We start from the raw sequence: 71,254 nt of genomic DNA, 5'->3' as shown, positions 1-71,254 counted from the left end.
TCTTCCTGCAAAGCCTTATGAGAGACCTCTTTTGTGGTTTTGATAATTGATGAAGTGTTTGCATTTCTCAATAATCTCAGATTGACTGGGCATGGGATCAAGAACCTGTCCTTACTTACCTTTTACTTTGAAGTCTTTCATTCCAAGTGTGAATGTTTTCACCTCAGCTGCAGCTGGAGACATGAACAGACGAGGGGTAAATGAAGTGTTGATGTGGATGAAATTGAAAGAGTATAAATAAAGTAGAAGTGGAATTTAAGGTTGTATTTCTCAGCCTGCTGACAAACTGGGTCTTACGATCTCAAAGCAGTATCTCCTGATCTCGAAAACATTTAGCTTTGTGACACCTGTGTAAGGCAGGATTGCCATTGCAATTTTCCAAGTGAGAAAAGGTGGCATGAGAGGAAATCACAGAGGATTGCTGATGGGGGAACAATGCTGAATGTATAACTTTAATACCTTCATCTCTAAACTATTAATTACAAGAGTGGAGCCTCTATGTAAGGTGGAAGAGCAATAAGTTGGTTAATAAAGCTATGTCTTGTGTTCTTAATCTTTCTCAGCTAAAACTTTCTGCATTTCCTGTAGTTTTATCCTTTAAGTACTATGTGTATACATATACATATATATGTGTGTGTATATATATATATATATATTTGCTCTATGAAGTTGTTGTTGGCAATTGAGATATCACTAAACTGATGGCAAACTGTGATGAACAAGAGGGACGTGATGGAGGCCAATATTAAAATTCCATCTATTCTGACCCTTGTAAAAGTGTGTGAAAGGCTAGCCTTAGGTCTTCAGATGTGCTTCATTGCTATGAAGTGAGGTATTCTTGTATGACCCTGATGGAGGACCATAGGTCATGTGCATCTGGGTCAGAGCTAGCATATTCGCCCAGGCAGGCTTACTCATAAAGCCTGTCTGATTTATGAAAGCACCAGAGACTGCGCTATTCCAGAAACAACGTGCCACAAACTTAGTACCGGATGCTCACTCACATGAAAACAATTGTTTAAATGCTGAACGAAAACTCATAACGAGACCCAACGCTCCCCATTTGTGAGCTGACTGAAGCCCCAGCTGCATTTGTGAGTGATTTCCCTGACTTTGATGGCCCAGAGGGCTCTGCTCCAGCTGCATGTCTGGGATTGAAGTGGCCCAAGCTGCTGCAGGACCGAGGAGGAGGAAGAAGCCAACCCAGACTGGAGCACCAGGGAATGCAGAGGAAGTGACTGTGTGCTGTGTCGGAGGGCGTAATTTCACCCAGGAGGAGTTGGCTGAAGCCCTTCAAGTATGATTTGGCCGAGGGCCATGCAGAAGCTGGGAATGACCTTAAATAGTAGTCAAACTCATGGTAGCGTGAGCTGCCTGTGCTGCAGCTGGGGACATCCCTGGTTGCTGACTCATGGCTGCGGGGTGAGATCTGGCCATGCTCGTTCCGTGTGGGAGACGTGCGATGTGTTACTCATCACCGTTTGGGATGGGATGTTGTAAGGTGTCTGTAGGACTGCAGGAACTTACATGTCCTCATTTTCCTTGTGTCACAACAGGTGTCCATGTTCCTGTTGAACAAAGGCTGCAAGCTCCAGCAAAAGCCACATTTGCCTCAAATCTAGATTACTGCCATTCAGTGCATCACAACCCTCCAAGTGAAAAACTTCCTCCTAATATCTAATCTAAAGCTCCCCTGTCTTAATTTAAAACCATTACCCCTTGTCTTATCACTAAGAGGATGAAGAGTAAGCAGCAGTGTCAGTGAGGAAGGATGGAGCAGGTCCCTGCAGCCCATAAAGGACTCATGCTGGAGAAGCAGAATGTTTCCTAATGAGAACTGTGGGGGACTTGTGGTAAAGAAACTTGAAGTGGGCTGAAATCTGCTGCTGAATGCATATACTTGTATGCTTTATTGAATAGGGTGAAGGCTAAATGAGGATTCTGCAGCAAGTTATTTTAAATGATGCTCTTAGGATCCTGACTTAGTGCAGGTTCCAGGTCTTTCACACCTGGATGTGTTCATTTAGGATTAATCTGTCAATTTTACTGATCCCCACTGGCACATTTTATCAAGATCCTCCTAACACGTTTCCAAAGGCTGCAGGAGATGCAGTGCCTCAGAACAGCTGGCTCTGCCCACGGATTTGGCAACCACTCTGGAGCCCAGGAGACCCAAAGGAAGCGCCGGAGGTACCACACAGCTGGAAGCTTGGTGAGCACGGTTTAAGAACACTTACTAATTCGAGACAGGAATCTAACATTACCTTGGGCTAATTGTTCTGGAATTAATCATCTGAATCCATCACCTGCCTAGGTAATCACCATAGCGATCGCGAAACAAACAATAGCAGCGTTAAAATTATCACGGCAACCTAAGGGAATAAAGACCCGTGTTTAAATCTTAAAGTGTTTAAGATTATGAATACATGATGTCTTGCAGGAAAAGATGAGCTTATTGCCTGTCTGTGGGTCTTCTGCCCCCAAGCTGCCCAGGTTCCATGCTGTACGGTGGCTGTTCAGTGGTGTTTGGCCATTTAGGCTAGTTGAGGAATATCTTTTATTGAAAAAGTCAAGCTGCAGCCAACTGAACTGCATGAAATCATCATTTGGATTGAAGTAAAAAGCAGTAAACATGATTAAATGGATATTAAAAGGACTCTGAGTAAGGAAAAGGACACAGGCACCCATATATCTCATTACAGGGTATCTGTATCAACAAAGCCAGAAAAGCAGCTGTTGGAATTGTTAGCAAAAAGCTCTTAAGTCATGATGTCTTTATATGAAAATGTGCAGTTAGCATCTTGCTGTGATAGCATCAGCAACACTTTTGAGCTTCAGTCATTCTCTGGACTTCAAGCTCCATGCAAACCAGCTGAACTCTGTCTGTCCCTGTTGAGGGGGGATACCAGACACTTCGAATGGCTTTTCTGCTGTAATGTGGAAGAATCAACAAGTTCATTGTTCAGGAATGCTGCTAAGAAACCACAACAAGGGACTATGAACAACTGCAGATCCAGCTTTCCTATAGAGAAAGGTGGCGGTGACCCACAACGGAACCACTCCAGGATTTGACTCATCTGCCCCAAGAGCTGTAAAAGCGGCACATTGTGTTGCTTGTTACAGAGAAGATGGAATTTCCTGCTGACACCTGTAATGGGCTGGGGCAGGTCTGGCCCCTCCAGCCTTCCCTGGTATTTGCAAGCATGTGCATGCTGCACTCAGTGCAGAATGGGCATTGGATAAAGAAGTGGCTCCCATGTAACACAACTGTGTGCCACAGGTGGGCAGTTTTGCAAAGAACAAACCTCCAAATTGTCTGTGTATGGGGAGCTGACAGATAGAAAAACACCAAAGAAACCAAATTTCCAGTGTTTAAAGGAGGCCTACAGGAAAGATTGGGAATGTCTCTATCAGGGATATGACAAAGGCTCTAAACTAAAGGAGAGTAAGTTTAGATTAGATCTCAGGAAAAAATTCTTTGCTCAGAGCTTGGTGTGGCCTTGAGCTGTGGGTGCCCATTCCTGGCTGTGCCCAAGGCTGTGGATGGGCCCATGGCAGAAGTTGAGGTCTGGATGGGCTTTTTGTCCTTCTCAACCCATCTTATGGTTCTACAATTAAAACAAATATATTCTACCAGAACTGTTAGATGCCAGAATAACCCATTCTGTCGTGGTGCCTCTTTCAGCCTTCTTACAAAGCTGATGGAGGAGGTTTTTTTGCATATGAGAAGATATAAGCCATAAAAGACAAGAGCAAGAATATGTTTCTGGATCTGCAGATCCTAGAAATACATAGCCCTGTGCAATGATTGTAGTTTTTAACTTATTCCAGGCTTCTTCCAAATTGACCAATGACTTTGCCCAGAGATGAGATGTTTGGGACATGTGTGCAAGAATATATTGATTGGAATCATGCTGTGAGCAAGTGTAAAATAAGAAAATACAGATGTTTGTGAGAAATGGAGCACTGTAAGTTCTCCAGTATGTTGTCGGATAAAGGCCAGAGCGAACAACATAAGGAACACCATAAGACTATAGAAGAAGATATATTCTAGCAGCAGCCTCTGCTGCTTTGATTTTATTTTTGAGTCAGATGTTCCTAGAAGTAAATTACAAAACAGCGTCAAATGACTGAGAGTTACTGAAAGTGATCAGTAATTGCGATGTGACAAACACGTCTTTATCAAGCGTGATGATTACTAACAGTTGCAGAATCTGTTGTGGGAATGGTCTCTACTGCTTTCAACACGCTGGTGCTGTACGTGCAAAATCTCGTTTTGTGGACTGTTGTGTTTACATCATAGCTTTTCACAAGGGCTGTCCCAGCTCTGACAGTGTTCTTTTCAAACCCACTCTTCAGCCAGCATACCAAACAGCCCTGCATGCATCGCAGCAGCAGCTCTGTATCTGCGCAGCTTCTTTGAGGCTGATAACCCTGCTGACTTCCCGTCTGTGAAAGAAAACACGCAGGAGGTTGTTGCTCCTGCTAAAGAAGTCTTGTTGTCTGGCTTTACAGTTTCACATGGCTATATATCTAGACACCGAGGTCCTAGAAGCCCGACTCTCCTGAAGGAATGCATGCTGCACATACTTGATTGCCTGACTCATAAGGCTGGTGCCAGGACTTCGGCTTTTCATTTCTATTTATTCACCACGGGAAACCTAAAGTACAAATAGACTGGATGAAAGCCTGGCTCCACTGAAGTCAAGGACAAAATTCTCATTGATTTCTATAGGCAGAGAACTTCACTTCTGTGCTTTTGGTTGTTCTTTACTGTTTCTGGCTTAGGGTTAAAGTGACATTTGAAAAGGCTCTGTTACCCCTGGTGATGATGAATTCCAACATCATTCCCACATGCGTGTGTGTAAGAAGCATTTCTTGCTATCCTGAAGTGCTCATAGCTTATGAAGTAAGGCAGACTTGAAGAGCTCACTAAAAAGTTGTTTGTGAAGCACGTACACAGACTTCAGGTCTGTTTAAATCTTCCCTACAGCAGGATATGGGGAAAGGAAAACAGGGAAGCGTGGCTGACCTGTATGTTGGTTAGCTTCAGCAGCACACAGCTCTGGTAAGGGGCCTTCATGTGGTGCTTCTTGTGCCTTCCTCTCCTACATCATATCCAGACATCTCAGGTTTTGGTGGTTTTCAGTTGCTACAACAGCCTCTTGGTGGTGTGAGCTGCCCTGTGCTGCTGTTACTGTCGTTTATGCTGGGGCTATGCATTTTTGGTCACTTTTGTAGAGCAGTGAGAACAATTATTTCAAGTTTATCCTACTGTTATGGAGCAGGACTCGACTGCTGCCTCATTAACGCGTTACAAGAGCTCACCACCTTTTTGTCTGCTGAGTCAAGTGCAAATTCTGGTAAATCTTTCCTGAAGCACATGCATTTCTGTTAACGTACAATTCCAAGGGGAAAAAAACCCAGAGTATTTTAAAGCATTCAGCATCTGAGCTTTAAAAAAAGGAAAAAAAAGGAAAAAAAAATACCAACAGCTCCCCAGTGCCCAATTAATCATTGGCTTTTAACAACAGACTCGCAGGCAGACACAGAAGTGGAACAGGAAAGCAGGAGAAAAGAAATGCTCCTTTGTCTCGTGGTTGAACTGGTTGCCCTTGCTGGGACACAAGCAGTTCGTCTGGGTGGAGAAACCCACTGGCCCACTTGGCATCCCGCGGCTCTTGGCACGCGTTAAACAGGTCGGTAGGTGGTCTGGCACAGACCTCTGGACGTGCTTTCTCACAAGGCTTCTTGCTTTGCAGGGGGAAAACCAGTTCAATGGAAAGATCTTTTCTGCAGGGTTCATCAATGGTTTCACGGCACTTAGGGAATGGTGTTCAGTGTGTTGCTGAACACTAAAAATTAGACCGATTCTCTGAGGTGCTACGGTTAATTTTGTTGGTACCGTCTCATTTGGAAAGAAGGAAATTCATTTGTTCTGTCCCTTCTTTATGCAGCAGTTTTGGTTGAGGAACTGTGGCTTTAGAGATCGCTGATGTTATTGGATGAGATAAACCTGTTGGAGGTGTTAGGAAGGTTGACCAAGAGTCACTGGGCTCCTCTCTGCCTGAATATCTATTTTGGCTCTAAGGACTGTGAGCATCTTGTTTGCTCACCCCAAATCTTGGAATGAGCTGATTATGCTGACAGACTTTTACTAATTGTTGTTAAATCATTGTTGCAGGAATAGATCCAGTGTTATATAAAATACGCCTGATTTACACTCGACTCTTGGAAGAACTTTCAGTTTCAAGTAAGGGTGCAGATAGGAACTAAGAGGAAGCCAGTAGAAAATTCAGGATGTGTTGGACAAATTTGAGACAGACCTATTTTCTATCAGCTCAATGGTGTTTCTTTTTTTGCACAGTTTGTTCCTACAACAACTGAGCATTACCTGAAAGGTAACGATTTTCCTCTACAATCTTTCACTCAGGTGCAGTGAGGGGGCATTGGTCCATGACTGTTGAAGCAGTCACATTATTGACACATTAATGAAGCTGATAGCTACAGCCTCAGCAGTGCCATCAGCCATCAATTCTTTTTTATGAACTGAGTTCACATGGATTGTTATGGGGGAAGAAGTATCAAGGACTACAAGGGGGCCTTTTGAAACTGTTGGTGTTGCCCAAATGGTGACAATGTCATTTGCAATTAGAAACTCTTTTAATAGAAGGGGATGCAGCGATTCAGTTGGTGCCTCTCCATCCAGCACAGTTATCTCCATAAAATCATAACACCCAGACGCCGCCAACACTATCTAATTATTTCTTCCTTAAGAATTTGTTCCTAAGGAGGAAAAAAAAAGTAGTTCTTTTCCAAACAATTGTCAAGATCTCCTAAGCCTTCTGCTGCATCGCACAAAAGCAACTTAATCCTGCTCTCTGCAAATGTCATGTTGCCTTGATCTCTCTTAACAGGAGTTTAAATTGTTGCTACAACATGAGCAGCAGTCACTCCCCGTGTCATTGCCGCGTGCCACAAATCACATGCAGAGAGCTGTCGGGAGTAACAATAACACATCAGGGATGAAATGGCTTAAGTCTTGTGTGTGAGAGAGTGTCATCGTTCCAGATTGCTCATTGGTTTTTTTTCTTGTGTGCTTCTGCTGGATGCTTTGAGACTGAATTGGGTCACGGATCTGTAGGGGGGTGGAATTTGCTGTGTAAAGGGAAAAAAGTAAGTTTAGTGTGGCTAGGGCTACATAAGGATTTACTGGAAGTCGTTTTGCAGTGTGACCTATCCTACAGCTGCAGTTTAGAGAAGAGGGGATTGTTACTGCTGTGCTGCTGGGTGGATCAGTGAGCAAACTAGCTCAAGATTTGTCTGCAGGCATTAACTACTCCATTAAAGTTCATTCTCTTATTTATTTATTTCTTTGCACTAGATCCTCCTAAGAACATTCTTCTGTGCGTGTTCTTGCAGTCTCAGCTCATCTGCTTCTAAACTGGATTAAGGTAAGCCTTACATTGGCTACGCAGGCAGGAGCAGACAATTGCACATTGCATAGTATGAGCTCTCAGCTGGTCAGACATACAGCAGCTCTGTGTTAAAATGGCATTAGCATCCCAGATGCTGCTGAGAAACATATAACAGCTTTGGGTTTAGTGCTGTGCTATCACAGATGTAATTTGCTGGCTTGCTACATGCCTGAGTGTATTGCAGGTGGAGGAGATGTGAGGTTCAGTTGCTTGTGCCCTTTAAACCATTAATACAGAACAAGAGAAAGTAACCAACTGGTTTATAGTAGCTCTTGTGGACTTGTGTCTCTGTGCAGTGCTGTATATCAAACTGGCATTAAAACAATGATTCCCTCATCCTCCTTGAGGTCAGAATGCACATAGGGAAGCACTTTCACACTCAAGTCCCCCCACAGCTATGGGGTGTTGCACTGGGCCGAGTGCTTCCTGACTTTGATGCTCTCCATGCAGAGCCCATATTTGTTCATGTTTACACATTTTTGGCAGGAAGGGAGTCACTCTGTTTAGTATCCTCTGGGTTTCTTTTTGCAGTGGTTTTAAACACTGCCACACGAATAGCAAACCCAGCAGGTCCTCCAGCAGCCTGCATCCCATTGGGCAGAGCTCATGTCTGGCAGCAGGCAGGAGCACAGATTGCTGATGTAAACCTCAGCCGTACAGCTTTGCCAGCATGCAGATATGTGGAAAGCTCCCATTCCCTCCAAATAGGGATAGGAAAGTGATGGAGATATTGCCATAGGCCATTCAGCTAGCTCCCTCCTCCTTCCTCCCACTTCAGTTCACCTCGGCATGCTTTGTAAATCTTCTCACAGCAGCTGGGCATTGAGGAGTCATTCAAAAGCACCTGTTGCTGGGATGTGCTGGAGCTGTGCGTCCAGTTAGTAGAATCCTGCCGACCACAGTGTAAGTGAATGTGTCATTCAATTCCAGGCTTGTGGTTTGGTTTTACATAGTTGATGCTTCGACACTGAATTTCATTCTATTTTGAGCCTTTTTGGGGGCAGAATGTCCTTGGTCAAATTTTGTCTTCAGCTGTGTTGCTTTTATTCGATGCTTGTTTTGCTGCAAGCACTGCTTTAAACCATTGCGTTATGTGCAAAGAGTCCAGAAAGTCAGGCAGTTTCTGCCCTGAAAATTGGAAGAAATAAAGCACTCACAGGATTTCTGATGAGGAAACTCGGGCACAAAGATTGTTAAATGGTTTGTCGCTATTATGAGGGTAATCAGGGCATTTATTGCAAGGCTGTCCTCATGCTTCTGAATTTTGATCATGTTTAATATCTCTTAAAATGATTTTTCTTTTGAGTTAACAAGGAAAAGCAACAAAGAAAACAAAAGCAAACCTGAAGGGTGTAAAATTTATTATAAACTGGAGTTAAAGCATGCTTTCCTCTGAAGAACCTTTCATCGACTACATTTATCACTATAGGGAGTAACAAGGGATTACTGTCATCTGAATGACTTCATAATGCAGGAGGGAAAGCTGGGAGTACAAACAGGCACAAAAATGAATGGCTTATAGTGGGGTGAAGCTTTTCTCCCTGCAAACAAGCAGCAAATGGTGCTCAGTTTGGTGCATTCCAGCCCTGGCCTCCTCTTGGTGCTATTTAGAACTAAAGGTCACGTTTCAAGCTGAAATCCAATGAGCTGAAATTTCATTTATGTTCAGGATCAATGAGGTTAAATGCAGTAAGCCAAAACTGTCATTAAAAGGCAATTTCGTAGATTGATTTGGGCTGGAAGGGAACCTTCTACTCATTCCAAAGTTTCCTTCAGTCTGTAAATAAACTCTGGGGCAAAAAAACCCAACAGATCCCTGGGTCCAAAAGCCAAATGTAATGCTTGGGGTGCTCTGTACTTCTTAAGGAAAACCTGGGAAACCGTTTCTAGCAGGGAAGATGAGCCTGGTAGTCTGGATGTGTGGTACTATACCAAAGAAACAGGTGGTGTTCTAGGGACCTAAAAGCAAACGGTGCAAAACCAGATCTGCTGCTGATGAAAACTGGCTGAACTCTGTGCAAAGTTGAACCCGATTGCTTTATATTTTGTGAAGATCTCTGTGCTTGCCAGTGGAACAGTTTAGGCGCCCCGACACACTTGAGTGTGGACGGGTGGATGGAACAAAGTACAATTTCATTCAGTTGCTGTAAATATTTATGAACATAGCCATCATTGGTGGGGAATGTGTTGTTGCTCAGCATTAATAAGATGGAATGAAAAGGGCAAACATGCCTGAGGCTCATGAAGCCAGATCTGGAGACCATGTAATTTATATAAGCATCTGCACCTCCTTAGATCTTAGATACGCTTCTGAAACTCCAGACAGGTAGGTAGATAGCTATGCAGAGTTATAGGTGCCTATAACCTATGGGTGCCTTCAAGGTAGGAATTATTCCTTTGTTGGTATTGGTGTATTGAATTCTTAGAGGAAGTTCTTTGGTTCTTGAAGGTAGGAGCATGGAATCAGTAGTGAGTTCCTTCTGCACTGGCTCTTCCAGTCCCCCAGCTTCGTTCTTCCCTGTGCTTCTGGTCCCAGTGAATGACACTGATTTCAGGTTCAGCTTTTAAACTTAGCCCAGTCTTTTTTCAGAATGGATTATTGTTATTGTGGTTTTCTGTGCCACGAAGAACAAGATCTGTACCATGGAATACTTACACTTTCTCCTTTATGAGACTATCCAAAGATTTCCATCCTGTACTGTTCTAATGTGCTGATTACTGTACAGAAGAGAGGAAGTGCCACAGTAACCATAAGTAGATAAAGCTCCAGTCAAACATCTTTCGCCGCTTTTAGTGCTAGCCTGACACCTCAGGGACCCGTTCTGTAGGCGTGAATCCATTTGTCAGACTTCTGGCTAACACTTCCACACAGCCAGATGTGCTCAGCTCATTGGCTTGCTGTCTTGTGGCTTCCGTCCTTAATCCCTGCAGCATCACTTGGGAAAGAATGCCTTCCCCCTTCACCTTTTGCCCAGTCATCTCACTCCCAGCCTGCCTTGTGGCACCTTCCTCAGCAGCATGTGATTCCTGGAAGTCTCTAATCATTCTTTATGATGGTTGAGATGATGTTGTTGGCCAGATCCTGGCTTTGGAATTCAGTGGTAAACATTCTCACAAAACACTTACTGTCTGTCACAATAATTTGCTAATCTGTTTATAGCTGGGATTCTTACAAAATGAAATCAGTCCCCCGCATTGCCTTCCCATCCAAATGTCTCCAAGAAACAGAATTGGTGCCTTTGATGACATCACTTTTCTTGCTTCTGCTTAACTCAACATTGAGCAATAAGCAATCGGGATTTTTCCTGCTTTGGAGCTCTCAAGGTATAAGAACAACTGAAAGGGTTCTTCCATCCTCTGTTGCTATCAATGGGAAACCTGAATGGAAGATTATTCAATGTATTTGCTGTGAAGTCTGTTGTGTATGTTGGCAGACGGTGTGAATGGGAGCCAAAGCAATGTTTATATGTACATCTGAAACTTGTTTCATTAGAGAAAGAACACTGTGCTATTTCTGTTACCCTGTGTTACAAGTTGAGGGAGATGCTGCAGCTACCGAGCATATGGATATCATTTATGCCATAACGTTGGGGCTATTTAGCTGCTGTGAAAGGCTGCACTGAACTTGCTTAGAATCCACCTGTCCTTTCCATCCTCATGCATTGCCAGCTGAAACATTTAGATTTCGTGCTGAGGAATGTGGTTTAGTAGGAGATATTGGTGACAGGTGGGCGGCTGACATATTATGTCTCGCCTAGTGTTTCCTCATACCATATAGGATGCTGCACCTATGCAATTCTGGTGTCAGATCCAGCCACTTTTAGAGGCTTTCTTCTTCCAGATGGAATATCGTCTATTACACAGTTGGCTTTTTACAGCACGTTTAAACATTAACCGCTTCCTCTCCTCCAGTCTTTTGTCCCATCATTGATGAGGTGAGTTCACTGGCAACCAGCTAAAGTTGGGAGTAATATCATTTGTTTCTAGGAAGCTATTTTGCGTTTACACCCTTTAGGATCAGGATTTGCTCTCGAGTTCTATCCTTCCTCTCAACCCTTCTCCACAGCTAAACCACTCCAATGTTTTTGAAGGCTTGCACATTCACATCCCACATTAAATCCACAGTAGCCTGGAGGTCAGGCAGTCCCATGGCACTGTGAGTATATCAGCTCTCTGAAACAAGAGTTGCCTTTCATCAGATTCTTCTTTAGTGGGGTGAAGGATTTAATTTAATGGTTAAAAAAATAGAATAAGAAATGTGATACATGAGCAACTCCATCAGACTGTGCAGGAAAATGAGAGTTGGCAGGTGGAAACAGCAGCCCAGCCTTTCCATAACTTCCCTCTGAAAAGGCTGATTATGGAACGAGCACTCTGCTTAATGCTCCCCAGTGAGCCCTGTCTGTCAGCATCCAGAATCCACTCGTGTTTGAATGTACACTATTGTAATTGTCTATTTGTTTTTCAAACACTGCTTTTAGAAGACGGGTCTCCTCTCCAGAGCACATCTCATACATTCTCCCTTAAGTGAATGCATTGCACCTAGGCAAAATGTAAGCATAAGGGTTAGAAACAAAAGGGCAAGGGGAGGAGCAAGCCTTGGTCTGCTTTTAGCAGAGAAAACCTGCAAAGTGTCTGCAGTCTGTTGTTCCCTTCAGTGTAGCTCTTACACCAACAGTGTGCTTTGCAGTCAGCTGCTGGAAAGAGCACGGGCTAAGTGAAAAAACTAAGAACATTTTGTATGTTCTTTGCCCTCGGTACTGAACTACTTGCTCTTGTCTGCCAGTAGCTGTTAAAAATGTATTTTCCTATTTTACTGAGGGTTAACTGCTTCATCTTTACCACTGTTGGAACAGGCACATGGTGCTGAGGATCACTTCCAAGATTGTCTTTAAAAACTTCCCCAAGTGCCCATTAGCCCAGAGATGTAAATTGCTTTCTATTCTCTGCTGTCTGAAGCAGACACTAAAAGGAGTAAAATCCATTGTTCTTTCCTTCCTGAATTGTAACGTGCCTTTATGTATATGCAGTTCACAACAGAGGGCACAAAGCAGGAGATGCCCCAGCTCCCATCTGCAGCTACGTCATGGGATACTCTGAATGCAAAGGAAGTTATTTGGCAGCTGGTTTTAGCAGACAATACCGTTGTTACTGCCAAATGCTTTCTTTCTGGCTTGCTTTGGGGGTGGGCAGGGAGGGGGAACAGCCACAGCTAATTGGAAACAGGTATTTGTCTGCAGGTAGTGCTGCCAGACAGAAGCCCTTCTGCATCTCTCAGAGTCCACGCAATCTGCAGTGTACGAACAAGGCCCGTGGGGAAAGGGATGAATTTTTCACACCTGTTTCTCCAAATTTAATAATAATAATAATAAAATTCCATGCAAGCTGAAGGAAGGCAACATTCCAGTAACATTTTGCTTTTACTGACTGAAATTTCCCGTAAGATGGGCCTCTGGCTATAGAATGGAAAATCTGTCCTCACTCACTTCCCCCTCAGTGCTGGGCGGACGTATGCAGTCTGGTTGCTCTTTTCATTCTTGCCAGGGCTGCTGCAGTAGCTCCGTCCTTGTTAGTCCCGGCTGCTGTGAAGTCAGAGCCACGAGTCTGCCCGTCACAGGAGGCAGAAAAGCCTTGGCGGTTTGTTCCAGGGGACGTTCCTAAAGCCTGTGTCACTTCATTACACAGCAAATTGAGAACAGACACCAGTAACACAGACAGAAGGGAAGGAAAAAGGAAAAAAAAAAAAAAAAAAGAATGAAAAAAGGGGAGTCGTGATACCATCAGAGAAATATGTGTAAAGTCCAGAAGTGCTTCTGCACTTTGGCCAAAGGCCAAGAGGAAATCCAAGATGTTTGATGTACTGAACTCTGGGTTTCCCACCCCACTTCATTTCAATCATTTACCAACAGGTAGTGAGATACACAGACTTCTCAGGGCGGCGGTGTTGAGATGGTGGAAAACTGCAGAGGGAGGATGTGGGCTGAATGCAGCTATAATGGACTGGAATTTGTGACACGGAGTAACTTGTTGGCTTTGTAAAATGGAATCACTTCCGAACTGTAACGAGCAATCTTGGACATGATCATTTTGGGATGCCAAAGCACTGGCTGCTACATGAGTACTTGTAATCCTCATTGCATAATAGCGTCTGTAAAAAGGCTCTTAAAGGGAAATAAAATATTTGGAATCTGATAGCTGCACAGATCCTGCATCCATCCTCTCTGTTCTCCAGGCATCAAGTTTAGAAGTCAGCCTTGTGGGAGTCTCTGCCTTTGCCAGAATAAATGTGATTGAAGCTAATAACATTAGGAAAACACTCTCATAATATAAATATTTGCCCTTAAAATTGTTTTAGATGAGAGAAACCTAAATGTACTCGAGCAATATCAGGGCTGTTCTGGAGATGAAAACAGACATCTGTGGCAGGAACTCTTTTCTTGATTAGATCTTCACCTTGGTTTGGTTGTGTGCTTCTGTGTGTTCCCTATTATAGACAGCAACTGCTGTTCATTTGGGGTAACCAAAGAGTTGAATTTACCCTCATGTGCAGAAACAAGACTTTTCTGCTCTGTCTTGGTTGTTCTAAAAGCATAGGTGTTATTGAATGATTGGTACCGCTAGTGGAGGAAAGGAAACGTCCATTCTTTTGTGAACTGAGGTTGTGTATTGAATGAACTTCATTTTGGAAGAATATTTGCACAATAGGGTCCTACAGGTTTTCACTCCAAAAGCATCTGGATGAAAGAACTGTACTCAGAATAAAAGCAGTGGTGCACGATTCCTATTGTTGCTCTGCCACAATGGGTTGCAAGCAATTTTATTTCAATATGGAATGATGTAGGTTGTTTTGTTGTTGAAGTTATGTCTTGTTTGTTAGCTCTGAAAGTGCAGTGATCTTAAATCTGACCATAAACTGGGAAAGTGGGCAGTAATAATGTTCAGGACTCAGTTACAAGTTTGCAGTTGTTTCTCGAGTCTGGGGCTTCAGTGTTTCTGACAGTCACTCTGTCTTTTCTTTTTGGTTCACATAAAAGCTCAAACCTGGATTTCTAAAGATAGAGAAGCTACGTAAGAACTGAGCTAACCCAATTGAAGAAGTCTAGGATTACAGCTGTCTTTAATGAAATTTGAGTTAGCTACAGAAAACGTAAGTAAGCTAAATCCCATCTGCTTTGAGGTTTCCCTTTGGTCCCAGAAGCAGCCAACTGCAGGATATGAGGAGAGGTGTATGGGCTCCTACCGGAAACGCTGGGGGAAAGGCAAGGCAAGAAGGGGCCTCCCTCTGCTCCTCAGGTCTGTGTTTGTGATCTGACCTCACCACTCCCTGCCCCACGTAAAGGCACAGTGCAGCGTGTTGTGAAATGCAAGGACAGAGCAGAGAGAGCTTGTCTTCCCCCTCAACGCCACACAGTGGGGATCTAAGCTGGCATCACTCCTTTTTCCCATCACTTCTCTTTGTTCATAGATCACAGGGAAAATGGGCAGTGCCTATCTTACCTGTCGGACCCCTTTTGCCCCCAGGATGTTGCTCATGAATCTGTGGTTCAGCATCCAGAGGTCTCCCTTGTGAACACATTAGTTCCAGCTCGCACATCGAGCATTTGGTTGCTCTGTACAAAAACTCTGCAATTTGAACAGTTCTGTAGCCTGGCTCACATTCCTACTCCTTCAGTGAACCTTTCACCTCTTCAGCTGCCTGCAAAGGCTGAGAGTTACAAAGCAAATGATGGGTTCTGCATCAGTCAGATTCCTGACTTCATAATGACCCGCTGCTCAGACTCAAATTCAAGACAGAGAGGTTAAATGTCCCTATTTGCAAATTGGTAACCATAATTAATCATTTTCAAACAATTTGAGGATATGCTTTGAAGACCAGAAGCACAAAGTGCCTACCACCAGGGCGATAATTTGTCTATATGCTTGCTTACCTTCACTTACAGGAATGGCAGCAATGATGCAGGTGTTTATAAAAGGGGTTAAACTGCAGCTTTTTCTTAATTTCAAAAGGGTGTGTGATTGAAGGGCATTCTGCACTATCTTCCTTTGCAGGAGGCTTCATCTTTTAGCATAAAGACAGCTGTGATGATAGTTTTCTGCTTTAAAGGCTGAGCGTGATTACCTTAAGCCAGTGAGTTTTGTTGCTCCTGTAGTTTTCCCCTCAGGAAGCTCTATAGTCATCATCAAGCTAATTTTACTAAACCATGTTGGTTTTGGTATAGTTTGTTGTGCCTTAAGGAAAGTCCATGAAAGTGCATGACCTTTGAGGTCTCATCTCATTCTTTAAGTGCTTTGATATACAATAATTAATGGAATGTGCAGTTGGGATTCAGTATTTCTCTTAAACTCATGAAATCCTTCTTCCAATGTCTTTTAGTTAGGCTGTTATTGACGTTAGGAACCTCATCACTTGAGGACACAAACTGGCAGCAGCTGTCGTTACATCTGAACATTTTTCAGCTAGACTGGATGAGCACTACATATTTTGCTTTGTTGTTGGTGCTGCTTGAGCTTCAGCATGAAAACGGTTCCTGCAGAATACTCAGGGGTGTGTTTAACGTCATTACCTGTAATTTTGGCATCAATAAGCTTGAACACATAATTATAGTGAAGGGTACTTAGGTTTATTGTGATGGATAGAAGCAGGCGCTCAAGGTTTTCTAATGAACTCAGGCACTTAGAAATGCAAATTGGCATGACAAGGTATAAAACCCTTATTGGCAAGCAGATGAGGTGCTTTCCCTGTGCCATCTATGTCTTTACAACGTACAAGTAATTCTGACATGCTGATAAAATCTTTATGCCATCCCAAATAGTAACCTTTGTTTTCTCCCTTGGTCCTCAGCACTTTGCCATGTTCTTGTCTCTCTTCCTACCTTGATGCATAACAAAAACCTTACTTTGCCTCACAAACAGCCCGCATTATATTTGAGAGCCATTAGTTCAGCTCCTGAGATTGTCCAAATAGAGAATGTTTCCCTGCCCCAAGCCATGATCATCTGACCATTTGTTTTGTAGGTTATATATTCCAGTGGCTCAGTGCATTCCCCTCTGCACACTATTGAAATCAGCTTCGCTACGTGCGTGGCAAGATGCATCTCAGGCTGTGCTCATCTCTGTGCCTTCAGGGCAGCTTTCACACTGCCTGATGTGCTGATACAGAATAAATTATTCCTGGGACTGGGTGGATCAATCTGAGTTTTCAAGCTGAACTGAATCTAATTACCTGTGTTGCAACAATTTTGTCCCAAGGTAATGATGAGTGCGTAGTGTGAAATCCACTATTTTCCAGTTGGGATCTCTTTCATACCTTCATGCTGTCGTTGATTTCATGCTATGTCCAGCTGTTCCTAGATTTGTCTGTTAAAATTATCCCTATGTGTGTGAATTGCATCTCCAGTGTGAGCTAGTGTGTAAAAAGACAATGAACTCAGCTTCATGTACCAAATTTAATGCTCGTTTACTTTCTCCTTTTCATTGAAATAGGAATTAACTGATATTGACAGTTATCTAGTGTAGGAGAACAGCACAGGGCAAATGATTCAGTTGTAATCCTTCATGTCTGACATCACAACCTGAAGCTATCTTTCCAATTAAAATACGTTTTCCATGTTCTTTCATGTTATCATTTGCTTCTGACTCAATGTATCGCTCACTGTTTTCCACAGAGTGTATTTAAAGGTGGGTGAGCCAGAAAAGATAAAACCAGGACAGGCCTGGACTCTTACCTGACTCTCATTCACCGCATCACGGCACATTGTTTGAAGTCAGGTAAGTGGGTGGAGAAAGATAGGAGAAAAAATTGGTTTAAATTTTGATTCAATAGCTGTTGGCAGAAGACCTGGTGTTAGCAAACATACAAAAACAAATCCCACAGATTCCTTCCCGTAGTTTCCTCACAAGCTTTGTGTTTTGCTTAGACTTGTGGATGTGGACAGAGAAATAAAGTGTTTCTCAAATGGATCTCAAAGGACTTCTGAAGTAAGAGATAGCAAGTGGTGCATTGTATGTGAACTGACTGATTTCCAGTCCCCATCAGATTTTATTGGGAAAATCTCACATTGGGTTTTTACCTTTGAGTACAGGACTGTATAAGTGGGGGAGAACTGAGGTGGGCTTTGCACCATGATCACCTTTTGAATACTCTGGGGAGAACAGCAGACAAACATTGAGTATTTATTGGGAGCTGCATATGGTAACCTTATTGACTTTGGAATCAATGGAAATGTCCAGAACAAGTTCTACTTCTAAGAGGTGTAGTGTTAAGAGATCCCTCAGAACCATGGAGATGTGGCACTGCAGGACGAGGTCAGTGGGCATGGTGGGATGGGTTGGGGTTGGACATGGGGATCTGAGAGACCTTTTCCAAGCTTAATGATTCTATGATTCTAAGTCAGCAGATGGAATCCAATGCCTTTATTGGGGAGCAGTCAGCAGTTCTGACACTCTTTCCAGTAGGATCTCATTTCTGCTCCTATGGCGTAACTGCTATGAAACACAGCATGCCAGAAAATTAAGGCAAAAACTGAAAATGAGTGCTCATAAATGGCTGTCAGTGATGCGTCCCTGATTGTACTGAAGCATTTGATCTCAGAGTTTCTTAAGTACTTCTGTAGTTGCTCAGAGAAATGGGATCTGTTTGTTGTAAATATCATTTGCAAAAACGTCACCAAGTTTTCTTGCTTTTTTGTCAGCATCTGTTTAGAAATGACTGAGAGTTGTGCTGTGCCTTGGAGAAGGGAATGAGCTCAGTGACATTGTTACACATCAGAAAATAAACACAGGGATCAACTGGAAAATAGGAAATCCCCCAGCAAAGAAAATCTGACTCGTTGTTATCAAAAGAATTCCGCTTTCTGTCATGATGATAATGATTCTAAAATGGCAATCAGAATTCTGGGGCCAGGAATTCCCCATCCTTTCCTGAAGGTGGAGGATGGGCCAAGTTTTCCTGGTAGTGCTGTGGCTGTGAAGCAGGAAAAGGAAAAAAGTCTTAAAAGTGATGTGAGTTCATTTATGCTGGGGAAGGCCAGCTGGTAGGGGATGCACTCAGCAAGGGCGAATGCTCAGAAGAGCTTGGGACAGTCCCTCTTAATTCTTGTGAGCATCCCTGTTGCTGAGTACGACCCCACTGCTTTCTTACTGGGCAGTCCCACAGCCTCCTGAGATAGGTGGATAATGATTAAAGGGATTTGGATCGGTCCTGCTTCTGAAATGGTGAAGCAATTTCATCCCTTCTCCTAGAACATAGACATGACAGAGCTAAACTCTGTATTTCACCCTGCAGCTCCTCTAACTGCCCCCCTACCTTCCCCCCAGAAAGTAGTGTCAGATAGTAGAGAGCTGAGTGCTGAGGGTAATTCTTTAAGCGTTATCACAGCTCTTTGCCATGAGGCTGAGATCTGGGGGCAACCAGGAGACCCTCCTTCTGGGCAGCACTGTGCATTACCCACAGCTCCAGGACTGACTGAGGGACTTGCGGAGAGGTTGGAAGACTTTTCCAACACCCAACAGCATAGCCTCACTTTAAAAGAAGGGAAGCTCTCCTGTGTGCTTCTGTAGGCTTTTATCTCTCTCTTTTAAAGAGAATCAGTCCAGGATGCTACTCAGTCTCATTGTCCCCCCAGCTGAGGTAGAGCAGAAGCAGCAGAGATCGCAAGCCTGGAAAGACCGATGTGTGCCAGATCAGCAGCTTGTGTACATCTGAGCTGTTCTGCTCATCCCTGAGGAGCGGTGCCAGCCTCACTCGCTGCCCATCAGCCCCAGCACACTCCGAGGGACTTTCTGGAATGGAAACCCTGTGCTTGTGATCCCCCTGCTTTCAGTTTGCTACTCTTTTGCAGTGTTAAAATAATGGGGGTAAGGGGTTTAAAAGTCCTGATCATGTGCTCTGCTGATGCTGTAAGGAAAATATTCCTCTTTCTGAGTCATTAGCCCTGAGCTGGCTTTTCTTTTTTTTTTGTTTGAATGGTTCAGGGGTTTCCTTCTTTAGCCATAAACTGCATGCAAATTCTTTGTGTGTGTGTGTATGACAGTGTGTGTCTGTGAGTGCGTGTGTGTTTCTTCAGAAGCTAAGCCAAAGAGAGAGGCTGTTCCTTTAAAGCAAAACTGAAAAAAAAAATGCCTTCAGGCATCCTATTACAGTGGAATGAGCCAAGGATCAGGATTTGCAGCTCAGCTATATAAACCCAGCAGAATCTGGCTGATCCGACCAGTGTGCCGCACTGTCAAACGCTCCTTTCGCACACGCGCCGCACCGAATGAGACGGCACAACTTGTCTGAGTTCTGACAGGACGGCGAGGAAGTCGGGAGCTGATAGCTGGCTGCAAGACCTCTGCTTCATGGAGGCTGCTCGCAGCGGGATCTGATCTGTCAGCCCACACGGTAAGCCTGCTTCCTTCCTCCGTTAAAATATCAGGAGCTCTTTTCCCACCCAAATCTGCAGTAGCGTTCCTTTGTGACTTTGTTCGGTCAGAGCAGGCAAGGGTTTTGGGAGGGAGAGTTTCTTCTTTCGTTGGTGTGTGCTCCCTAATGGCATAACAACGTAGGAAAGGTTTCAATGGCATTGATGTGGTGCGATGAATGAATGGAAGATGAGTTGGTTGAGTGCTGGTAGTCGGCAGGTTGGGCAGAAAGTCGGGTTTGGAGTTTCCTCTTGGCTCATCCAGGTAAACACGTCCCCCAGTCTCACACTGTGCACCAGACAGAATCCACTTGTGATTCTCAGACCTCACAGGTGACTCTTCCTACGCCCTGCTGTACAACCTGGAAAAGAGTCAGGCCCTTTTCTGTTTGCTGTCTGCATGCCTATTTGCACCGAAGCCTTTGTCACCTTCCTCCCTGCCCCCACTGAGCTCCAGTTTCTTTTAAAGCCCACCAGTGTCTGAGTCCGCACTGGGGAGCCAAAGACAAAAGAGAGTTCAGCTGGTAGCTTCTTTCCAAGTGCTGACATGGGTGGGTTCTGGGCAGCGGGAGGGTGAAATTCTCCATCATGATGGAAAAATGAAGACACTTGCTTTACGGTGTGCCTCAGCTACTTGCTGCCTCTGCACTGAGCTTTTCTGCATGACTGTGTCTGCACTTAGACTCAAATTGGCTTAAAATAGAGAGGCTGACCGGGGAGAAAGTCACTGCAGCTAGTTCTGCCTGCGACTTAAGGGTACTTACTCAGAACTTTGTGTTCAATCACCTTTGCAGAGTTTCCTCTAACTCATTTGCTCTCTGGCTACTGGGGGAGTTTTTGGCAATCACTCTGCACTGTATCATGTCACACACATGGAAGGTGTGTTCAGATGGTTGCGATGTGTTCCCTCGCACAATGGAGATGTGGTGTTAAAAAGCAGAGTGAGGTGCTTATCACATTGTCCCTTATGTAAAAGAACAGAAACCAGCGAGTTGTGTGCTGTTGTATAGACAGGGGCAAAAACCTTCCCATCAAGCTGTTGTATGCTCATGGTTTTTGTTGTTGTAGTAGTTTTTTTTTTGCCTCGTTCTTTTAAAAAATTAAACAAAAAAGAAGTTAAATCATGGAAATTCATTTTACATGCTTTCGTGGATGGTGTTACAGTGTCTTTGGTTTGTTATTATGGCAAGGCTCTGCGATCGCCTTTTAGAGCTGTGAAGCATTACAGGTGCCGCAGGCGGTGAATGAGATGGGCAGCGGGGGGCTGTGGCTGTGCATTGAATTCTAGGAAGACTGACAGAAAAGGGTTCGGGGCACTCTTTTTTTTCCTCCCTCGCTGCTAATGGAAGCTTAGGAGCAAATGAAACGTTTAGCCAAAGTAAAGGGCACAGCCTGCCTGCAGCTGACCTTCCTTGGCATTGAGTTTTGAATGCACTTGAAGAGTTATCTGGGAGTTCCAATGAGTCCCCATTGCAGCTGCTGCTGCTGTTCTGTGCTGGGGAAAGGATGCGTGCCTGAGCTGAGCAAGGGGTGGGCAGCTGAAGGGGCAGAGCAAGGAGGGATATTGTGCAGGGCACTGCCTGCCACCCCATCACTGACCCTATCACAATACCATCCTCAGCAAATCCATTTTCCCCCTTTGCTTTTTGCTTATTACTTTTATCCCCTGGTTTCTTGCAGCCCAGGGATAACTCTAAATTCCAGTCCTCAATCTTTTAACTACCACCAATCTAACAGTGTTTTCAAGGCTATAGAAGAGCACTGTGAAAAGCATGCAATCTGCCGGTCAGAGTGCTCTGTCTCCTTTGGAGGGAAAGCTGATACTCTGTTGCAGAAGTCTCATCCAGGTGCATTGTGGAAATAGATACATGATAAGAGATCCAGTCCTCCCAGTGGGATAATAGTGCTTAATGATGTTGGAGCTTAGCAGGAGCATCCCTAAACTCACACTAAAAAGTGCTCCACGGGACTACCAGTAACAGTTAGCTGGAGGTTTCTGTTAATAGAAATAGAACCATTGTGCTGTTATTTCTGTCAGTGTTCAAAGTTCAGGCAGGGATAGCATATTTTTAATATTACTGCTTTTTTTTTGGTAAGAATATCTATAAAAAGCCAAAGACTATTCAAGTGAAGATGTTCTGACTTGCTGTGAAAGAGGCTGTCAAAGTGTTTTCTTGGGCATTGTTTCCCTTTTTGATAAGGTGATGAGATGAGGTGGGAAGGCGTGTGCTTCTTGAGAGCTTTTCATCCTTCCATTCCCAAGAGCAAAGCAGAGGAGCAAATGTGCATTTGAAACAGTGAGGTTGCTTTGGAGCCAGAGCTCCAACCCTTTCATCCCTCTGCTAAAACCACTGAAATAACAGACCTCTTCGTGCAGTTGTCTGCCTTTTTCCTAGTGCAGCAAAACAGTCAGCCCGTCCCTTTGTCTTTGCAGGGTGTGTTAAGGGGTTTGAGTGATGCTGAGCAGCAGTGCAGTGTAGTGGATTGCATGATGTTGTTGGTGCGAATGGATGTCTCACATTGGCAGACCTGTGCGAATGGATTGGCAGACATCACATTGGCAGACCTGTAATGGAGGAGCAGTGTTCATTCAGTAGGCTGTTTCCATTAGTGAACCTAGTCATCTGCCTGGGTTAAACGTGCATTTGCAATACAGCGTAATATAGTGTTTATTAGAAATTGGTGGTGATGCTACTGCTGCTACAGCACGAGTGTGTCCTGGTATTACAAAGGGTGAGCTGACATTGTAAGAGATGCTCTCTACCAAAAAAAAAAGCTTACAATTGCTATCATTAGCACCCCAAAACATTCTTTGTGTTGTGAAAAGAAGAAGGAAACAGGACTGTTCTCTGAGGAATGGGAATACTGGGAAGAAGATGAAATGCACAACCCTGGGGCACAGCATTGAGCTGTCCCTATTTCCACTGACCTCTGGGTTTCGTGGATGATGCATTTCAGCAGTGGTGTGAAAGACAAGCCATATTCTGTACAGCCATGAATGGCTCTCACACCACAAAATGTAGAGCATCTCAACCAGCACAAGTCTGATAATCATGATGTCCATGTGGAAAAATAGTGTTCTGTAGCTGAGAATTTGCTCTATCAAATTGAGTTCTTGTGCTCTTTGTATCTGCTGTAGTTTCCATGGAAGTAATAAGAGGCATTACTTTCAGGGTGACATATGCACATGCAGTTATAACTAGACATGGCTTTAATGTTGTATTTTACTGAATTGATGTGTGCATCATTTCTCTCTCTCCTACATACTGCATATCCTGCTACTGACAAAACAAGAAGAGAACCGTTATAGCTTCAGTCAGTCTATCTGAACATAGTTAATAGTGCCTTTAAAGAATACCAGTTAATATCTGGGCTGACATTATATCCCACAGAGCACTCATCAAAAACAAATGTGAGATTTTGAGGGCCAGGTTATGGAGTAAAAAAGAATAATCTTCCATTTATGTTTTTGTTTCGCTTCTGCATGAGTCAGTCCCCAAAGATAAATTCATCCTGAGTTGATCCTGTTGCAAGCAATTTCTCCAAGTTCACATCCTTAATTGTCTTACCACTGCAGATTCAATTAAACTGAGGTGGGATGTTGCCAAGAACTTCCAACTAGAGAGTCCCTGTGTACAAATAGCCTGTGGCATTTTGTATTCTTTGGGGAGCGGAGAACAACGTTGCCAAGTTTGCATTCAGTCATCCATCACATATTAGCCTACTGGAGGTCTATTCTTCCTTAGCAATAGGGGAGCTCTGCTTCCTACTTAGAAAGATTACTCACTCAGAAAGCTCTTTCCCTGTAACCAGAACTGCACAGGGAGGAGAAAGGAAGCTTTCTTCAATTCATATAAGTGCTCAGTCTCCAAACCCTTGACAAAAATGATATTGTTTCATGCTTAGAAAACATATTCTTTTTAGTAATGGAGTAGAAAGTACGGGGTGGTGGAACAGATTTTTTTTTAAATACTTTTCAAAAACAATTACTTGAATCATAGATGTGACAGAGGCCCATTGTAGTAATCTGCCTCTTCCCCACGCTGGGCTATAGCATGGCTATATGTGTACAGATATTGGCCAAGATATTCAAAGAAGTCTGAAATTGGGCGCTTGGGGAAATTCCACTGCAGTGGGTTTGTTTCCACCAAGTATTTGAGTATCTGTCTGTACTGTATCCCAGGAAGCACCAGAACATCAAAACTTTGTGTCTGCAGTGGGCAGTCTCTTTGGTTCGATGGAAAGCCTTTATTTGGATGGAGCAGTTGGACATGGCAGTGCCAGACCTTAATGGTTATCTTCCTTCTGGCACAATCTCATTTGGTCAGAAGTCAGTTTGTCAGGCTTTCTAAAGGGGTTTAGCATCCACTTTTGCACCAGTTCTTTGTTATGACTGGTTTCTTTGGAGAACCAGCTCCTTCTGGATACACTGAGTCCTCCTAAATGGTTTCTCTGTGCTGTGTGACAAAGGTCTATGCCAGGAAAGATATAAAGGTACCCTGTGATGTATAGGCAATCCATTCCACTTAGTGAACACAGTGTAACGCATATTTTTCCTTTACTTGTGGCTTGTACTTCCCTCCTGCATTGCTTGTACTGCAGTAATTCAAGGCTGACTCAGAATGAATGCTGCACACTGTGGGCTACAAGTGAAATGAGAACAGGATGCATATTAAGGGAAAGGTCTCAGGTCGTTTTTCTTATTGAAGTATTTGGCAATGTAAATAGTTTCCAGGAAAAAAATGCTGGCATTTCCCATAGTGAGTGCTCCTTATGAATGTCCTATCTATTTTTCCAGATTGGTGGCCAAGTGAAGTGTTTATATGAGGATATACCATCCACAAGCCAGGGAATTTATATTTCCACTGCCAAATGTTAATTAGCATATAGGCTTGCACACTTCACAGGTTAGCAAGGCAATCACAGTGATCCAGCACCACAAATGCTGCATCTCCAGGTTTGATGGAAGGAATGAAGGGCCTAGAGAGAGAGAGCCGTTCTCAAATAAATTAGACACCGTTTATACTTTTCTTGTTGTTCTCAGGCTGTTGTTTCTTATGCTGTTTATTTGCCTTACTAGTACACTGGGATTTGAGAGGGTCACTAGGAGAAGGTAGGAAATATGGTCTTCTACCAGCCAGCCTGGCGCCTGTCCCTGCCTTCCCCATCAGTGGACATGGGACTCAATTCAGTGCCTATGTCCTCCCACCTGTGTTCTCATAGCCTTGTGCTTCTGCTATGGTAATGCCATGTCAGTGCCTTGGAAGGTTATTTTGGATGAGGAGTTCATTTGCTTTGATTTCATAGAATCATAGGATCACCTATCGTGCTCCTTTGTAAGAAAAGGGAAACGGTCCAGAAGGAGCACAGTGCTCTCTGGGTTGTGGTTTGATTCTCATTTGTTCAAGTGTTGTTTCTCAGACTTTAAATTGTGTTTGTTTTCTCTCTCTAGATATATAAGTACATCATATTTGGTGTAAGAAACGTGCACTTCTGATAAATATGAATATGCCTTTCATACCCTATAATTCTATATCATAACGTCCTATAAACGCACCCTACCAGACTGACAAATAGAAGGACTCAGTGCAAATAAAAGTCAAGTTTACTGTATCAAACCCCAACTGCTTCACTGGGGAGAGAGTTTGTTCTGCTAATGTGAGCAGCTATTTCACATTGATACGGGATGTTGAATATGCATATAGTCTACCTGCTTGTCACTGTCTTAATTATACAGTAGAAAGAGTTCTCTTTGCAGAGGATGCCTGAGCCTGATCCGATATGGCCTGTGCTCATTTAGGTCAGAAGTGCTGCTCGTGCAGTTACATGGGGTTAGAACCAGTCTTGACAGAGAGGAAATTAGAATCTGAGCCTTTTTCATGCATAAAGCAGCACTTTATTGCATTATTCCCTGTCTGCTTCATTTCAACATGCATTGCTGAGGGGATGGTTTTCTGCTTTGCAGACCTGAGAGACTGCCAGCCAAATTCTCATGTGACAAAACTGCATTGATTTCACTGGAGATCTGTTGCTGGATAATTGAACTCCACATCCTTTCTTCTATTCCACAGCTCAAATTGCTGTCAGATAAGCCTTTAACACAGGCAGGTTTCAAGTCACAATGGGTTAAGAAAAAGAGGTCAAAGCATGGAGGTCTCTCAGGTCTTCCATTAGTGTAACAGTGCCCGATTTGTTGACATCAAAGCAGCAGGGCAGGGTTTTGTCCGGGGTTATTCACCGTTGTAACTCATCGCTTGCTCGGAGCTGTCTATGTGACTGTATTTTCCATTACATTGTAGAAGTGCTTCTGCTTTAAATCAGAGCACTGAGAAAAACCCTCAGACCAGACCAGTTGAGAACAACCTCCTCTCTGTTTCCAAGTGCCTCGCACTCCATTTGCTTCATATTCTGTGAATCTGATTCGTACTTCATCTTGCCATGCCACGGTTGTTTTCACTCCATCTTCACTCTTCATCACATACTTTGTTCTACTACAATTTGCTGCCCTACCCTACTTTCCCAAACGTGCGGATTCATGATGCTACAGCAGCTGACAGAACGAGGCCAGGCAGACAGCTCGCCCGGGGCTGTTACTGGAAGTCAGATTTCAAGGAATTCCTTCGGTGCTCCCGCCAGTTAAGAAATGTGTGCATTCCCGCACATCTTGGATGTAAGTACCAAGGACAGAGGAGCTCTGCTGGGGAGGAAAAGCCACCCGGACAGACGGAAAATTGCCCAAAAAACAAAGAATTAACCTGAGGACGAGTTACATACATGCTTCCCCAGCTTCTGTTAAGAAGACCAAAGCCAGCTAATGGCTAGAGGCACGTAATCATATTTCTGATTGCCAGGAATAACACAGAGTTTTAGGGCTGACTTCTGAAGCATTTCAGAGATGCTTTTGCATTACTTGAATAAGTATATGTTTAAATTTGAAGTGAAATTACAGACTGCATGTGAATAAGCACAATGAATCCTGAAGGTATCCCTCTGACCGGTGTCTTCTCTTTGTACCCCTAGAACTGTCTGCTGCTCTGATTCTCTTGCTCAGCTTGGCACCAAGTGCCACTTGGTGCCATTCTGAAACCCCACTCAATTTCTCCTTGAACTCTATGGTGAACACAGTGTTTTATTTCACCTTCACAGATTTCATTACAACAGTCAGGAGGCAAACGATTTCTTACCTCAGCCTTGCAAAATCCAGCATCTTTCTTTCTGCCTATGGAGGTGGGGTCTGTTTTACATGGTCCAACTTGTGTAGGTCTCACTGTCAGTCAGGGCAGCTCCTTCAAAATGTAAACAAAGACAGGATTGTATGAGTTTGTCTCACAGTCACTCTTGGTTTTGATGCAGATTTGGAACAGAGATGGGATTGGCACCACATTGGCCAGGGAGGGAAAGGGGTAAGGAAAAAAAATCAGAAGTCCTGAATTTCTCCTCATCTTATCACAAAACCACTCAGTGAAATGGGCTGTGGAAAACCTTATGGTGGTTTTGGGAGAAACACCGTGGAGAAGGGTCTGGGAATGAAGCAGAACTCTGTATATGGAATGAGCATAAGTTGCTGTGATTCATGCATGCAAACCTCATAGTCTGAAACTGCATCAGCGAGCCCTCAAAATGATTCAAAGTGAAGTCTCCAGTGTCTACCAAGAAAATAATGAGCTCCTGACAAAGTGTAACTTGGCAAAGAAACTTTCCAAAGACAAGTTTAGAAAACTGTAGATCTTTTCCAGTTCTACATACGTCTTTGCTGTGGGGAGGAAAAAGCCAAGAGAGCGAGCAAATGCTTTTGCTATTAGGAAAGGCTTCATTAAAAGGTACAGTACATACTCAGAAGGTTGAGAGTGATTTCTGCTGTGAGATTATGCACAAAAGTTGCTTTAGTTATGATCGGTGGATTTGTGTTTTGTTTTTAATAGGCTCTAATCGAAGCTTCAGTGCCTGTGGCAGCTCTGATATGGACCACGTTCAATTCCACATTTAACAAACCAGTGCTGCAAAGAAACTTCTGCTGCTGCTTCAGAGACTAAAGAGCGAATCTCACTTCTGTGCTGTAAGTGCAAACATGGGGTTCAGAAGGGAGCAAAACAGAATAAGGTGTAAACACATCCCTTTCCATGGAGCCTTTCTGAGATGACCCATTTCTGCAGTTCTGCCTCTGTTTTCAGAACAGAGACAGTTCTTCTGAATACGTTGCCTTTGTCATTGGTCCCGTCACCGGTGTTGTGCTGTTTGTAATCCATAGCTAAGCACTGTAGTTTTTCCTCTGCAATACTTTTATCGTAGTAATTGAAGTCCAGGTTGCTCTGTGTTTTCTTAGAAGGATAAAGATGCAATTGAGGCAGCTTTTCTTTCAAAAAGGCCATTTTGTTCAAAGCAAAAAAAAATTACTGGTTTCAAAGCTGACCTCCTCAGAATGGTTTCTCATGGGTGGGATGGAATTTCTTCTGAGATAAGGAACTCCTGAAATAATGCTGACATTTTAGTTTTCCTCCTGCTGAGTTTTCAGAATTGAGCGAAAAATGACAATTTTCAGTGGCCAAATAAGTGTTGTGAACAATTTTTCAACCAGCCGTATATCTTACTGTGTCATCACTTGGTCACAGTGGTTTTTTAGTGCTCTTTTCATATAGCCAACTTCTATACAGCTCTTCATTTGCTCAGAGTGCCAGTAGGGAGGAGGGGGAAATCCTAATTGAAATAACCCACAGGCAGAGGAACTGAGTTATTTTTTTTTCCCCTATGTAGCCAAAAACTGGTGCTACCAAATAACAAATGTGCACGAATACAATTCTAATAAGTACAGGTATTTAACAACGAGGAACTTAGAGCTTGTTAATATCTTTGGCTTCTTACAGATCAGTCGGTGCTTAACAACTTGAGTTTCTCTGTTCTTAGACTTCCCAATCTAAGGTGACTTTGGATGCATGTCCTGTGAAGGAAATTAATGGTGATTTAGTTATAATTCCCTCATTCCCCATTGTCAGAGCTGAGTTGGTACAGCTAACAAATGGTACGGAGCCCTACAAAGCACAGCAAAAGTTGGCTGAGCTGCCAGGCAAAATTCTCACCCAAAGGCTTGAGTCTTCAAGCCAAATAAATTGGGAATACATTTTAATTTACCTTCAGGGTTTGGCAAGGATTTCGGTGCTGCAGAAGGTAGGCTCTGTGGCACTGAATAGTATAGGATGGCTTCTGGGGGGCTCTTTCTATTTGGATACTGCATTGTGGTCCTTTGTGGTGAAATTTGCCATATGGATGCATGTAACTATCAGCGGCCACAGGATTGGGTGCTCAGAAAATTAGAAAACAGACTAAGACCTTTGTTTTGTCATTTGAGATCAATGAATCCTTCTCTTGTGCCCCTTCCCCATCTTATTCCCCTCTCCTTTTTCCTGTCAGATGAAATGAAAAGGAAAAAGAAAAAGAAAAAGAGAGAGAAAACAACACAACAATTTATTTGTTCCCTTCCCAGTTCTGCCTGAGACTGTTTTTAAAAGACCCTTCTTTTGTGAGTTTAATCAGATGCTTGATAACAGAAAAAGCGTTGCTAACTAACCCAGGGTACAAAGAAGCCCCTTCAGAGGAACACATGACCTCATCGACAGGATTACTCTATCACATGAATTCAGACTCCATCGCACACCCAAAATAAATGTTAGGCTCTGCTTGCAGCGAGGTGTTTTATTCGCCTGCCTTCGGCAGGGCATATGCTTTGCCAATGTCTTCCTCAGTCACTGGGATTAGAAGTGTATGGAAATCCAGCACAAGAGGCAGATTTTCCTGGTCACAAACAGCCTGCTGTGCACTCCAAAGCTGCCGGCTGGCCCAGGCCTTTGGGCCAATGCCCTCCTGGAACCAACGAGCTCTGGCACAGGTTTGCAGGCATAAAACAAGCAAGTCTGGTTTTCGCTCACAGCTCCCATTGTCTGAGCTGGTTTTGTTGGGTGCCCAGAGCCTCAGCAGCCAAGAGCTGACTCTGGGAATGCTTATGGAGCCGAATGTAGCTCCCACGTATGGCTCTTTGCCAAAATGCATGCATCCCTCTCCAAAATACAAGAAGTGACACCATTGTATTGCCTCAGCGCTCTCAGGGTTTCTAGCACTAACATCTGACAGCGCTGATATTCCTAGAATATCCTCTTACAGACACTCTCAGGGTGGATGTGGATCTTTTCTAGCCAGGTGCTTTGAAACCTCTGTGCAAAGACACGGGGTATTGCCCCCATAAATGGTGAGGAGAAGGCAGGGAGCAGTGCCACCTGGTATGAGTGTGCTGGGTAAGGTGTAGAAGCAGAGACCTAGTAGTACCCAAGAAAAGGCAAGAAAGATTTTTGCTGTTGCTTAGGTAAAATGAACTGAAATGGCAACATCCTGTCAGGTCATGAGCTGGTGGCATGTTTGGTGAAAGTCATATTGTCCATAGTCAGGAGCCTGGGAGCAGGCTGCAGGTCAACATATAACACCAACTGAGATGTAACCATTGCTTGTTTCTAATTACGCACAATTACCAGTACATCGCATGAGAAATTAGACACCAAGTTATGAGCACAGAGTGAATAAGTCTGCATTACTCATCTAAATCACTCAGCAAATTGCGTTCATTCAGTCTGAACTTGGATAATTTTACGAAGTCCAGTGGTACCAAAAATGAATCATTAAGAGCTTTTAATTCCTGTGTTTAGTATGGGTCTCTTCCTGAGTCTGGTTGGCTCTATATAAGTTATGACATAATGCCACGCTGGATGTTTCTTATATAAACACTGACTATAAAACAACTGTGTTTAAATAGCCATCAGGCTCTAACCCTGGGAGCTGTTTCTCCTTGTTCTGGGGGATGTGGAGAACATATTCACAATGTAAGCCTCCTTCAATAACAAAGGCCATTGATATGAGGCTAATCTTCTTCTAATAACATTAAACACAGATCTGTTATTTAATTTTCTCCAATTGTGGCTGGCCTCTGGAATGGCTCCAAAAGAAGCACTGAGTTTATTCTATAGATAATTACATCAGCCTGGCCTTAACAGTACTATCTTATATCCAGCAGCCCTAAACAACTTGATAGCTGTCCCAGAGCAGCTCTGCTCTAGCCAGAATGCATAATATCCAAAGACATCTCATCTGCCCTTTTCACCACCAATCTTATCTGCTGTCTATCTGTGGCCTATTCAGAAGGTGAGTGTTATCAAATCTCCTATTAAGGACTGCAGCCACTTGGCTGCTATTGCTTTTCATGTTTGGCTTCCTCTAACAGAGGTAGATACACTACCTGAATACAATTAGAGACAACTTGTGGTACAAGGATCACAGAAATTAGGCAGAAAAACTGAAATTCTTCTACATAACAGGTTGTGAAATCACTCTTGTGGAAATCAGAGATATTGAAGGAATTAAGTTATAAAGTTATTTAATGTCAGCTATTTACACCTTGTTTAGGATGTAGATCTCCTATAAACTTATTAGAGATCAGAATCTTAATTGATTTGATGAAAGAAATTAACAACAATCTCAGGTCTCGCACATCCCAGCACTGCCATTTTCCCCATATCTGCCTTTTCTTTCAGTTCCTCCTTTGCTCTTGGTGGAACAACAAAAGCAGTATATTCAGGCTGAATTTCTTTACTTTTCCCATCATCAACCAGGTAATTCTTAAGAAACACGATTCAGAAAAGTCCTTAGGACCACGAAACTGGAAGGCACCTCTTGGTCGTTGAGTTCAATATCCTGTTATTACAGGCACCGCATTGTCTAATCTGTTTTTCACTCCTGTTTAATTATTGCATGTTTTCAGCAGCTGTTTTCTCCCAGCTGTATCTCTGCCAGCTGACTTCATTTCTCATTTAATTCATGAGGTTTGCTCGCTAACACCGAACTGATCAAAGGTGTTACTGATACTGGAAGGAGACCACCTCTGAACCCTGAACTTGTGCTCCGCTTTGAAAAGCAGCCAACCTCATTGTTTAGCTTAGCTCAGAAATGTCTGTTCTCTCTCTGAGATCCTGAACGAGGACAGACCTAGAGAGATTTTCCATGGCTAAGAATACAAAACTGTTGTAACAAAGTAGTTTAGAATGGAATAATCATGCTAATTTAACTCAAAATAGTCACTGTACAACTGAAGGCTTAGGCTCTCATGGGGCTCCCTTTATGCTTATCAGTCAGAATTTACCGTAGCTCTTTCACATTTTTTTATGGATGTTGGCTTCAGTGGGTTATTTTTCCTCCCTCTTTGTGGCACTGTCATGCTGATGCCTTTGAAATATGAGCCTTTGCTAAATTCTAAATTGTACACAAAGCAATTAATTAAAATTCCTTCTCAAACAGCCTTGGCAAAGTCCCGTCTATATGCTGCTTTTCAGCCAAGGTAGAGTGGGAGGAGGCTAAAATGGATCCAAATGGTTTTATTTAAGGATGACGTACAGTAGGATCCATGAACCAGAAACTGCACAGCTTCCCAAAAGTAGAAATGTAACCTAAGAGCTGATGAAAAATTAACTGGAGTGAGGAGTTCAGGCTTAGCTGAATGGTGATTAATGTGGGACCTCAGGGACTGGATGGGGCACAAAACAGCTGTTTGTATTGCTTCTCTTTGAAACAGCCCGAGGTGTACATCTGATTGCAGTTCAGATGATCCCCAGGACCTTGTGAAGGATTCATTTACGGTGGTGTAAAATCTGTCATGTTAATAAGTACAGAGGCATGATGAGGCTCCCAGAACGTGTAATGGCTTCATGTGACAACTGTAATCTGTGAGAGCCCAGAAATCAATCCTGAATTCATTGTGAAAACAGGCTCCTATCTCTGCATGCCCATGTTTGTGTTCTTAGCCCTCGTGGATGCACAGTGCCAGCCCCAGATGAGACCCAGATGGCTGCAGGATGTATTTAAGCCGAGTTGTGGAAGCTCAACCACATCAAGCACAAACTGCCAGTGTGTTCTCAGCTAAAAGGGATGGAAGTCCTAAAGGCAGGAAGAAAAGAAAAAGAAAGCATGGTACCAGGGTCTGGGCTGGGAGGTGCTGAGTGCCTTCTGGGAGGTGCTGGTGTTTGAACTGCCATGATGGGATTCAGCAAAATCGGATCCTGTTTTCAGCTCTGTGGGTCTTGCCCTGGTTAAAATGCTTAGTCCTAAATGCAAGGCTTTTAGGGAGCCCAGGTGGCCCAGTGCCGGCCTCTTTGTGTCTCAGTTTTCCATACTTAAGGTGGAGGAATGAGGTTTCATGTGTCCGCTCTAATTGCTAAACCTTTTGGAATGCTTTCTGCCACCCCACAGCACACATAGATACCGTGGGGCCCTCATTCTGAAGTTATTCAGCATTACTGAATCATTTCTGTAGTAGTCAGACCACATTTGGGGGCTGGAGCTCGATGCTATTTATGGTCACTTCCAATCTAAGCCATTCTTGGATTCTATGCCTCTGTGATTCTGTAAGTACCTGTGTATGTTTAGAAGCTGTGCTTCTCTAATTATGTATATTTTAAAACTGTTGAACCTTGTTTCCTTTCTGCCTCTTTCTTCCTGCTGACGGCCAGACAATGTTTTCTCCCTGTCTTTACTGTTGTTGCATCCACTGTGCAACTTGGAGACTGGATGGATGGCAGTTTATCGCACTGCGTTTTATCTGACAGAGCGATTGAGAATAAGGGAATTGGCTTCTTTCTTTCTTCCCTGATCCTTTCCTCTGTTTATGCAGCTGATTTAAGACTTTGAAGAAAATTATGAGTATTTCCCTTTGGAGCTTTACGTCCTGAAGTCCTATTTGTATCTGTGGTGTCTGATTGCTGCTGAAACAACTGCAGTTTCTCCCTGCATACGCTCTCTGTGTAAACCTCAGAGAAAACAGTGGATTTTTTGAGTTACTGCAGATTTGGCTGCCTTAAAAATCTGCTCCTTGGACGGACTGCAGTGCAAAAAGAAAAAAATGAAAAAAAATGAAGGTAATTATTTGGCTTTGGCTTTTTCTATGAAAAGATTAATTGCTGCCGGTTTAGAACTGTTACAAATTGCAGCTCTCAGATGTGATATAGTTTGACCTAAAGTGAGTATCCCCGCTGATTCCTTTGCCCTTGTGCAATTGGGAATGGAAAGAAAATGATTTTCTATAGCTATGAATGCATGGAAACAGCAGCGGAAGGCAAAGTCAGAACTGTTTGTGTTTTGACCTGCTGTGTCCAAACTTGCAGCCCTCACCAGTCTCTTTCTTTAAGAACACTTCAGTTTACTTCAGACTTAATCCATCTGTTAGAGGAGACGCCTGGAGCCTCCACAGTCACATGCTCTTGGCAAAGCTGTATTATTAGCACTTCTTCTTCAAAAGGTTGCACCTCCTGAAAACCTTCCTTATAAAAAAGCACTCTGGCGGTCAGCTTCCATTTATTAATCCTCTGTAATAGCGCCGCTTTTCTTCTGTGTAGAGAATGTGCAGGTTCCCCACGTTGGCACACAAGAAGCATCCCAGGTCCGATCACATTCCCAGTGTGACTCTTCTGCCTGCATGGCAGTGGATAAAGAGAGGAGCACGGTGCTATCATGATGCCAGCGCCCACGCAGTGGCACTGCTGGATGCCTGTTCTTCAGGGAACAGATGGCAGGATCCCACCTAGCTGGGAATTCTTGAGTCATGAAGTTTCTTCCTTTCACAAATCACAGAAAGCTGTTTTGAGGTTAGCAATTAACAAACCCTAAAGTACAGCCTTCTGTGTTTTTCTATGGAGGGCCATGGCTCTTCTCCAGCTCAGGTCTTCCCCTCTGTCAGAATCCATCCCATTGCAACTTTTGTGTCCAGATGTTAGCGAGGTGTGCTGGAATCCAATAGGCATTATTTTATCCCCTCCAGCTGTGATGTTGGAAATATCTGTTGGGAGAGGAGTTGTATTCTTTTTCCTCCCTCTTTTTCTCCACCTTCATTATGTCTCATTTCCCAGTTGTGGCATGTACAGGGTGCCCGAGCAAGGCTAATCAACCTTCTCCCTCCTTACAGAAGGACAGCTGAGATAGTTTTTAAGACCTCTTCCTTCGCAGCTGCAATCTGTCTTGATTAAAATCACACCAGGTTCTCATTTGCATCTTTATCACTCCGTGTGCCCACAAACAATCTCGCAGCTCTACCGTTCCTGAATTTGCAAGAGAGAGCAAAGTGGTTCACTAGAACTACATGCAAAAAATGATTTAGCTTCTCACGCCTGCTGGTTTCCAGCAAATCTGCCTCTGGGGAAGGAAAATATTCATATACCACCTTTGCTGAGTGTTCCGCAGGAGTCAGGATTCCCTGGGCTTCCAAGCTTCCCTGGAAATAATTGACATTTTCCTATTAAGAAACTAATTTCTAATTAAATTGAAAAGTCCTGACAAAGTAATGATGTCAGTGGGGGAGAGGAGATATCTAAATCAACAAATAACCCATTATAATGCTCTTGGCTATAATCCTTTAGGTTAGACATAACTAGGTGATGCACAGACAATAGCATAGACCATGAAAACTTCTAGACCAAATGGGATCTTATGGCATCACTAAAATCCAGCTCTCCTTGCTGAGATTCCAGACTTCCTTCATTGCTGCTGTTCTGGTGGCTGAGCCACTGTCAAAAGCAGATGAGGGAAAAACTGAAGAAAAAACTGAGCCTGGCAATGGCTGTGGCTTCCATTTTTCTCTAGGAGAACCTTCCTGGGTGGTCCCTCATGGCCTGAGCTGTTGCGTAGATATGTTTGAAGGATACTGAATGGAAGGATGTCATCTTTGTTCTTCCAGCCAAAAATGCAGCTAACGCGTAAATAATTGCACGAAGGTGTCTTGTTCTTTGGGTCTCAGATCTAGCAGTGGAGCTCAGTTTATCGTGCTGGGTCCTTGGCAGACTGGATGAGAAACACCTGATCCAGATTAGCTCAGACATGGCACTTGGTTTCAAAACACAAAGGTCATAGATCAGGCGCTGTGGAATGCTTCTCCCAGACCACCCTTCATAAACTTCAAAAGGGTGTCAGACAAGATGTATTGCATCTCCCAGTATCATCAGGAGGCTGAGATATTTGGCTGACTCGAATGCAGTGAATACCCAGTGAAAGTGATAGTATTAATGAGGCTTTTGTCCACAGTGAAAGTGTGCATCCCTACCTCTAGTTTGTTCTGCTGGGTGATGCATCTTTCAAGCAACCTGTCCCTCAGTTAACTACTTGAGGCCTAGGCACCCATTTCAGATATATAAACTGGTCTCGGGGCAAAAAGTTATAGCACATGACATCTCACTGCATGGAAAGCAGTTTGCAAACTCCAAGTGGGTGTGCTTGAAGGTTAAATACCACTTCAAATATTGTCCTGAATGTGTTTCATGAGCTGCATTCCTATTTAGGGATTGAGTCACAAATGATCCCTGTACCGTGTTTCTGTTACTCTGTATTGTCTATATTGTGATCTCTTCTGATGTAGACAGACACTGTAGATATATCTGAACAAATAGGGTAAGTGTTAGAAATGGCTTAAAGCTTAATGCTTTTCCACAACAAGAAAAAAGCCTCCACTGCTGTGTGTTTACTTCTGATTTATTCCCCAATAAAAAGGGGCGAAGTTCACTCTTTGTGAGCTCAACATTGTCTACACAAAAATGACTTCAGTGAAGTGTGTGATGTATAACTGTTATCCTTTACAAAACAGCTGGGATAGTATGGGAAAGTGATCCCATACATTTTATGAGAAGCGGAGCAGTGGAAGAAGCTGGTCTCCCATTTGACAAATGAGTTATCATCAAAATTGAGGTGTTTAGAGGATAAACTGCTGTTTCCTCCGTTACTGGCACAAAGAAAGGAACTTAAAATTGGGAAAGTCCAGTCACCAACTTAACCAGTTGAATGAGTAGAAAGAAAGACAAATGTTAAGATGACATTTAATAGATGTGCTTTGTTTAGTCTGTCTATTAGCTGCCATAGATTCTAACTGTACATGGTAACAGGCTGATGTTATTGTACACTACAGTTCAATAGATTTCCTGTATTTCTATTGATATTTCTTACAGTCTGTCTTCCTTCTTGGATTCTCATCTGGGATAATCTTTTGCGTCTCATTACTTTTATGCTAAAATGTCCCTAGATATGATACAGGCGTTGACTCCAGGATCCTCATCTGCAGTGTTCTTCAGAGCGCTCTGTTTCTCTTCTTGCTGTAGAAAAGCTATCAGAATAGTAAAATCTACTATTGGGCTACAAGCCCTACAGATCAGGTTCCCTAGAAGCTGAAATAAATCAAAGCAGATGCAAAAGGGCTACACTGGGTTTATTAATGCCAATAGGCCTTTTGACAATATCATGAGTTTTTCATATAATCCAGCTTCTAGTAGCAGTGATCCAACATTCAAGAAGTGTGATAATGAGTGGAGGAAATTAGACTTTCAACTTTAGCTTAAGGATGTGAGTGAGTGTCCCAGGCCTTCTGTTGGGTTGGGAAGCTGTAGTTCATCCCTTACACTTCCTTCTTGTTTCAGAGAACAAGCGTGCCAAGAAAGGAAACTCAACTCAACTCGGTTTGAACTGGCTCTCAAATTTCTCCTCCAGTCTACAAAAGCCAAACAAATATAAGACTCTATCAGCCTTGAAAAGGAACTGAACACTACAATGGGACTCCCTTCACAGGTTTTGGCCTGTGCCATCTTAGGTTTGCTGTACCAGCATGCCAGCGGTGGGCTCATCAAGCGAATTATCCGGCAGAAGCGGGAGACTGGGCTCAACGTGACCTTACCAGAGGATAATCAGCCTGTGGTTTTTAACCACGTCTACAACATCAAGTTGCCTGTTGGCTCCCATTGCTCTGTGGACCTGGATGCAGCAAGCGGGGATGCAGACCTGAAGGCAGAAATTGAGCCTGTCAAGAATTACGAGGAGCATACGGTGAATGAGGGGAACCAGATCGTCTTCACGCACCGCATCAACATTCCCCGCCGGGCCTGTGGCTGTGCAGCTGCCCCAGACATCAAGGACCTGCTGAGCAGACTGGAGGAGCTGGAAGGGCTGGTATCCTCCCTCCGGGAGCAGTGTGCCAGCGGGGCTGGATGCTGTCCTAATTCCCAGACAGCAGAAGGTAAGGCAGGCTGGGGAGCCACGCGGGGAAATTCTCATGCTGGCAGCAGATTTTGTTTAGAGTAGATACTCGAATCTGTTTCAAGAAAGAACAAAAGTCAACCTGTTAAATTTGAAATGTAATCAATGCGTTTGCCAGCTTGGTTCATTCACAGTTCTAGTTTTATGGATCTGTGGGTCAGATGTTTGTCTGGGCCTTGTAGCTGTGGCATTGAGCAAGCATGGCACTTGGACAAGGTGACAGTGTCAGAGTTGAGATTAAAACTCGCACAGCCCAAGGTTTTGGCTCCACATGTTGTCCCTCTGAGCAGGCTGCCAATGTAGCTGTTTTAACATCCAAGTTTTCTTTAATAGAGACCAATAAAAATACAGCGGGACGTAGGCAATAGATTAGAACTAGTGAGAAGAAATGATTCGAGAGTAAAGATGAAAGCATCTCTCCTGCTGCTGTTTGAACTGGAGAAAGAGGCTGGTTGTAAGACAGAGAAAACTCAGGTCTTGTCAGTAGTTAGGTCCTCTCTGAGCACAGAGCTGGTCTCACTGTTGGCGATACAGCGTGCTGCCTGGCTTTTTGTGTTCTGGGTGAATTGGTGAACGATGCTTCATGGTGCGTGTCCTAATGAAGCGGTCAGGAAAACTGCTCAGTCAGTGGAAGAGGGATTTTGAGAAGAGCAGAGAAATCCAACGTGCTCATTTCACCGATCAGTTGGCAGGGTTGCTGCTTCACAGCCTGACAGTAGTATGAATTAAAGCATTCCTGCTAAGTTTCGTGAGAGAAAAGGAGTGTTTCATTCAAAAATGCAGGTGATTCTGTAAATCATGTCCCATAGGGAGCTGGGAAAACCAGTCTCCTTTCAGGTCCCTGTGTGCCACGCTGGCCTGACATCCCCAAGCTAAGGGTTTCCTGACTCGTTGGTGCAGGTCGTCTGGACACAGCCCCATACTGCAGTGGGCACGGCAACTACAGCACCGAGATCTGTGGCTGCGTGTGCGAGCCAGGCTGGAAAGGTCCCAATTGCTCTGAACCAGCCTGCCCACACAACTGCTTCAACCGCGGCCTTTGCGTGCGGGGCAAATGCATCTGCGAGGAAGGCTTCACCGGCGAGGACTGCAGCCAGGCTGCCTGCCCGTCTGACTGCAACGACCAAGGCAAGTGTGTGGATGGGGTCTGCGTCTGCTTCGAGGGCTACACGGGCCCAGACTGCGGCGAGGAGCTCTGCCCCCGTGGTTGCGGCATTCATGGGCGATGTGTGGGTGGACGCTGTGTGTGCCATGAGGGTTTCACCGGTGAAGACTGCAATGAGCCCCTGTGCCCCAACAACTGCCACAACCGCGGGCGCTGCGTGGACAATGAGTGCGTCTGCGACGAGGGCTACACGGGAGAGGACTGCGGCGAGTTGATCTGCCCCAACGACTGCTTCGACCGTGGGCGCTGTGTCAATGGGACCTGCTTCTGCGAGGAGGGCTACACTGGAGAGGACTGCGGAGAGCTGACCTGCCCCAACAACTGCAATGGCAACGGGCGCTGCGAGAACGGGCTGTGCGTGTGCCATGAGGGCTTCGTGGGGGATGACTGCAGCCAGAAGAGGTGCCCGAAGGACTGCAACAACCGCGGGCGCTGCGTGGATGGGCGCTGCGTGTGCCATGAGGGGTATCTGGGGGAGGACTGCGGGGAGCTGCGGTGTCCCAATGACTGCCACAACCGCGGGCGCTGCGTCAATGGGCAGTGTGTGTGTGATGAGGGATTCATCGGGGAGGACTGCGGCGAGCTGCGGTGCCCCAATGACTGCCATAACCGCGGGCGCTGCATCAATGGGCAGTGTGAGTGCCACGAGGGATTCATCGGGGAGGACTGCGGGGAGCTGCGGTGCCCCAACGACTGCAACAGCCATGGGCGGTGCGTCAATGGGCAGTGTGTGTGTGATGAGGGGTACACAGGGGAGGACTGCGGGGAGCTGCGGTGCCCCAATGACTGCCACAACCGCGGGCGCTGTGTGGAGGGACGCTGCGTGTGTGACAACGGCTTCACTGGGGAGGACTGCGGGGAGCTGTCTTGTCCCAATGACTGCCACCAGCGCGGGCGCTGCGTCGATGGGCGCTGCGTGTGCCATGAGGGCTTCACCGGGGAAGACTGCCGGGAACGGTCCTGCCCCAACGACTGCAATAACGTGGGCCGCTGTGTCGAGGGACGGTGTGTCTGTGAGGAAGGTTACATGGGGATCGACTGTTCTGATGGTAGGTGGCAAATGGCCCTTTAAACTCATTTCCATGTCATCCATCCTCTTTGTACATCCATCAGCCTTACAGGCTCCATGTTGTTTTTCATATAGCCGGGCTATGTGTTTCTGCTCTTCTTCATCACAGTCCAAACAGCTGAAGCAGTGGAATTAGTATGCACAGAGCAAGCACTTTCCCTTGCTTACTTTCCAGGGTGATGTACTGTAGTGGTTGCAGGTAACTTTCAGTGGTCAGCAAGCCAGAAGTCCAATAACAGTGACAAAGATGGAGGCTGAGGAGGCAAGGTGTGTGCAGAAAATACGACTGTCCTATATGAGGATGAGAGAGCCGTCCTGATAGAATTGCCAGATGTCACAGATATTTCCTTGCAAGCTTTCAGAATTATTGCAGGGGCCCTGGTTATCCTTCAGCAGACCAAGTGGATTTTTCTAACTTAAAACATTTATATACATAGATACATACTCAATTTATATTTTTTATGCATATATATATATATGTATATATATATATATATGGAACACTATATAGTCAGGTTTGACAAAGCTTAGATTAAAATAATGGAATCAGCTGGAGTGGAAACTTAGCTATAAAGCCATGTGTTTAGTTTCCCAGTACCACTGACTCTATGGAAATGGACAGAAAATGCTGGCAGCCAGATAATGACAGGCATTACACTATAAAGGAGGCAGTTTTCCTTAGGAGATCCCGGGGGAGGAGTTTTGGAACTAAGATCTTTGTAGAGTAATCAAAGAGTACTTCGGGGCTGGGAACATTGTAAAGGACAATGAATACCCTTGGAAAATAATTCCCATTTTTCATCTCCTCCTTTTGGAAGGTTCCCAAGCCACATTTTGGGCTCCTGCACGTGCAAACACGGAGTAATCTATTGAAAGTATTTACAAAAATAATCATGTTTTATTTTACTCTGGAAAATCCGTGCAATTCTGTATATCCAAACGCCAGGACTTCCAGCTATAAAATCATGTGTTGCTGGCAGTTGAGTTAAAAGTCTGATTCCCTCAGGACCCAGCTGTAGTAGTTTTGTGTCATGGCCATGAAAGAAGGGGCTGGAACACAGTCAGCTATAGGTTATGTGCAAGCATGAAAGCAGAAATTGGCCCATTAGCACTGGAAACATCTGTAGTCTTCATCAGCTGAACATTCCTTTCTATGAGTGGCTAATTTGTGTTGCACGGCTTCCCCATTCCCTGTTTGTGAGGTGATTCTCATAAACTGCTCCTGGGAAAATGGGAAACTGGGTAGGTCATTATTTTCTGAGCCCTGAGAACTGACTTTTGTTTTGCTCTTCCCCTCTCTAGTGTCTCCTCCAACGGAGCTGACTGTAACGAATGTAACAGATAAAACTGTGAATCTGGAATGGAAGCATGAGAATCTCGTCAATGAGTACCTTGTCACCTATGTCCCTACCAGCAGTGGTGGCTTAGATCTACAGTTCACTGTACCAGGAAACCAGACATCTGCCACTATTCATGAGCTAGAGCCGGGTGTGGAATATTTCATCCGTGTCTTTGCAATCCTTAAAAACAAGAAAAGTATTCCAGTCAGTGCCAGAGTAGCGACATGTGAGTTTAATATTCCCTCTATTCACTCATTTGTCTGTTCCGTATTATGTATGTGTTGGGGTTTTCTTTCTTTTGTATTTTCTATTTTCAGTTCATCTTCTGTTCTCAACGAAGACAGTCTTTCACCACTTTCCTTTTCCGTTCTGTTTCAAAAGCAAGGTCAATGTTAAAAGCAAAGTTCATTATCTTGGGGTCTTTGTAGATTAAGGTCCTCAATTCCTTCCTAGTAAGGTGTATTTTTAAACTCTGGTAATGCTTCCTGAAAATGTATATAAATATAGCAAGTGTAACAGAAAGCAATATGAAATCATTTGGATTCAAACAATTTTTGGCTAAAATGGAACTAAAGTGGGTCCCTTCCAACCCAAGCCATTGTATTATTCTGTGATCTCAGGTGCAGATCCCTGCATGGCAGATAGCTGTAGCTGCAGGAAGATGTCACACCACCAGCATCCTCATTTATTACTTGTTGCATGTGTAATTATTATTATTTTATTGTATTGTCACAGATCTGCCTGCTCCAGAAGGTCTGAAATTCAAATCTGTTAGAGAAACGTCTGTGCAGGTGGAGTGGGATCCTCTGAGCATTTCCTTTGATGGCTGGGAGCTGGTCTTTCGTAATATGGTAAGGAAGCTCCGCTCCTGGTGGCAAAGCCTTGCTTCTCATACAGAAGTGAAAGATCCTGAATTGTTTTTGCTTGTATTAACTGATTGTTCCATGTGTTACAGAAAAAGGATGATAATGGAGACATAACCAGCAGCTTGAAAAGGCCGGAGACATCATATATGCAGCCTGGCTTGGCACCAGGACAACAGTATAATGTATCCCTTCATATAGTGAAAAACAATACCAGGGGACCAGGGCTATCCCGAGTGATAACCACAAGTAAGCATAACCTGTATAGCAATAGTACATCCAAAGAAACAACTGCTGGTTGATGTAGCCTGGGGAGTTTTAAAACAAAGAGAAAAATGTAACTCAATAAGGTGCATTCTTAGGGGAACAGAAGAAAAAAAGCACTGGAGCTTTTAATGACAAAGACATGAGAAAAAAATATATTTTGCTTTCCAAATCACCTGTTTAAAGAGGAAAGGAAATCTATTCTTGTCTAGAAGGCAGCTACCAGCATGCACTTTTATTCTTTCCTAAGAGGTACATCCACAGAAGTTAGAACTTCTTTCATCCTGCTGATATTGGCATGACAAAATTGCTTAGGAAAGAGTTTCTATTGTGTAGAACTCAGAGTTTCTGATTGTCCTTGTTTTGGCAACCTCAGATGTTAATGAATTTAATGAATTTGTTTCTGATGAATTGGCCCCACTTGGCAAGTAAGGAAGAAAGTAAATGAAGACAAGCTTCATTTTGTAGAAGCCAGTCATGTTAATTTTGTTCCGAAGCAATTAAAAGCCCAAGTAAGTGTTATGAATTTCCTGTTGAGATTTATTTAAAATTTTTAATAACATTTTCTTCTCATTAAAACAGAACTTGATGCCCCTAGCCAGATTGAGGCAAAGGATGTCACAGACACCACAGCTCTGATCACATGGTCCAAACCCTTGGCTGAAATTGAAGGCATAGAGCTCACGTATGGCCCCAAGGATGTTCCAGGGGACAGGACCACCATTGACCTCTCTGAGGATGAAAACCAATATTCTATTGGAAACCTGAGGCCACACACAGAATATGAAGTGACACTCATCTCTCGGCGAGGGGACATGGAGAGTGACCCTGCAAAAGAAGTCTTTGTCACAGGTAAGAAGGCTGGGTGACAATCCAGATTTCTGTGAATTAAGTGTAATCACCATCAGTCTTCCTGTGCTTGTTGCATCGTGTTGCTTGAGTTGATAGTCACTGCATCAACACAGTACCTACATGAAAGAGAAGGTTTTTTCTGTCCCTTACATACTTTACTGGCCCACCAAAACATTCAGGCCCTTCAAGTCTCTAAATATTTGCTGAAAATGAGAATTATACTATTAAGTCACTTAGAAGCTTTTTCTCATCATACCCTAAATCCTTACTCCTCAAATCAGATTCCTCTGGATAACTGTCTGTTTGCTGAGCTAAATATCTTCCATGGTTCTCCTTCCATCTAAGACCTTATTTCTGCTTGCCTAAATCCATAACAGATTGGCAAAGAACACTTTTTTTCTTCAAATGTTTTTTGTCGTGTTTTTTTTAAGATTATTTTCTTCCTGTGTCATCCTGGGATGCTTTATGAAGGTATGGGTCATCATGCTAAAAAGAACATGCTTAATGTAGTTAAGTGATATCATACAAGAGGGAACAATGTCAGCTTCGTGGGTCACGTTCACCTCCTAAAATGGACTGCTGTAATAGACTGTTGTCATAAGACAATTATTCCTGTTACTTATGTCTGGTTTTATTTATTTATGTGTTTATTACAGATTTGGATGCTCCACGAAACCTGAAGCGAGTGTCACAGACAGACAACAGCATTACTTTGGAGTGGAAGAACAGCCATGCGAATATTGATAATTACCGAATTAAGTTTGCTCCCATTTCTGGTGGAGACCACACTGAGCTGACAGTGCCAAAGGGCAACCAAGCAACAACCAGAGCTACACTCACAGGTAAGGGAGTGAATTGTTACTAATGTCCTCCTGCTGCCATCACCATGGAGCACAGGACCAAAATATCCTTTTGATCACTATATATAACAGCAGCAAGTAGAGGTTGCACATTGTGAGTGGAAGAAGTTAAATTAAAATGCAGGTGGATCAAGAGCCATTTGACTTTCATATCTGAATGTCTCTGAACTGGTCACTTGCCTGAGTTCTGGGTCATATCTTAGTGGAGATCATTTGACATCTGTAAGTTGGGCAGGGACTCATATGTCTATTCCTCATCTCTTAGGTTTGAGACCTGGAACTGAATATGGCATTGGAGTTACAGCAGTGAGACAGGACAGAGAAAGTGCTCCTGCTACCATTAATGCCGGCACTGGTGAGTAGCTTGATCTTTTTTGCTCTGGAGGAAGAAGTAAATCTTTACTCACTACATTTCCTTTTCCCTGGGTAAATGCTCTGAGGGCTTAAATTCTTTCTGTCCTTCATGCAGTGCTAGCTGAAGTGAACGTAAGTGGTGGCAATTTAGATTTAGTGTGCTTTGTCTATAAAAGAAAACTTCCTTTTCCTCTGCTTACATGAAGCAATGGGACTTCTATTATCCATTCTATGATTCTGTGACTTCCAAAGCTCAGAGTGGCAGGTGAGACTCTGATCTGTCCCTACACACTCAGTACAGTTGCTGCTCTACAGATGTCTGAAAACTTGTCCCAGGGAACTTCAGAGATGGCTAAACTTCACTTTTTTCACCTGTAGATCTTGATAACCCCAAAGACTTGGAAGTCAGTGACCCCACTGAAACCACCCTGTCCCTTCGCTGGAGAAGACCAGTGGCCAAATTTGATCGTTACCGCCTCACTTACGTTAGCCCCTCTGGAAAGAAGAACGAAGTGGAGATCCCTGTGGACAGCACCTCTTTTATCCTGAGAGGATTAGACGCAGGGACAGAGTACACCATCAGTCTGGTGGCAGAGAAAGGCAGACACAAAAGCAAACCCACAACCATCAAGGGTTCGACTGGTGAGTAACAGCTTTCAGTGAGTGCCATGCACCAGGTCCTTGGTCTGTGGTCTGAGTGCACCTTCACCTGATTTTCTAAGCTGTGTTAAAAACATCCACTGCCTGCAAGGCAGGCTTAGCTCTGTCTAGCGTGACTCACTAATTGAGGAATGGTTGTGTTTAGCTCCATGTTCTCAATGATTTCTTTGCTTACCCTTTGAGAAGGCTCACAAAGAACACAGCTATTTGTTCTGCAGGAAATGCAGACCTCATCGTTTGTTTGATGTGAGGCTGCTTTTTTGTATATTGTCTTAAAACTTGTTTTATATTCTACAGCCAAAATCTAGGAGGAAGAGCAACCAGAATGTTTCTAGTATTGCTTGTTCCTGCCTAATGAGTTCTCTTCACAGCATGCCTCCACCCGTCATGCAGGGTCAACAGGGCTCATGTTGCCCTTCCTCAGTTTTCTCATCCAAAAGCAGAAACAGGCTATTGTCACAAATCTGGTCATAGTCACTCTTTCCATTGGATACATGACTATTATATTTGTCTACAGAGAAGGAATCCATTTGAACGAACCACTCTACTTAACTAGAACCAATGGACCATTCCTTGAATGAGGTTTCTCTGTGAAACTTTATGCTCCAGAGTTTGTTGTGTACGGATCATATCTCAGTATAGAACATAAGTGAGTCTTGAATCTTTAGTGCCTTTAGCCTAAACCTTGTGAGGCTCAGCCTCAGGTGCTGCAAGGAGGCAGTGAATAAGAATCAGTGGGGCTAGAATTATTCTCCTTAGCACATGTCAAGGTTTTGAACCTTTTCCCCCAATGTGAGCCATTTGTGAGCCCAATGTGAGCTCAGGGGACCTTCCTGGCAGCATGTCTGGAGAGCGTTACGTGAGACTGACAACTAATCTGCAGAGTGGGCACGTAACCCCAGCTCTGAGAAAGCTGAGCAGTCAGACTGCAGCTTTGTTCCATCTTCTTCTGGTTCTGGAGCCCTGCCTGCATAGCACAATGTGGGCCCTTAAGGAGGTGGAATGGTAATACATCAGGCTGTGGAAATAAATGAGTGCACATTTGCAAAACCAAGTGCCAACCTCGCATTCCTCCGCCGAAGGACCCAGATTGTGCAGCAACTGCTGACAGATCATGGATGTGATAGTGCCTTGCCACTGGAAATGAGCTCCACACAGGAGCATGGCTTGGAGAAGTGAGTTTTCCATTCTGTTGAATGTTTTAGAGAAGATTTATGCTGTTTACTGAAGACTTCTGTCTGTGTTGTGCATCATACCCTCTTCCTCTCCTGGCTTATTCTAGTCTCACATGTACTGCTCCTTTTGCATGTAGACTCAAAGAAACATTAGGAAGAGTGATTAGGTGAGACAGCTCGATGGGAAACTGCAGTGCTGACCCCTAGGAAAATGGATTTACCAGTAAAGGTTGTCCATTTATTCAGCTGATTCCTCTACTGAGAGATCCTGAAATCTCAGATTTGCAGCAGTAGTTTCTGTAGTATTTCTGGACTCTGATATATTTCAGTGTTTTTCTCTGTGTTTAAACAGCTGGTGGAGAGAGGGGAAAGCCATTTAGCCAAAGTGTTCTTAAAAGAACACCAACACTTTAGTGGACCGTGGTTCTTCATTCCTTTCAGGGAACTGCAGTGATACACTGCAGTGAGGCTGAGCTGATTAGAGATTCTGCAGTGAAACTTGTTGATAGCCTCTCTTGGAAAATAATGTGAGATCCAAGAGACGGAAGCGAGAAATAATACAAAATACTCTTTGCTCCATCCCAAGTAACCGGGGAAATGTCCTGGCAGGACGTTAACATTCTTCTGAGTAAAACTCCAGTGAAGCATTACAGTGGAATTCCTCAAAAGGCCAGCGGCAGCAGCGTGGACATATTTTGGCCATATTCAGCCTGAAGATTTTACTAAGAGAACGATACTAAGAAGTATTCTAGTCTGAGAAAGAGCATATGTTTGTTGTCCATCAAGTTGCATTCCTCTCAGCTTTCAGCTCTTTGGCATCTGCTACTCATTCATCTCACCACCGTGAATCAGCCTATCTGGCTGTCATCCACCCACCTAGAGCTCCTACAGCTCTGTTTTCTTCCCATCTATTCCCCTGCTTTCTCTGTCAATTATTTGATCTCCATCCATGCTGTTGTCCTACAGTTCCACTGTAATCCAGATTTTCTGTTATCCATTTGAGCTTCTTCTGAGAGTATATTTTCAAGATAAAAATCCTGTGTTTATTTGAAAACATTTTAAAATTGATCTTCTGAAAAATTATTATTTTTTTCTTTTTCTGATACGTGAATTTGGAGACAGATAACTGAATCCGGAGAACATATTCCTGCTAATCTGACTGATGGTGGTAGATGAGTTGCTTTCTCTTAATTGAATGCCACGGAGCATGAAAGCTGGGCAGTCACTGAGGTGTGAAATGATGTGGTTTTCCACTAATGAGGAGATAATTCTGCATGGCTAATTGAAGTGTCAGAAAAATCACCTGTTGCCTTACAGCTGTGATCAGAAATGCATTTGAAGTTTTCTACAGCTCTCAGGTTTTTGGAATCTGGCTGTGCTACAAGCTGTGCTCATAGATCTGTTCAGCATGTGCCTTCTTCTCTTCCACCCTTTTTGATCTCTTTCATTCAGCTTTTAGTTTAGGGTCCCCTCCCCTTTCTTCAAAATCCAGCACTTATCAAGGTGGATCACCCCTCCAAGCATGTTTTCACTTGGGTAGGAGGAGATTTAGCATGTTTCTGTGTGTCTCATTTCTCAGCCTGCATTTGATATTGTTGCGATAACTGGCATGCATTCCAGTGCTGCTTTGGATCAGTAGCGATGACTGCTGTGCTATAGTCAAGATAAAAGGCATGGTTGAGAGATGTGGAGTTCAAATGCTTGCCGATGTAAATTAGCAAAGTTCCTTGGAGGCAGATGAAGTGGACTGATTTACATCAATGGAGGATGGATCCATCCATATCTCCGCTGCAAGTATGTTGGCTGAAAGCTGTGCTCAATGTCTGTGGCTCTGGATCCACTGCTTAGCGTGGCTCTGCGTGGGAACCAGGTGCTTGGTGATGCTGCCTGTGCTTCTAGCTTGGATTCAGTCTCCAAAATAGAAGCACCCATCTGTCTTCTCTGGTCTTAGAGCTCTTTAATGAAAGCACAGAAACCGTTTTGTACCAGGTGTTAGCTGTCATGTGCTGTATTTGGGGGGTTATTATCAGGAGATTTTAACTTGTAATTTACCTTCGTTTAGCACATCAAGTCACAACATCTGGAGAACCAGGCAGTGCAACATCATTTAATGTTACCAGTCCTGCTCCTACAGTCCTGCCTTTCTTCTTAGTTGCAGTTGCTTATTTATTTACTTCTTTTTATTGCATGGAATAAAACATATAGAATGAGAGCCTTGAGTTATATAGCATGGACATTGCCCCATGCTGCTTTGAGGGTGATGTAGCATCACTTCTCTCTTTCCAAACTGCATGTGAAGAGAAGCACTGATGCATCTGCTATTTACAAGGCATGTGAAAATAGCAAGATATTATTACAGGGATTTATTGGGACTGTGATCCAAAGCACAAAAGAAAGACCGCAAGGAGGTTGCAGCTTGCAGCACTGGCATGGAAGTGGTGATGTTAGTGAAAAAAAAGACTACAACACATTGGGAGTTTACCCTTCTGAAAACTTCTACCTGTTGTCCCTGTTAATGTGAATTTCATGAGGAAATTGGACTGTAGCCCCAGACCTCAGATCTACAAAGTACCACTGTCAAAGTTCACACCTCAAAAACCAACTGAGGGACTAATGACTATAGCAGAACACCTGCAAAAGAAATGCAATCTGTGATGTGAGATAAGACATTCACATAGAAATACACAGATTATTACTGCACACCTAGAAAATAGAGCAGCCTTATCTCTCAATGGTTTGTTCTCTCTTTTTTTAAGTTAAGAAACATCATCCTTTGATATAATTTGCGATGACACTGTGGTTGTTTTGTCATATATATTGGATGCTTAACGGATAAGGCTTACAGTGGTCTTCAGCCATCCAACTTGGTGCATGAGTTTATATGAGAAACTGTCAGCTCCTTGACAGCATGATGGGGTTGAGTGCACTCCTGTTTCAGACATGCATGAGATGTAACTGGGAGGCAAAGGGGCTCTGCATCTTGGATGGGAATGAAAATGAGCACTCTAAAGAGAAACGTGAATTGCTTCTAAGCTGTGATGGTTACTTACTATAATCAAGCCTTAACTTGAAATATTTACCTTGCTTTAACTTTTGCTTCACTTTCATTTGAAGTTGATGTGTTTATTTTCTTTCCATTGCCACCAAAAATCATTATTTCTGATACAACCAGTTCTTTTTCTGTTTCATTTTCTCTTCTTTCAGCTAAATGGTGCTATCTTGACGTAATTCATATTTTAGCTCCGTTGTCCTGTTCCTGATAAAGCTAAACAGCTCCGGATTCCTGTGCTCTTTTGTTGAGCATCATTGTGTTGTTTGTTTTTTTTCCCCATGAAACTGCTAATTTTAAGGAATCATTTGTATTTTCTCAGCATTAGAAGACCTGCTACTGGGAAAAAGACCTAAACTTTGATGTTTAACAAGAGTTGAGAGTTAGCTCCGATGGCTCCAAGTTTCCTAAGCCGCCCTTGTGATGGCACATGAGAATGCTGATTTCTGTGAAGGCAGATTTCAATTTTAGATTAGTATCAGTATCTCTGAAAATCCAAACATATCTGCCTCTGGGAAGGCTTTGGTGGCAGAATAATGTAATATACTGAAGATATGTCTATTACATGGGAGATACACAGACATAAAGAGATTTTCCCTTCTTTGCTATTTTGGATTAGAAATAGTTTGGAAGAATAAATAACATCTTTCAATTAAAAGCATAATCATCTGAATCCCAAGTGCTAGAAGCTCAGAGCCTGGCTAGCCTTACAACAGGCATTACTGCTGTATTCACCGTCACTTCATAATGTCAAATGCCAAACTCTTAATAGCTGCAGTAAAGTGGTTATGGTAATACTCATATCATAGGGAGTTGTAATTAATATTAGCAAAGCAGATCCAGCTGTAAGATGGTCTATAAACTGCTTTCTGTGAGCAGTCTTTCAGCATTAATGTGATTATTATTTATTATTATGGTTCTTTTCTTGCTATTCTGTCTTGCCAAGTCTCCAAAGAGACTTTATGAGTTACCTGGGGCGGCTGGGAGTGCAAATGTGCGTGGGGGTGCATCTCTGTGCCACTTGCTTCCAAATGAAACTCATTAGCTCTGAAAGTCATTAAGTAATACCTCATTGCCACTGGTCTGTAACCTGAGTAACTGACTGACTCTCTGTCCTTATTCAGAGGAAGAACCTGAGCTTGGAAACTTATCAGTGTCAGAGACTGGCTGGGATGGTTTCCAGCTCACCTGGACAGCAGCTGACGGGGCCTATGAGAACTTTGTCATTCAGGTGCAGGAATCTGACAATCCAGAAGAAACCTGGAACATTACAGTCCCCGGCGGACAGCACTCTGTGAACATTACAGGCCTCAAGGCCAACACACCTTATAACGTCACACTTTACGGTGTGATTCGAGGCTACAGAACCAAACCCCTTTATGTTGAAACCACGACAGGTATCTTTTCATCCAGCCTAACGGCTTCCTTTCATTGCAGACAGGGACACGAGCCAGAGCTATTGCAACTGCTTGACAAAACTTGCTCACTCGGTCTGCTTTGCATGGGTGCACTGAACTCATTAAAGCTTGGCTGAACATCTCTGGCGTGGAAATGTCTCATGATCAGACTTTCCAATAAGTGTCTCATTGCCCCCATGGAGCCATTTTGCTTTCAGGAATGCTCTTTTTACCCCTCTCAGAATGGCTTGTTTTGTTCCCTTTATTCACTTCTCTGCTAACTGACGCTAACTAAAACCCAACTGGCTGTTGCACATGCTCAGGAAAGTCCGGGTTGTCTTGTGAAATTCTATTTGTAGCCCAGATAAGCAAAGCCCAGGGGCATGTTTGAGTTTTGCCCTTCAGAAGCTATTTCTGAAACTACACACCAGCTTCTGCATACATACAGCACCGGGGGCATAGTCTGACTCAAGGAGAAGGCCCTTCCATATGTTCTTATATGGAGAAGAACACAAGCAAATTTCTACCAAGAATGTTTTCATACATTGAGCTGTATGAAGTTCAAGCAATTGGATTGTTCTGAGAAAGATACAGTGCAAAAAGGCCACATTTAACCAAAATACTGTGGCATAACAGTGAGCTGAAAGAAGGAAGGTCAGCCTTCCATCATCAGAGGCTTGAGTGAGGCTAATCAAGAGCCGTAAACATAGTTTTCTGGCTGATCTTGTGCTAATCCACTTTGGATAAAGGTTTGCTTATCATTAACTTCTACTTTGAGAAGCAAATAGAAATGTCTGTCCTATGTGGCTCAGTGAATCTTTCAGGTGACAGTATCTCTGTAATGAGCAGGATACAAATAGGCAACAGAGGGGCACCAGTGACTCCTTACAGACTTTGCAACCTCCTGCCGTTGTGGGACAGCCAGAGCTTGCTCATATTTACTTTTCCCAAGCACTTATTGCCCAGCACAGAAGGGGGTAAAAGTACATGTAAGAACAAAACAAAATGAAAGCATTATACTCAGCAGAGCTTGCCTGTTTCAGTAGTGCTTTAAGTGGCTTGGCTTCAGTAGTAATGTGTGTGGCACAGGGCACTTGCCTTGGGCTGCATCCTGCTGCAGTCTGGGAGCGCTGTGCTTTGAGGGTCTGGTAGCAGATTGCCCATTGAAAACAGACAAATGTGGCAAGGCAAAAGAAGCTGTAGAGGAACAAACAGGAAAACAGACATCATGGGTGTCCTGCCCAAACACGCAGTGTGCTCTCCCTTTATAAACTTAATGAAAACAGCTGAAGATTCCCTGCTGAGGTTTTCCCTTCCATTTCTGGGTCATACTCGGCATCCGGCTTTTCAGAATTTTCCCTTCTGGGGACTTTCAATTGTCAGAATTTTCTGAGCCTTCCTGGAGCATGTCAGGGATGTCTGCGGAGAGGAAGAAACCCCAAGGCAGCTATCACTGCTTTGCATTTTGGCTCCAGCTCCCAAATTACACGCCAGTTTTCATAAACTTAAGCTGAAAGGGAAACTAGAAGAACTGAAACAAAACACAACCTTTTCCTCTGGATACAGCTTTTCCTCTAGCTTCAGCTGCTCCTAAAGCTGGAAGCTGACTTCTCCAATTGCCCTGGGGCGCTTGGAAATGTTCTTTTGGGACTTCTTTCGTGCTCAGACCTCAAAGATGCATGGCTGCAAAGGGAAATAGCTAAAGCTTTTAACCTTCCTTTATTTCTTTTTCTTTCTTTCTTTTTTTCCTTCTGTTTTTCCTCTTCTTTATCATTTTGAGTTGCTGTCGTTTAATTTCTTCCCTTTTAAGAACTATTTTGCTTGCAGCAAGCTTTTACTTAAACCCTTCTCTCCAAGGGCAGCTTGGAGTGCTGTCAGCATGAGCAGAGCCAAGCAGATCATTTCAGAGCAGGACGGGGTACGGGGCTGACCCCTTCTGACCAGTGTTGTTTCCCTCCTCAGGAGCACACCCCGGAGTTGGTGAGCTAACCGTTTCCGACATTACTCCTGAAAGCTTCAACCTTTCTTGGACGACCACCAGTGGGGACTTTGACGCCTTTACTATTGAAATTATTGATTCTAACAGGTTGCTGGAGCCCATGGAGTTCAATGTCTCAGGCGATTCAAGAACAGCTCATATCTCAGGGCTTTCCCCCAGCACTGATTTTATTGTCTACCTCTATGGGATCTCTCGTGGTTTCCGCACACAGGCAATAAGTGCTGCGGCTACAACAGGTATATAAAACCTACCTCAGTGCTAACTCTCCTTTCTTCTAACTCTTCCTTGCAGGTTGTGCCCATTTCCCTGCCCTCAGATACCCCATCAGTCTGCCCACTGCCAAATTCTCTACCTCACTGTTTGACACCTTCTAAAGAAGACCTGCCGCAGACATTTTGAGCTGTGAATGTTAAGCCACCGTCCCATCCAGCAAAGTCAGTCAATCACAGTGTGATGTAATTTCATTCACATAATGATGTGTTAGCTCTTGTTCAAACATTAGGGTAGGGATAGTCTCTGAGACCAATGAGAAGCAAAACAAATTTCCCAAGAAGCAAGTGGGAGATGATTCATGATGTTAGCTTTGCAGTATGTGATGTGCAGCATTGAGGACACACTCCTTTCAGATAAGCCAATTTATAGGTACAGTTTTTATCCTGATTCTCTAAATGAGTTTCAGGCAAATTTCAGTCTGTCAGCAGATTCCTACAGGGCCAGTACATTGCTTGAATTTGGCTTTTAGAGTTCAGTTTTGATTAGTTGTTGGTAAATGAAATAGTTGGCATTTAGCTGTTGGCACATTGCATGTCCTGAGGTTTTACTGTTCATAATGTGTCCAGAAAAGACTCTTAAAGAGAGGGAAGTGTCAAATGTGCTGTAGCCAGTCACAAAGTGGAAGTGGAACAAGAGAGGGGTAGGCTACAGAAGCAGAAGGTGCTTCTCACAGCAGACAGATAATAGCCCATGTTGTGATCATTTAGCATCTCTGCCAATTTTCACCTGCTGACATCAGCTCAAGAGAAGTTGTCATAGCTATTTGTCATAGCAGGAGATTAAGGTGGTCAATGATGTCAAGTTTAATATCAAATATCAGTGGTCAAGATAGTACCGAGTTGCATTTTCTAGCATCGGTAGATTGTGAATCTCTTCACTGAATCATGGCAAAGTGACCACTGGGGTCATGGTATGGAAAACATCAAGAAGCGTATGGCTAGATGGTCTTTGTGATCTGTGGCTCATGTAAATTCAAACTTTTATTTTATTTCATTGCTTTGGGTTTTAATAATTGCAACGCATTTCCATTTGTTTTTCTTCCCATAGTAGAGGAACCTCTCCTTAGCAAACTCACTGTATCAAATGCTACCTCAGACGCCATGTTGCTCATGTGGGAAGCACAGGACAATGTCTTTGACCATTTTATTCTAGAAGTCAGAAACTCTGACTCCCCTTTGGACTCCCTGGTGCAAATAGTGCCAGGGGACTCCCGGGACTATGTAGTCACCAACCTCAAAGCTGCCACTAATTACACTGTCCAGCTCCATGGTGTAGTTGATGGGCAAGGTGGTCAGACCTTGACAGCACTGGCAACTACAGGTATTTCGTTGTTTCACCTTCTAGGTTTGCCTTTTTCTCTTCTTTCTTTTTCTGTCCACCAAACCACTCTGAAACATGGCTCCAACGCATCATCTTTATACTTTGATAAAGTATAGGAAGATCACTGTGAGGGGAGGCTGAAATGATCTGACCTTGTGAGTGCTTGGAAAGAGAGATTTCTGAGACAATGGAAAAGGCTGGAAAAGTGCCCCCAGCATTAAGGGAGCCAGCTGTAAACCACGATTGGTTTCATTATATATACACTTATCAGCAAGTACTGTGTATATATAGCTGACATGCTCCAGATGGTTGATGTTTTTCACAGCATATCTTTGCACTTGATCTGAGTGATGTGCCTGTTCATCCCATCCTCACTTCCTTCCTTGTGGGCGGGAGGGCTTTGTAGCTTTGTCAGCCAAGGAGGCACCTGCATGTCATTTTGGTTCTTTGTTCTTAAAACCAAATGTCTTCCAAGACATTTGCATCTCTTGTGGGGGTTTCGTGCAGCATGCTCAATGACCAGCCAAAATTGCATGGAGTGGTCTAGCCACCTTCTGCTGGTTCTGGCATCCTTCTTTGCCCAGCATTTGTATGTGTTCCCAGCAGAAAACTGGGCTTAAATAGGAAGCCCACCCTTTCTTGATGGTCAGCCCACCACACTGCCACTTGCACTGCTGTCTTTCAGTCCTTGAGACCTGTCTGGTTTCAACATTTGTCAGAGCTTTTCCTGTGGTGATGGTGATTCCAAGAGCTCACTGAGACCCTCCTGAAGAGAGAATTCCAACTGGTTTTGCATGTAGTACTCTATGGAGTCTGGATGTCGTGTCATGAGCCTGCCTGACTGGATGCAAATGGCATGTGAAGGAATGCAGCCATGTTCAGAAACCAGACTGGAAAGGATCAGTTTTGTCACCTCCGAGCTGCATGCGGGGCTGATGGCTCCATGCTCGTTCTCACTGGGTTCTCCACCCAACCCTGTCTGCATTGTGGATATTTTCTCATCTCCTCCCATCATCAGAAGTGCTATGCTTACATGGTGACATCTTCACTGTCAGCCATGAGGGCATTGATTGGCAGCATGACAGTGGCATGTGTCCTTAATCGGGGCCACTTGCATTCACCTCTTCCAAGACTTTTCCATGGAGGGAAGTCAACTATTAGTTAAAAGCAATTGGGGACAGCTGGTAAAAACTGGAACATCTTGCAGCAGTTCTTGTTTTAGTTGACAAAAAGGTTCCATTCTTTCAGTCTTTTTGGTCAGTGTGATAATCCTTCTTGCTTTTCTCCCAGCATGTATCAATTGTGCAGATATTCCCTGGTATCACACTGGCTGCATTTCCCAAGGTGTTCTTGGTTTATATTCAATTGGCAAAGAGAAAAAGAGAAATTCAGCCCTGAGAGCAGACAGGATTCCCAGGCCACCTGACTGCAGGGTTGTGTTTGTGGTCTTTCTGGGATGTAAAATCGTTAATGATTTTACATTAAATGAAAGAGGTTAAAATAGGAATGGTCCCTCTTCTATAGCATGAAGGCCATGTTTCTGAACAGTCAGAAAGAGGGAGAGCAAAGCATTGCTTGGTTGTTTTTATCCAGTCCATTAATGTCCTTTGATTGTGTCTAATCAGGGGACAAGGAACACCTTAACCACTGAGTCCAGAGAGGTTTTGGCCTGAGATTAGTGCTGAGGTGATCTCTGCTAAGACTAAAACCCCGATAAACATCTGTGTCCAAAAATATGAGTATCTACAATGGCAGCCAACAAGAACACTAAGCAGAAGCTGAAGTCAGTATTCAAGGATATCTGATTTGATCCTGATTTCTGCCTGAATCCTACTTCAGAATTGCTGTGTGTCTGGATATTCCTGTTGAATTTCCAGTGCTGAGTTACTGCAGTTCCTATGGTTGTACCATGGAGCTGTTTGCTGCTGGTGCTTTTGTAAATCAAGCCCACATTTCAATCAGAAAACTTTGAGCATTTAAGAAAACTGAATGGAAAAAAAATAATAATTAAAAATCAGCACTAATTTCACTGGCTTCTTCCCAAACCTTACAAAGGAGTTGTTACAGTGCTCCTCCTTTCCTCAACTGCAAAACAAGGCTAAACCCTTCAGCTTTAGCTCTTAAGTCTCTCTAACCCCACTACTGCTAATTCTTCCCCCCCACCCCGAAGTAATGCTCTCTCTTCACCTGTGTTCCTCTCTCCTTCAGAGGCTGAGCCACAGCTGGGCACGCTCACACTCACAAATGTCACCCCCGACAGCTTCAACCTCTCGTGGACCACAAGAGATGGGCCTTTTGCCAAGTTTGTCATACACGTTAGAGATTCCTTTGCAGCACACGAACCCCAGGAGCTTACGGTGTCGGGAGGTGCTCGCAGTGCTCATATCTCAGGCCTGCTAGATTACACTGGCTATGACATTAACATTAAGGGCACCACTGATGCAGGTGTTCACACAGAGCCCCTCACTGCTTTTGTCATGACAGGTACCTGCCAAAAGGTTTGGAGTACGTTTATCAGTTGATAATGTATATATATATTCCCGCATGGATAAAAGTGTGGACTACAGCACTGAGTATCCATCCAGCACTAATGCTTTCATTTGATGCTTAGCACAAGCATGGGTTGCAGCTGGCATGTTGACCTTAAAAAAATTGTAGGAGGAGTAATAGTTTAAAGTTATTCAAGAGATCTCTGGAGTCTTTTCTCTCACATGTAATGATCTTTTCTAACTTAAATTTGTCAGTGCTTCCACCTGTACGTCCCTTATACATCTCTGTGCCTTTACATCTTACACCTATACATCCCTGGAGGTTTTCAAGGCCAGGCTGGATGTGGCTCTGGGCAACCTGGTCTGGTGGTTGGTGACCCTGCACATAGCAGGAGGGGTTGATACTAAGATAATCGTTGTGGTCCTTTTTAACCCAGGCCATTCTATGAACTCATCTGTGTATGAATAATTTGGCCAGATTTTAGCTGGGATGTAAAAGAAACAACAGCAAAAAAGACCCCTCACTGGAATTTCTTTAAGCTGTCAACATGCTACATTAGCAGCTGCCTGTGAAGCTCTTTGAACAGGTTATTCCTCTGTTCTGTGATCATTAGCCCCTGCCCTTGGCTGGTGCAAATTCTTGCTTCTCTCCTGTTGCCCACAAAAGCCGTTTTGCAAGTGTTCAGGCCTTGCCCTGGCTGTGACCTGGCTGATGGCTGTCCTGCTTCTCGCAGTCCTGCTGGCATCACTGACCCTCTGCTGCTGAAAGAAAAGGCTGGAGATACTCATGTGAGATAGAGAGGAAGGAATGCAAGATATAGGAACTGTGAATGTCAAGGCTGAGGCTTGTCCCTAAAGCAGCCACAGTGGAGACAACTGAAGAGAAATGAAAGCTTTATGCATAACAGTATTGAAACAGTTTTGGTTATAGCTGCCTTCTAGTGCATGTGCAACAAGAGTAACGTGCTCACCCACTGAGCTTTGAAGGAATTTCAAAGGAGCTTGTGAATTGAAGAATTGAACATTTAACTTTTGGAGGCTCCATTGAAAATCCTGCTCTTGTGATCCGGGCTGTACACTTCAATTAATTCCATATTTTGGGGGAAAAAAAGAAAAAGTTGTGATTTATGTCTGGTGCAATCGATGACATTTTCTAATTTGCAATGTTTTTGTTTTTGTTTTTTTCTTGCTTCTTTTTTTTTTGTGTGTGTGTGTGTTTTTGCACCTTCCCTTCTTTTAGAGGCCATGCCCCCACTGGAAAACCTAACTGTCTCTGATATTAACCCTTACGGGTTCACAGTGTCGTGGATGGCATCGGAGAATGCCTTTGACAGCTTTCTTGTAGTCGTGGTGGACTCTGGCAAGCTGCTGGACCCACAGGAGTTCCTCCTTACGGGAGCCCAGCGGCAACTGAAGCTTAAAGGCCTTATAACTGGCATTGGCTATGAGGTTATGCTTTATGGTTTTGCCAAGGGGCACCAAACAAAGCCCCTAAGCACTGTGGCTGTTACAGGTATTTTAATGCGAACAAATTGTTCTCTTCCACTTTGTTTTCTTTCTTGCTTTTCTTCTCACACAGAAGTTGTTTTATGCGATCCATTTGCAAAACAGACCTTGGCTTTTGCATCCCTTTCTGCATCTTGGCTACACATAACTCCTCGTGGTTGATCAGTTCACCAATGAAATTCCATTCCTTTTAACTTGATGTTTCCTTTTTCTCTTTGTGAGGGATCCTGTAGAGACGCATGACGTGGGTTGAGGGGTGAAAGTTTCTGCTATGTTCAAGCAGGTATTTCTAACTGGAGTCTTTCAAGAGAAATAGCTGCATGCGGGAGCTCGTCTTGTTAACAGCTGCTGGGCACCTCAGCATTCTCCAACTTGCCAACCATCGGGATCTTCAGGAGGAAATCATCCTGGTTTCCCTGCCTATGGCCTCGTTTCTTTCACTCTCTGTGTTCCACACACAGAACACAGTGTGGTCACTGCCAACCGTAACGTTGGCATCTCTCTCCACAAAACCTTAGCTTGTGTTCTCAGCCTCATCATAACTGCTGTCTTCCAGCAGCATTTGAATAATTTTCTTGAAGAGTCATTGCAGACTGATTCTCTAGCCCTAAAACCCTCAAGTCTCATCTCCACATTGCTGATGATGCAGCAGTAAAGCTGGGGGTTACCTGACAGCAGGTTCATGAGAAAATAAATAGGAACGTCTTCCTCTGGAAGATAGAAGTGCATTGGAGATGCTGTAAGATAGTAACTGCCCCAACAGCATTTCTGTTGGTAGAGATGCCTGACCATACTGCGCTGAGGGTGTTCCGTGGTTGTTTAATAACTTACAGCTCCTGGGATCCTCTTGAATGGGTTTGTTCACCAAGGACAGCAGGTCTTGCACATTGCATTTAAATGTATGAAGTTTCATGATTCCCTGTTGCTGCTTCAGCATTTGTTTAACATCAAAGTGAAAGGTTCTTCTGATCTAAAGCATCACAGAGGCCAGAAGTGCATGGAATAAGGGTTTTGCATGAAGGAAAAGACTCTTTCAGGCAGCTTCTACGCTGTCTTCCTAACAGACAGAGACCTGACCATGTTACAGGCATGCCTGCAGATCTATAACAAGAGCTTGTTTTTATCATATATAAAGGTTTCACATGCAATGGGTAACTCAGTGAAAAGTAAGGGACCAGCACACTTCCAACTTACTATCAGCATGTGTAATTTTGCATGGCAGAGGCAAATGATGTATTTCCATGTAGTGGACTTATGATAGAGTGAACAGCCTGAATGAGCCCACATGCACCCTCCTATATATTCTTCGGTATGTGTGAAATGCTAATGTTCTTTTGTTGTTTCTTTTTTCAATAGCCAGCAGATTGTTTCCCTTTCTTTGAACTGTGGTTGGATGCTTGCAGTATTCTATAGCCAGACCTTGGGAAGGTCACTACTGAACTGATTCAAACAATCACTTTTTTTCCCCCCCTACTGCTATCTTCTCCTTTTTTAGAGGCAGAACCCGAGGTCGACAACCTTCTGGTTTCAGATGCTACCCCAGACGGCTTCCGTCTGTCCTGGACTGCAGATGATGGGGTTTTCGACAGTTTTGTTCTAAAAATCAGGGATACCAAAAGGAAATCTGATCCATTGGAATACATAGTACCAGGCCATGAGCGCACCCACGATATAACAGGGCTGAAAGAGGGCACTGAGTATGAAATTGAGCTCTATGGAGTTAGCAGTGGACGGCGCTCCCAACCCATAAATTCAGTAGCAACCACAGGTATTGTCTTTGCAGTAGGAAAAACGTGTTCATGCCTAACCCTGTTAACATTTCTCCTTTTCCTAGGTGGTCTGAGCGGTTACTGAGACCTTCAAACTGTCTCCTGCATGTCACCAAGTTTTGATTGTTCCTATTGTTTTTGCATGAAAATATGCAGATTCTGGTAAACCACTAATTGTGATCATCTTCCTCACGACTACGTTCTAATTTGGTCCTCTCAGGGAGATTTAGCACACGTCACCTCATGTTGCCAATAGCCCCAAAGATGTTTTTCAGCTGCAAAGAGCCCATGGATAATTGATAATAGAGTTGGAGCCACAAAAATCCAGCTAAATAACTCAGACTGCGTGTTACACCGCATCAGAGAGCTGGGGCCACCAAGGCATCTAACTAGTTTCTTATTTAGGAGTTGGCTATTTGGAGAAACACGTGAATATTTATAACAAAACCAGTAATGGCAAAGTAACATTTGCTATCTCTGCAATGGAAGGCTCAGACAGGTTTGTGTGCAGCCTTGCTTTATTCTAGCCCGTGTACAGTGTATGAGTGAGCGAGAAATAAGTGTCAGAATGTCTTCAGCCTTAGTAAAGGAAGCAGAAAAACCCAGCTAGGAACAAAGGCTGCCAGCAAACAGACCAGCAAACCTAACCCAAACATCACCATGGAAATGAGGTCATGAAAATGAAAGCTGAAAGGATTGAAAATCCCGCTCTGTATTTATCACTCACACTTCTCCCTTCTTCCCTACATGGGCACATGCCCTTGTGTAAACACATGCAGTCATCACGGATCAGTTCTGCTACTGGTGGAAATCAGTGCAGTTGAAGACATCTGCTTTAAGCAGCACTAAGCAGCCCCCTCCCAAGGTCTGACCTCATATCTCTGCATGCAAAGCCATCCACACACTGGAAGGAAGGAGAGGGAGGAAAGACCTTGCGTGTTCACCATTGGGTTCACTGTCCTCTGTGGTTTCTTTCCTTGCTTTCACCAATTCTCCTGTGATAGAAGACATTAACCATAAAACACTGCAGAGTGAGGCAGCTTTGCACAGAGCTGCAGCGCCTGATTGAGTTGGCACGAGGGAGTTTGGACACTGATGCTCTCAGAGGAAGTCGGTGTCTCTTGAAGATATAATATCTGTAGAGATGCAATTCAGCCCTCAGCAGGGGACTGACTGGTGGTTGTGTGCCAGTTAATATCCTTGGTAGGAGGTGTAGAACTCATGCTGCTAATTTCCTCTTCTTTAAATGGTGTTTTGCCACATTCTGATGGGATTTTTCATCTGAGAGGATCCCAAAATGCTCTTTATACATGACAAAGGCTATTTCGTTTCCCTGTGCTCACAGGAACTGCTGTATTACCTCTCTGATACTCATTCAAGGACTGGTGTTTGCCAGGAGGGTCCCACTTGCTTTCTTTGCCATGTTTGCTCCTAGGAAAGCAGATGCAGTTGGGGTAATAGGGATGTGGACTCTTATGTAGTTAAGGCTTTTCTTACTGTTATTTGCTATGCAGCAATTTACCTGGTACAGCAAATGTGCATGAAGTGTGAACGCATGGAAGTGTGCACAGCAGAATTCAGATGGCATGGTATGCTTATTTTCTTGATAAGGCTGATGTATCCATGTGTATGAAACCCCTGAATGCTGGATGGCTGTGCTCCATGGAGTTATCCTTCACAATTTAGATTGAGTAGCCGGTTTAAGAGTCATGTGGCTTTGCTAACCCTACCTTGTTTTCTTCCTTCTTTCTCTGGCTTTTCCGTGTGATCAACCCCCCCCCTCCCCCCAAGCCCAAAATGTTTTGTGAGAAATTATTTACATTTCTCTTGAGGGCTCGGCTGTTTTTCTTTCCTTGACTTTCAGTTGATTTAGTGCATTGCTGCCGGAGCTTTGGGGACGCATGGAACAAACAGCCCTCTTTGACTTCTTTCCCGCAGACACGTTCTTTCCAATCTGTTCCAAGCACAGTCACTTATTTTCCCCCTTCTTTTGCCACCTTCCCCTTGCCCACGGCTTGATTCCCCCGCTCTTAATGTGGTTTATGTTTGGGATCCATCGCCTTTGTGCTAATGCCTCAGTATGTGTGGGCTGTTTGTTTCTTTTCACATTTCAGCGTTGTTTCGATTACAGTCAAAAAAGCAAATTGGAAGTGAGATGCTGAGTGTAAACTTAGAAGTGGCAGATTCCTTCACCACGTCCTTCCAGAAGCCCTATCAATCACGTTTTGCAGTAGCTTACTTCAGCTTTAAAGTAGAATGTTTCAGATTACTATCAGTCTGTTGCTACACGTCAGTTTGCATCTTCAGATTGGGTCACTTTGGCAACACTCATTAGACTTTGCTTGCAAGGCTAAACAACAAGGCTGTGCCAATGAGTCTGTCCCAGCTTAGTGATCTGATTTATACAGGCAAATGTCATGCTCAGGTTTGGAGAGGGTAAGGCTGGGTTGTATGGCAGAAAGCTGCAGTGGTACCACAAGTGCCTTTCCTATGTACCTAAGAAGAATCATGGTCTCTAATAGTGTTTCCAAGAAGAAAACCTCATATTGTAGGGTTAAGCCAACAGAAGTTACAGGCAGGCAGTGCTTGAGAAGATGGTTCCTGTGGGGGAAATGAGCCCAGGTCTTGTCTAGGCATCCTATGGTAGAAGCCTCATGCCCAAGGAGAGGCATCTCTGCATTGCTAAGGGTTGCTGTGTGTCACAAACAGGGCTCCAAAGCTCAACAGTAAAACTAAAAATCATCCAAGTGAAACCAGGTTAGAAAAACTGATAAATACAATGGTAATAAAATAATACTCCTCTAAGTGTTGCTCCATACACTGAAATCTCTGTTATTTTGTGGACACATCTGTGTTATTTTTAAGTTAGAAACTACTGTGATGCTATTGACAATGGAAAATTAAGGCCAAGTGGATCATTGCTCTGTGTGTGTGATAAAACCATTAACTGGTACTGCCTGCGTCCATCTGGCTGCATAGAGTATCGATAGCATTGGCTCCTGACATACAGGAGTAACACAAGTCACAGCGCCAAGGACTGATCAACAAATGAATGACCTTTTCTCTCTCTGTGATGTTTCTCTTCTCCACCGACAGTTGTGGGATCTCCCAAGGGAATCTCATTCTCGGACATCACAGAAAACTCTGCTACAGTCAGCTGGACCCCCCCCCGCAGCCGTGTGGATAGCTACAGGGTCTCCTACGTCCCCGTCACAGGCGGTGAGTGTGGGGACATGCAGGGGAAGAATTCGACTCCTGTACGTGTGCATTCACATTGATCACAATGTGTTTAACCTGAGACACACTTCTTTCAAGCATTTATGGAAAACTGCCATTAATCCACTGATGTTTGCATTTGTCCTAGGCACTCCCAATGTTGTTACAGTTGATGGAAGCAAGACAAGGACAAAGCTGGTGAAGTTAGTCCCAGGTGTAGACTACAATGTTAATATCATCTCTGTGAAAGGCTTCGAGGAAAGCGAACCCATTTCTGGAATACTGAAAACAGGTAATATATAAATAGCAGGTTTTCATCTGTGTTGTCTGCATCACAGAACAGACTCGGGAATGAAGGACTTTGATCTTGTCCCCTTTGTTCCTTTGTGACTTTGTGCTTCAGGTGAGAGCAGAGCTTGCAGGTTGGTTCAGGCTCCTACTCTGCCAAGAGCAGAGCTGACTTGCACTGGGGCAGATACTTCATGTGTTTACAGTCCTAATACATGGAAATGAAGCTTAATTAATACCATTCTACTGATGTGGGAGCAAAGAACCAGCTCACTGGGCAGTTCAGCCCACTTTCCTTTGTGTTCTCCACATCTCCCAAGTTCCAGACTGTGTCCTAAGCACAAAAGCATCCTCCCTCATTCTTCTTTTTTTCTTCCCTATGATATACCTTTAAATATCCCCACGGGAAATGTTTCTGCCACCATGAAGTCTCATTTGTTCATTATCTTTGGAGTCTGACAAGTGTTCAGAGAACCGTGGCAAGGACAAGATGATGTATATTGGATAATAAAGTGCAATTTATAGCCTGTTCCAACCGTACTTGGGGCAGACGTCTCTCCCAGCATAGGGAGAGCATAAAAGGAGGTGCAAAGCAGAGTCCCACAAGGATGTAAGGCGTGATGTTTGGATGGTTAGCTGGCTGTTGGACTGGTTTATTTTTGTAAGTGCAGGGTGAGCTGTTGGAAGGTCACAGTGGCTATCAATTGCCGTCACATTAGTTATTTTTCCCAAGCTCTGTCTCCTGAGTTCGCTCCAAGAAGCAGTCCAGACTTGAGGGTGTTGAGAGAAACATGTCAGCTCTGACAGAGCTGATAAGATTGATGTTATCAGGACTGATCTGAGAATGCAGTTAGTTACGTCTGTTCCCAGTGTTTAATCTTTCCACGCCTTGACCTCCCGTCTCCAGTGGAGGCATCTGATGCCTCTTTATAGGCACTGATGTTTTTTCTGCAGAGCTCCGCTATTCCAAAGGGAGCCATAAAAGCTGCTTCATCGAGCAGTAATGTTTGCACATTTTACATTGTATGGTCGCAACAGAGAGTTGCACAGAGCTGATAGTAATTGTCAAATTCCTTCATCATGTTATCGTTTCTTCCAGCTCTGGACAGCCCATCAGGACTGGTAGTGATGAACATTACAGACTCAGAAGCTCTGGCAACCTGGCAGCCTGCAATTGCAGCTGTGGATAATTACGTCATCTCCTACTCTTCCGAGGATGGTAAGAGTTAGTGGTGGGTTGGGGAGCTGTGAGTCCAGGAGGACAAAGATACTCTTGAACTCTTGAGCTTCTTGAAAAGGTGCTATAACTCATAAGAACACTAGAGAGTGCTAACACTCCTAGAGAGGGCTCTGGTGTTAACCCAGGGTCACCTCGTGGAGCTCAGAGCTGAGTGCACCACAGCATGTCGACTGCCTCTATTTGTCTTATCTTCTTAGAGCCAGAAGTCACACAGATGGTCTCAGGAAACACAGTGGAGTACGACCTGAACGGCCTTCGACCTGCGACAGAGTACACCCTGAGGGTCCATGCAGTGAAGGATGCACAGAAGAGCGAGACCCTCTCCACCCAGTTCACTACAGGTGCTGTGTCCCACCCTGCTGGCTGCCATCTCCTTGGTCCTACAAGGTTGACTTTTCCTCTTTTCCTTTTTGCAAGAAACTTGAATTTTGAAAGCGCTTCCACCATGTTTTAAGCATAAAATTTAGGATGACCTTTTTATTTCTTTAATTTTCAATTTCTGCAGAGGGATAGCGTGCTTTCCTAGCCTGTATTCGTATCCTTCCTGTACCCTCTGTGCTGAACTGTATCAGTGTGTGATTGTAATTTCTCTGTTCTCTCCTTCAGGACTGGATGCTCCGAAAGATTTAAGTGCTACTGAGGTTCAGTCAGAAACAGCTGTGATAACATGGAGGCCTCCACGCGCTCCTGTTACTGATTACCTCCTGATCTATGAATCCATTGATGGCAAAGTCGAGGTAGAGCACTTGTATGCAAACCTGAAGGGCTGTACCTCAAAACTGGGCAGTAAAGATGCTCCAAAAAGGTTTCTGATTTTCAGGGAAGCAGATTGCCTGAGCATGCTGACAATCAGTGCTTTAGAGTTACACACACACACACACACAAAAGCCTTTTGAGGTCTGGAGAATGATATTTCCAGATTTGTCCTAAAGGATGATCCTGCTCAGTTGTTTTGTGAGCTGCACAGAGTCACCTCTGCAGCGTGTATGTTCAAGGCGTGTAAACTTTTGTGCTGACCTGCTTTTAAACCACACACCTTACAGTCTATGGAATGAAATATTCACTTCCATACAACTTCCCTGAAGAAAGTGAGCAGGACAAAAACCTTTGAGGAATACCAGTTTTGTATGAAATAGCATAAATGGTTAAAGATACAACTAGAATCACCACAAAAAGAAACTGAACTATGTTACAGTTCTACTTAGCATGATTTTCTCACTGAGATTTCCTTGTGTTGTTTATTATCCCCATAGGAACTCGTCCTAAACCCTGAGATGACCTCCTACACCCTGACAGAGCTCAGCCCATCCACTCAGTACACAGTGAAACTCCAGGCACTGAGCAGATCTACGAGGAGCAAAACGATCCAGACCGTTTTCACCACAAGTAAGGACCTTAGAGCATGTAAGAAAGTGCACGAGTCCCATTCTCCCAGAGCTGTAGTATCTGCTTCCCCCATACTGGAACAATGACTTTTATTCCTTTATGCCCAGCCACATTATCTCTGTAGTCTTCTTTCTGATGAAACATCCTGCCTTTCACACGTAAAATCCTGATTGGGATGTCACATCTTAAAGCCCACACTGACTCCACACTGTTTATTGTAGTTTTTTGTGTGTGTATGATATCAATTACGAGCCAGTTTCCAGACTTAGCATGTGACTGTGCCATTGATCACCATGAATCATTTGAGTTCAACAAGTTAATGATAATTGCTGATCTCTCAAGGACTGTTTTCTGTTTTCTTTTTTTTTGTGTGCAGCTGGTCTTCTTTATCCTTATCCTAAAGACTGCTCCCAAGCGCTCCTGAATGGAGAGGTCACCTCCGGGCTCTACACTATTTATCTGAATGGAGACAGGACTCAGCCCCTGCAAGTCTTCTGTGACATGGCTGAAGATGGAGGTGGATGGATTGTGAGTAAAGGGGGGAGCTCATGGCACCCTGATGTGTGTCTGCATGTGCCAGGAACAAGGGTAGTAGGTCGCATCCCTGGTCTCCTTCAGCACTGTTAATACAGCTCTGTTACCAGTTATCAGATATCTCTTCACTTTATGGAGGGGAAGCTGAAACGACCATCCTAGATACCTTAAAAACAGACAATAAGGTGAAATGAAGGGAAACTGAACTTAGGTGGGAATGAGAGTTCAAAGATGCAGAGAATAGAAACTGGAAAATCACATTACCTGGGGGAGTCTGAGTATGCAATAGAAAAAACATAAGGAGTGTTCACCAGGCCTGGTGAACAGGTCTGAATCATAGGGGAGGGGAGCAGCAATGCCAAGCTCTGCATTGGCAAAAGCTGCCCTGCTAGCAGCCCTTCTGTCTAAGGCAGTTTGACTATAACTCTTCTTGCATGCTGTGGCTGTAGGTGTTCTTGAGGCGCCAAAATGGAAAGGAAGATTTCTACAAGAACTGGAAGAATTACGTGGCTGGATTTGGAGATCCTAAGGATGAATTCTGGATAGGTGAGTGGCAAGAATTTATCTTATCAAAGTGCAAAAGACAAGGAGCCATTCTGGAGCCTCTGCTCAATTGGCCAGGGTATTTAAAGGGGAACACAGTCCAAAGGAGGAGCAAGCTGCAGGGGAGGCTGAGATAGCCACATCCAACCTAGTTCCCTTCATAAATGTCACACCTCTTGGGTGACCAAATGTACCAAACCGATGCTCACTGTTGTGCTGTAAGAAGTCAGAACCCGGGAAGCAACAGCAAATGTTCTTCTTGCTGTACTCCTAGGATATCCCTAATGAGAAAAACACAACAATTAATGAAGTGGGGTAAAAGGCAAATGTGCGGAGACTGGACATTTTATTTGCTCATTGATGGAAGACAGTGACCATCATGCAGCACTGGCTTGGGTTGCTTTTCCCAAGTGCTGTGATTGGAAGGGCTGAGATGGTCTCTAAAGCTGTTTCTTTTTCATTTTGTGCTGATATTACCCCACAGCTTAAACAGCTGATCTTCCTGAGCGGTGTTATTGTCCTGGGCTGTCTTGTCTAGGCCAGTTTGATGCCTTTTATAGGACAAACGGATCATACTCGTATTTCCACAGGTCTGGAGAACCTCCACAAAATCAGCTCTCAGGGGCAGTACGAGCTGCGCGTGGATCTGCGAGACAGAGGCGAGACGGCCTACGCTGTGTACGACAGGTTCAGTGTTGGAGATGCCAAGACCCGCTACCGGCTGAGGGTGGATGGCTACAGCGGCACAGCAGGTGAGCTGAAATGTGGATTTCTTCTGTTCTGCAATTTCCTCTTAGCTGAGTCAAGCTTCCAGCACGTGCACGTTGCAGACGATCATCACAGCGGGTCCCCTTCTCTGGGTGTCAGGGCTTTGAAAATATGAACGTATCAGTAGCTTTTATGTTTCCGTTCTAAATCCTCCAGTCATTTAGGTGCCACTTTTTATGGCATGCTTGTGACAGAATATAAACAAGTATATTAAGCAGATACATATCTCATTTGGTCAATACTCGGCTGTCATTTACGCAGCTAATAATAACATGGCACAGGCTCATCTCCTGAGTGGAATATGCAGCAGAGTTCTGCTATGACAATGATTTGTAATTTCGCTGAACAAAGTGGTTTGAGTTGCCTTCAGAAACAAGAATTGTGTGCTCTCTTCTGAAGTAAAAGGAGTCAGTGCTGAAGAAGCTTAGATACACAGCCAGATGAGCGGTACAGCCCAAATGTTTTGTGCAGGATGATCACTCCCATGTAACCTAACTACACGAGCCACTGACTTTGCTTTCTCTCTTGTTCTTTCCATCCAGGTGATTCCATGACCTACCATAATGGAAGATCCTTCTCCACTTTTGACAAGGATAATGATTCTGCTATCACCAACTGTGCTTTATCATACAAGGGTGCTTTCTGGTACAAGAATTGCCACCGAGTCAATCTGATGGGCAGATATGGTGACAACAGCCACAGTCAGGTGAGTTTGATGTCTGAAGGCTTCTGTAATGTGTCAGAAGGAGAGGAGTTGCAGTTATTTATCTGGTGGTTCAGCCAGAAACCCATCAGTTAGTAGAAGTATAAATGTTTTTGTATGACTTTCTATGGACATCTCAAAAGTCTGAAGGGAACAACTGTAGTTTTCAAGTGTGAAACAAGATGTTCTTCCTGCTGTGAAGGCCAGGCAAAAAGAGACAGCTCAGGGAAATAGCTTATAACTTTGTTTGTACAGGTTGTGTTTGTTAGTGGACAGAGACCTGTGCTTCCCAGAGTCCCTTTGATTTGCTGTGTCTCTGTTACCAAGTTAGAGTGGTAATGCATTGGCACGGGCTGCCCAGGGAGGTGCAGCACTCACCATCCATGGAGTTATTCCAGAGCCATGGATATCTGGTTCTGAGGGATGTGGTCAGTGGGCATGGAGGGGGTGGGCTGAGGCTGGGCTTGGTGATCCAAGAGGTCTTTTCCAGCCTTCATGATCCCGTGATTCTAAAAGCTGAAACAAACAATATAGGCCGGCAACAGAGAAAGAAATCAAGTGGATGTGTGACTTCTCACGCTTCATCTTTGCCGTTGCAGGGTGTTAATTGGTTCCACTGGAAGGGCCACGAATACTCCATCCAGTTTGCAGAGATGAAGCTGAGACCCTCCAGCTTTCGAAATCTGGAAGGAAGACGAAAACGAGCATAAAGCCTTGGGGTGGTGAAGGGGCTACAGGCAGGGTGACGTGGGGAGGGACAGAGAGTGGGGGGCGCGGGGGGATCTCTGGCATCACTGGGGTGATGGGGGTGAGGAGCTGGTAGTCGTACCAAAGCACTGCAACCCTTGGCACAACAGCCCAAACAACGAGCCTTACGTGTCCCAGCAATTCCAGCAGAGCAGCTCCAGCTCTGCCCACCGCTGATGTCCTTCACGCCAAAGACAACGATCTCAAGGGTTGTGTGCTGTTTTCTTCCCATTTTTCTCTTCTCAGCCTTTGGGATGAAGTTTTTCCACGGTCTGATTATCTCTTGGGTGGCCCAGGGTAGGGGAGGGAGAACAGCTTTGTACATTGGTAGTTTGTTTTAGAACCAGCCATATTTTTTACACACAGAAATGTGTATGATTAATTATCATTATTATTATTATTATTAGATATAATGAAATCCTTTGGTCGTTGGAAAGCCTTTTTATATATATATATATATCAAGTACCACAGAGAAGAAGGGAGGGGGGTCAAGGGGAGGGAAAGCAGTACATTTTTAAACTTAAGCAAAAAAAAAATTAATATTATTAATATAATGACAAAGTAATAATAATAATGATAATAATAAGCTAAGTTTTTTTGTCATTTTTTTTTTTTTAAGAGAACAATGCTTTGGGGAACACAGCAGGACAGTGTCTGATTGTAAATGTCTTTTTTAAATAAAAGCACAATGACTTTTAAATACATTTCTACCTTTTTTTTTTGTGTGTGTTCGTACTTGTTGAGTTGGTTCACGTCCAGGGTGTCTGTACATACGTGGAAGTAAAAGGCTGAAATTGATCAGGCTGCTGAGCCCGTACTGAAAACTGTTCCTTTTCTTAGTGGTTGGCTGTAAGAATTCTGCTGGGTTTCCTGCAGGGAAAGGTCCTTAAGGATGTGATTTCTTTTAGCACACATTTCTCTTTCTTTTCCTGCCCAAAAGCCTTTACATGTTTTTCTCAGTATTACTGACCAACGCTTGCTCCATCTAGGTGGGAAGAACTAACAGAAGAAAACAAGGGAAGCACAGAGCTGTTGTTAGGTACCATTGGTGACTATGAACACTTGTGTAAATAAAGGGCTCTCTTTTTTGTATGAATGAAACCTATGTGTAGTTCCTCTGTATCGTGCTCTTCAGTTGAAGACAATAAAAGGTCTTTTGTTTTAATCCAGTCTCTCTGCCTTGCTTCAAGGTTGTGCTTCTCAAACAGAACAGATGCTTCGGCCCCTTCCTTGCCCAGCTGCAAGGTAAGATCAGATATTGCTGTTTTCACACCACAAGAAAAGCACTTTCTCAAGAGGGAAAGAATTCTCAACAGGGAAGGAATCACTTCGCCACTGGGTTCTTTCTTCCTAATTTCTCTTCTTCCTATATGCAAAGCATTACTGCAACCCTTCCATTTCAAAGCATCAGCTGAGTCATGCTGGGGTTACTGTCTGAGAAATGCCCAGCTGGGG

General features: G+C 43.9%; 1 protein-coding gene across 3 annotated transcripts; it reads left to right on the top strand.

Annotated features, from left to right (window-relative positions):
- The first annotated feature begins 19,684 nt into the window (after window positions 1–19,684).
- On the top strand, window positions 19,685–70,962 carry TNC (tenascin C). 3 transcript variants are annotated; one of them, XM_072352875.1, is made up of 26 exons: window positions 37,363–37,949; window positions 38,870–40,183; window positions 41,506–41,769; window positions 42,279–42,394; window positions 42,499–42,655; window positions 43,253–43,522; window positions 44,179–44,364; window positions 44,648–44,737; window positions 45,115–45,378; window positions 50,745–51,017; window positions 52,980–53,252; window positions 54,337–54,609; window positions 56,818–57,093; window positions 58,339–58,611; window positions 60,100–60,372; window positions 63,470–63,592; window positions 63,738–63,881; window positions 64,977–65,096; window positions 65,315–65,458; window positions 65,724–65,854; window positions 66,371–66,503; window positions 66,880–67,031; window positions 67,487–67,583; window positions 68,171–68,332; window positions 68,891–69,054; window positions 69,651–70,962. In XM_072352875.1, the coding sequence occupies exons 1-26, from the start codon at window positions 37,487–37,489 to the stop codon at window positions 69,759–69,761; spliced, it is 6,246 nt and encodes a 2,081-aa protein (XP_072208976.1). In that variant the 5' UTR covers window positions 37,363–37,486; the 3' UTR covers window positions 69,762–70,962. The 3 variants fall into 3 exon arrangements, with proteins under 3 accessions (XP_072208974.1, XP_072208975.1, XP_072208976.1); XM_072352873.1 differs by lacking the exons at window positions 54,337–54,609; window positions 56,818–57,093; window positions 58,339–58,611 and adding exons at window positions 19,685–19,860; window positions 27,802–27,935 and having other exon boundaries at window positions 37,357–37,949; XM_072352874.1 differs by lacking the exons at window positions 54,337–54,609; window positions 56,818–57,093; window positions 58,339–58,611; window positions 60,100–60,372 and adding exons at window positions 19,685–19,860; window positions 27,802–27,935 and having other exon boundaries at window positions 37,357–37,949.
- The last annotated feature ends 292 nt before the right edge of the window (window positions 70,963–71,254 follow it).

The sequence above is a fragment of the Excalfactoria chinensis genome, chromosome 18 (assembly GCF_039878825.1).
Source record: "Excalfactoria chinensis isolate bCotChi1 chromosome 18, bCotChi1.hap2, whole genome shotgun sequence".
In the NCBI taxonomy this organism is placed as follows: Eukaryota; Metazoa; Chordata; class Aves; order Galliformes; family Phasianidae; genus Excalfactoria; species Excalfactoria chinensis.
The sequence above is the reverse complement of the archived record's forward strand: the minus strand, read 5'-3'. Positions and strand labels throughout refer to the sequence as shown.

Coding starts and splice junctions, on each gene's coding strand:
- TNC (XM_072352875.1), top strand. CDS start 37,487: ATGGGACTCCCTTCACAGGTTTTGGCCTGTGCCATCTTAGGTTTGCTG. Junction 44,738..45,114: donor TACCATTAATGCCGGCACTG/GTGAGTAGCTTG, acceptor TTTCACCTGTAG/ATCTTGATAACCCCAAAGAC. Junction 65,097..65,314: donor CTCCTACTCTTCCGAGGATG/GTAAGAGTTAGT, acceptor TTATCTTCTTAG/AGCCAGAAGTCACACAGATG.